A 72089-nucleotide genomic window follows, 5' to 3' on the forward strand; every position below is an offset into this window, starting at 1 on the left:
AGCAGATTACTTAGCCCGGCCCCGGGTAAGGGCGGTGCAACTCCACCTGGGGCAAAGACGCTTGAGAATCACTACAACAGGCCCCTCCCCCAGAAGATCAATGGAAAACACAGCCAGGACCAAGTTCACCTACCAAGGAGTGCAGTTTCAATACCAAGGAGAGCGGCGGAATTCCAGAGGAGAAGAAAGCAAAGCATGGAACTCATGGCTTTCTCCCCATGATTCTTTAGCCTTGCAGTTAATTTAAATTTTTTTTCTCTTTTTCAATTTTTTTTTCTCTTCTGCTAAATTTTTTTAACTTTTACCGTTTTCTTTTTTTAACGTTTTTTAAATAGTTTATCTAATATATATATATATTTTTTCCTTTTTATATTTTTTATTGGCTTTCTTTTTTTAATAGTTTCTTTTTTTTTTTCTTCTGAACCTCTTTTTATCCCCTTTCTCCCCCCTCACAATTTGGGATCTCTTCTGATTTGGCTAAAGCATATTTTCCTGGGGTTGTTGCCACACTTTTAGTATTTTACTTCCTCCTTCATATACTCTTATCTGGACAAAATGACAAGGCGGAAAAATTCACAACAAAAAAAAAGAACAAGAGGCAGTACCAAAGGCTAGGGACCTAATCAATACAGACATTGGTAATATGTCAGATCCAGAGTTCAGAATGATGATTCTCAAGGTTCTAGCCGGGCTTGAAAAAGGCATGGAAGATATTAAAGCAACCCTCTCGGGAGATATAAAAGCCCTTTCTGGAGAAATAAAAGAACTAAAATCTAACCAAGTTGAAATCAAAAAAAGCTATTAATGAGGTGCAATCAAAAATGGAGGCTCTCACTGCTAGGATAAATGAGGCAGAAGAAAGAATTAGCGATATAGAAGACCAAATGACATAGAATAAAGAAGCTGGCAAAAGAGGGACAAACAGCTACTGGACCACGAGGGGAGAATTTGAGAGATAAGTGACACCATAAGACGAAACAACATTAGAATAATTGGGATTCCAGAAGAAGAGGAAACAGAGAGGGGAGCAGAAGGTATATTGGAGAGATTTATTGGAGAGAATTTCCCCAATATGGCAAAGGGAACAAGCATCAAAATCCAGAGGGTTCAGAGAACCCCCCTCAAAATCAATAAGAATAGGTCCACCTAATCTTAATAGGTCCACCCGTCACCTAATAGTAAAATTTACAAGTCTTAGTGACAAAGAAAAGATCCTGAAAGCAGCCCGGGAAAAGAAGTCTGTAATGTACAATAGTAAAAATATTAGATTGGCAGCAGACTTATCCACAGACACCTGGCAGGCCAGAAAGAGCTGGCATGATATATTCAGAGTACTAAATGAGAAAAACATGCAGCCAAGAATACTATATCCAGCTAGGCTATCATTGAAAATAGACGGAGAGATTAAAAGCTTCCAGGACAAACAAAAACTGAAAGAATTTGCAAATACCAAACCAGCTCTAAGGAAATATTGAAAGGGGTCCTCTAAGCAAAGAGAGACCCTCAAAGTAGTAGATCAGAAAGAAACAGAGACAATATACAATAACAGTCACCTTACAGGCAATACAATGGCACTAAATTCATATCTCTCAATACTTACCCTGAATGTTAATGGGCTAAATGCCCCAATCAAAAGACACAGGGTATCAGAATGGATAAAAAAACAAAACCCATCTATATGTTGCCTACAAGAAACTCATCTTAAACCCGAAGACACCTCCAGGTTTAAAGTGAGGGGGTGGAAAAGAATTTACCATGCTAATGGACATCAGAAGAAAGCAGGAGTGGCAATCCTTATATCAGATCAATTAGATTTTAAACCAAAGACTATAATAAGAGATGAGGAAGGACACTATATCATACTCAAAGGAACTGTCCAACAAGAAGATCTAACAATTTTAAATATCTATGCCCCTAACGTGGGAGCAGCCAACTATATAAACCAATTAATAACAAAATCAAAGAAACACATCGACAAGAATACAATAATAGTAGGGGATTTTAACACTCCCCTCACTGGAATGGACAGATCATCCAAGCAAAAGATCAACAAGGAAATAAAGGCCTTAAATGACACAGTGGACCAGATGGACATCACAGATATATTCAGAACATTTCATCCCAAAGCAACAGAATACACATTCTTCTCTAGTGCACATGGAACATTCTCCAGAATAGATCACATTCTTGGTCCTAAATCAAGTCTCAACTGGTATCAAAAGATTGGGAACATTCCCTGCATATTTTCAGACCACAATACTCTAAAGTTAGAACTCAATCACAAGAGGAAATTTGGAAAGAACCCAAATACATGGAGACTAAACAGCATCCTTCTAAAGAATGAATGGGTCAACCAGGAAATTAAAGAAGAATTGAAAAAATTCATGGAAACAAATGATAATGAAAACACAACGGTTCAGAATCTGTGGGACACAACAAAGGCAGTCCTGAGAGGAAAATATATAGCGGTACAAGCCTTTCTCAAGAAACAAGAAAGGTCTCAGGTACACAACCTAACCCTAACCTAAAGGAGCTGGAGAAAGAACAAGAAAGAAACCCTAAACCCAGCAGGAGAAGAGAAATCATAAATATCAGAGCAGAAATCAATGAAATAGAAACCAAAAAAACAATAGAACAAATCAACGAAACTAGGAGCTGGTTCTTTGAAAGAATTAATAAGATTGATAAACCCCTGGCCAGACTTATCAAAAGGAAAAGAGAAAGGACCCAAATTAATAAAATCATGAATGAAAGAGGAGAGATCACAACGAACACCAAAGAAATACAGACAATTATAAGAACATACTATGAGCAACTCTATGCCAACAAATTTGACAATCTGGAAGAAATGGATGCATTCCTAGAGACATATAAACTACCACAACTGAACCAGGAAGAAATAGAAAGCCTGAACAGAACCATAACCAGTAAGGAGATTGAAACAGTCATCAAAAATCTCCAAACAAACAAAAGCCCAGGGCCAGACGGCTTCCCGGGGGAATTCTACCAAACATTTAAAGAAGAACTAATTCCTATTCTCCTGAAACTGTTCCAAAAAATAGAAATAGAAGGAAAACTTCCAAACTCATTTTATGAGGCCAGCATCACCTTGATCCCAAAACCAGACAAGGATCCCATCAAAAAAGAGAACTACAGACCAATATCCTTGATGAACACAGATGCAAAAATTCTCGCCAAAATACTAGCCAATAGGATTCAACAGTACATTAAAAGGATTATTCACCACGACCAAGTGGGATTTATTCCAGGGCTGCAAGGTTGGTTCAACATCCGCAAATCAATCAATGTGATACAATACGTTAATAAAAGAAAGAACAAGAACCATATGATACTCTCCATAGATGCTGAAAAAGCATTTGACAAAGTACAGCATCCCTTCCTGATCAAAACTCTTCAAAGTGTAGGGATAGACGGCACATACCTCAATATTATCAAAGCCATCTATGAAAAACCCACGGCAAATATCATTGTCAATGGAGAAAAACTGAAAGCTTTTCCGCTAAGGTCAGGAACACGGCAGGGATGTCCGTTATCACCACTGCTATTCAACATAGTACTAGAAGTCCTAGCCTCAGCAATCAGACAACAAAAGGAAATTAAAGGCATCCAAATCGGCAAAGAAGAAGTCAAACCATCACTCTTTGCAGATGATATGATACTCTATGTGGAAAACCCAAAAGACTCCACTCCAAAACTGCTAGAACTTGTACAGGAATTCAGTAAAGTGTCAGGATATAAAATCAATGCACAGAAATCAGTTGCATTTCTCTACACCAACAACAAGACAGAAGAAAGAGAAATTAAGGTGTCCATCCCATTTACAATTGCGCCCAAACCTATAAGATACCTAGGAATAAACCTAACCAAAGAGACTAAGAATCTATACACAGAAAACTATAAAGTACTCATGAAAGAAATTGAGGAAGACACAAAGAAATAGAAAAATGTTCCATGCTCCTGGATTGGAAGAATAAATATTGTGAAAATGTCTATGCTACCTAAAGCAATCTACACATTTAATGCAATTCCTATCAAAGTACCATCCATTTTTTTCAAAGAAATGGAACAAATAATCCTAAAATTCATATGGAACCAGAAAAGACCTCGAATAGCCAAAGGAATATTGAAAAAGAAAGCCAAAGTTGGTGGCATCACAATTCCGGACTTCAAGCTCTATTACAAAGCTGTCATCATCAAGACAGCATGGTACTGGCACAAAAACAGACACATAGATCAATGGAACAGAATAGAGAGCCCAGAAATAGACCCTCAACTCTATGGTCAACTCATCTTCGACAAAGCAGGAAAGAATGTCCAATGGAAAAAAGACAGCCTCTTCAATAAATGGTGTTGGGAAAATTGGACAGCCACATGCAGAAAAATGAAATTGGATCATTTCCTTACACCACACACGAAAATAGACTCAAAATGGATGAAGGATCTCAATGTGAGAAAGGAATCCATCAAAATCCTTGAGGAGAACACAGGCAGCAACCTCTTCGACCTCAGCCGCAGCAACATCTTCCTAGGAACATCACCAAAGGCAAGGGAAGCAAGGGCAAAAATGAACTTTTGGGATTTTATCAAGATCAAAAGCTTTTGCACAGCAAAGGAAACAGTGAACAAAACCAAAAGACAACTGACAGAATGGGAGAAGATATTTGCAAATGACATATCAGATAAAGGGCTAGTGTCCAAAATCTATAAAGAACTTAGCAAACTCAACACCCAAAGAACAAATAATCCAATCAAGAAATGGGCAGAGGACATGAACAGACATTTCTGCAAAGAAGACATCCAGATGGCCAACAGACACATGAAAAAGTGCTCCATATCACTCGGCATCAGGGAAATACAAATCAAAACCACAATGAGATATCACCTCACACCAGTCAGAATGGCTAAAATTAACAAGTCAGGAAATGACAGATGCTGGCGAGGATGCAGAGAAAGGGGAACCCTCCTACACTGTTGGTGGGAATGCAAGCTGGTGCAACCACTCTGGAAAACAGCATGGAGGTTCCTCAAAATGTTGAAAATAGAACTACCCTATGACCCAGCAATTGCACTGCTGGGTATTTACCCTAAGGATACAAACATAGTGATCCGAAGGGGCACGTGCACCCGAATGTTTATAGCAGCAATGTCTACAATAGCCAAACTATGGAAAGAACCTAGATGTCCATCTACAGACGAATGGATAAAGAAGATGTGGTATATATACACAATGGAATACTATGCAGCCATCGAAAGAAATGAAATCTTGCCATTTGCGATGACGTGGATGGAACTAGAGGGTATCATGCTTAGTGAAATAAGTCAATCGGAGAAAGACAACTATCATATGATCTCCCTGATATGAGGGAGAGGAGATGCAATATGGGGGGTTAAGGGGGTAGGAGAAGAATAAATGTAACAAGATGGGATTGGGAGGGAGACAAACCATAAGTGACTCTTAATCTCGCAAAACAAACTGAGGGTTGATGGGGGGAGGGGGGTTGGGAGAGGGGGGGTGGGGTTATGGATATTGGGGAGGGTATGTGCTATGGTGAGTGCTGTGAAGTGTGTAAACCTGGCGATTCGCAGACCTGTACCCCTGGGGATAAAAATATATGTTTATAAAAAATAAAATTAAAAAAAAATAACTGAAGTGCTTAGAACAATTTCCAGCATAATAGCATATACTAAATCTTAGCTCTCATTGTAAATAGTCTTCTACAAGGTTTTTCAGGCTGAAGAATAGGCAGTTGGCTAATAATACATCGGACAATAATAGGGGATGTTGAAATGCAACACTTTAGTCAGAACTCAGACTTCATCTTAGAGGTGGTGCAATGACAAGTGTGCCCCCATGGTGTTACTGTGTCTTGTGTTCTATGGAACTATTAGTGTCACTCAAGGAGGTACTAATTTTCTCCTAAATTCGTTTGGATGGGAGCCTCCAAAATAATGCCTTCTGTCTACTCCAGTCTTGAATTCCATCCAGAAAGATTTGGGCCAACTGATGTCTGTGCATGTACACTTGCATCCTGGAATAAATTTCATCTCCATCCAAGTCAAGTAAACAAATAGTTTCTGTTGCCTAGTCACTCTGGGGAGAAAAGAAGCATAAAACCTTGACTCCTGGGCTTATGGAGTTTACAAAGTAATACATGGAGCTGAGAGAAAGCATAGCACAATACAGAATATATGACAAGTACAAAATGATATGACAGTAAAGGGAGAGGACTTACACCTGAGTGAAGATTGCCAGGGAGAGGACTGGGAAATCGAATGACCCAACAAAGGAGGGGTTTCTTCCTTTGAGAAGTCCTCTTTGGACAGGCAGAAGCAGAGCATCTTAAAAAATACAGAGGAAATGAGGGGCAAAAAAAAATGGAGGAAGCCATTCCTCTAAGGAGGGTCTGGGATGGTTGCCATGGATTTTATGTAACCACCCCTACACTTGACCTCCAGCTAAATATATTAAATGGAATAATTATTTAAAGCAAGCTATGAGACTATGAACCAATTACTTTTGCCAGAAAGTGAGTTCCATCTGCCAAACTTTCAATCATGTAAAATGGGTAAAATGAAGAAAAATTTTAAATATTCAAGCTCTAAAAACAATACTTCTCAAATATTCTTCATCATCAAACAGTGGGAGAATGTACTTCATCAAAAAGAGGAAGTAAATCAAGAAAGAACACAAGAAGACCCAAGCTACAGGAAACATGGAATTTAACATAGAAGGCAGATGGAGGATATTTCCAGGATAATGGTAAAAGGAGGTTCCAAAATGTCAGCCACGGACTGCAGAGAGAAACCAACCCAGACTGGAACACATCAGGACTGCAGAGGAGGACTGCCTCTTTTTCAAAAGGCTAAAGTCGTTAGAATGCTCAATGCTTCCTAATATTGAAGGAGTAGGAGTTCTGGTTTAGGCATATAAAGAGCTCTGAAGTTGTCAAACAAAATTGAAAAATCAACAACTCTCATAGGAACCATCAGAGAAGTAAGGTCACAGAACAGACTTTTGCCCTGGAACTAGAGAAATGGACAGATAAAAAGAATTCAAACTTATGGGAGCAGTAACCCATGAGCAGAAACCTCTCCAGGAACCAGTGCCAGGATGAAGAAACCTTGCCGGTATACAGAAACCTGAACTGTAATTGACAATTACTTCAGGCTCAGTGTGGTTAACTCTTGAGAACTCCAGGAACCCATATTTTTGTTTTACCTTCAGGTGGTCAATCAGGTTCCCACAGTAAATATTAGAGAAAAATTCCTTCCTGTTTCCTGCAAAGGGAAGGGAAAGGAAACAATTTTAAATGCAATGGAGCACTCTATTCTTAACAAGGTCTGCCCTCAGAAGAATCTAGTTAACTACAGCCTAATCTGCTGGGGTATTACCAGAGCTCAATTGACTTGAGAAAAAGGAAATACCAAATTCCTGCCCACTTTTGACATCCCGGTTCACTTAAGGGGGGAGAGAAAAAAACTGGGAAATACTTCTGAAGTTCACAGTCTAGGGGCATGATCTCATTAAAAGATTTTACCTGGCATATCATGTCTACCTATCAAGAAAGAATTATAAGATATACCAAAAGGCCAAAACCACAATTTGAAGAGACAGAGAAATCCAGAACCAGATATGGCAGGATGGTAGAATTACCAGAACTGGGAATTTAAATAGATTAAGGGCTCTAATAGGTAAAGTATTTACCTATTTGCATTTCCAGAGTGTAGTGGTTATCATGCTTAACACACTATCATAGCTGGAGACTTCTATAACCCTCTATGAGAAATGGACAGATCAGAAGGCAGAAATTCAGTAACGATGTAGTTCAACTCAAGACTACATCTCCCATCCAACTCAACACCAAAAAACAAATGATCCAATTTAAAAATGGGCAGAAGACATGAACAGACATTTCTCCAAAGAAGATATGCAGATGGCCAAGAGACACATAAAAAGATATCAACATCAATCATCATCAGGGAAATATAAACCAAAACCACAATGAGATATGACCTCCCACCTGTGAGAATGGCTAAAATCAACAACACAGGAAACAATAGGTGTTGGTGAGGATGTGGAGAAAAAAGAACCCTTGTGCACTGTTGGTGGAAATGCAAACTGGTGCAGCCATTGTGGAAAACAATATGGAGGTTCCTCAAAAAATTAAAAATAGAATTACTATATGATCCAATAATTGCACTACTGGGAATTTATCTAAAGAATATGAAAACACTGGTTCAAAAAGATATATGCACCCCTATGTTTATTGTAGCATTATTTACGTTAGCCAAGTTATGGAAGCAACCCACGTCCAATAGATGGATGGATAAAGAGGATGTGGTATGTGTATATATACCACATACATATATACATACAGACATACATTACACACACACACACACACACACACACACACACACATAATGGAATATTACCCAGTTATGAAAAAAGAATGCAATTTTGCCATTTGCAACAACATAGGTGGATCTAGAGGATGAAATGCTAAGTGAGGTCAGTCGGAGAAAGAAAAATAATGTATGATTTCACTTGTATGTGGAATTTATTAAATAAACAAAAAAGACAGACTCTTAACTATGGAGAACAGCAGATGGTTATCAGAGGGCAGGTTGGTGGGGGGAATGGGTGAAATATGTGAAGGTGAGTGCACTTTACTATAATGAGTACTGAGTAATGTTAGAATTGTTGAATCACTATATTGCATACCTGAAACTAGTATAACACTGCATCTTAACTGTACTGACATTGAAAAGTTTTAAAAATGAAAAAAAATTGACCAAAAAAAAGACTACATTTCCTAGCTTTCCTTGTAGCAAGGTGTGGCCAAGTAGCCAAATTCTAACAAAAGGGATATAGCCAAATTATTATTTGTCAATTTACAGGTATCCTTAAGAGACAGACATTTTATGACTTTGGGATTTCCCTTTCTCCCTTTACCTTCTTTCTGTTTCCTGGGATGTGGATGTGGTGGCTGGAGTTGGAATTTCCATCTTGGCTTATGATATACCTGTGGGTATGGAGGCCACTTGGATAACAGAAGAGATGGAAGTAGCCCAGGTCCTTGACTGGTGCTATGCAAATTTATCCCCAGGCTTGCATAGGAAAAAAAAATAGGCTTGCTTAGGCCACTGTGACTTTGGGGTTTTGTCATGCATGGCAGAACAAAGTAAGGTAAATCTAAGTAACTCCAAACCAATTAAGAAATAGATGTAGGAGTTAGACTGTGATTAGCATATCAACATTATTAAAGCTGGATTAGAAAATGGGGCTTGGACCAAAAATACAGAGCTCTACTATTAATACTCCCTAAGTCTAAGTTTTGAATTAATATATTAGAACTGCAGACTATAGAGCAGACATCACAGGTCACTAAATCTTAGTGTGCATGTGAATCACCAGGTAATCTTGTTGGGTCACACATTCCAATTCAATAGGTGTGTGCTTTCTAACAAGACACCAGGTATGACACTGCTGCTCCAAGCAAGCATCACACTTTGGGTACCATTTCATATCCCACTGAAATAAACCAGAGTCCACTCCGGTGGTCCTCAACCCATCCTGGGCATGACCCAGTTGAGCTTATGGCCAAAATCTCAGCAGAGAAATTAGTAAGATGTAGAGAGAAGGCAACCCTAACACATTCATTCTCTAACCTGACTGCACATTGAACTCTGCAGAGCTTCAAAACATGTACTGTCTGCCTCCCACTGAGATCCTGACTCTGAGCGTCACTGAGAATTTGGCAGCTATAAAAGCTTCCCTGATGATCCTAATGGACAGCACAGGCTGGGACCCACTGCCTCAGAGGGCCAACATATTTTGGCAGAAGTTCTTGTTTATGAGTTGAAACAAGAACTCTGATAAAAGAAGCTGGGACTGGGGTAAGGTGAGTGAGGCATCTGCCTTGGGCATTAAGGTAAATGGGGGGTGGGAAGGGGGTGGAAACACCCCAGAATTCAGTAATTAATAAATATTTTAGGGGTGCCTGGGTGGCTCAGTCAATTGAGCTTCCAACTCTTGATTTTAGCTCAGGTTATGATCATGGGGTCATGGGATTGAGCCCCATGTTGGGCTCTGCTCTGAGAGTGGAGCCTGCTTGGGATTCTCTCTCCCTTTTCCTCTGGCCCTTCCCCAACCTCTCAAAAAAATTTAATTTTAAGATAAACATTTTAATGCAATATTAAAAAAAAATCAACATTAACACAAGGAAATCCACAATGAGTAAAATATCAAAATTTTAAAAAACGACAGAATCTTTAGCAGCACTGTGCAGAGCCATGTCGGAGCTGGAGGCACAAGGCATGGCCCAAATCATCATCTCTAGGCTATACTAACCAACTCCTAACCCCTGGGGCTAAACAACCCAGCTAAGGACTGCTCCAGAGGGGGCTGCTCCCCCAGTTTGTGAACCACCTGATCTTGGGAAAAGTTATGGGGAGGCCAATCTTTGCCCTCACATGGTTCTGAAATGGGTCACAGCAGTTCTTTAAATAAATTAACTAAGACCATAAGAAGAGTAACAGCAGACATTTATTGAGTTCTAAGTGCTTTACAAATATTAACTCATTTAACCTTCACATGGATCTTATGAGGTAAGTGCTATTCTTATCCCTACTTACAGGAGAGGAAACTGAGGCACAGAGGTTCAATTAGTCTGTCCCAAATCACACAGCAAGTAAAGAAGCTGACTTGGGAATCAAACTCAGGCAGTTTGGCTCCAAAGTCCATGCTCATGACTATTTGCTTTAACTCTTTTTGACTCAGGTACAAAATGCACCGCATACTCTCATTCTGTCCTGTGGAGCCCAGTGATGGTGTCCATATAGCTCAACAGAGCCATATAATGGGTCCACACAGTAACATTAATACCCACCCACTCCCTCAAACAACCAAGCACCCCGCAAAAACATCAGCAATAGAAGGACCACACTTGAATAACGTGAGAACCCTCGGTTCTTTATTCAATTTGGGGCAAGAAATTAAGGTCATCAAATTAAGTTGGGAGTGACAGGGTACAGAGATCTGTTTCCTATGCTGGGTGCTGCTGCCTGGGCGTGGGCAGGAGGCCATCAGAGGCTGCGAAGGCCACGTGTGCCAGGGCTCTGCAGGACCAGGGAGGGGTAGGACGGGGAGCCTAGGGGGGAACGGAAAGGGGGTCATCGGATCGTGTACTTGTCCCACTTCTTCTCGGGGTCGTAGGGCTCCCAGCGGCTGGCAGGGAAGATGTGCTTGTTCTTCTCGTACCAGCTGCGCAGCACCACCTTGCCCGCGTGCGACTCGTCCTTCTCCATGGTGGCGTCGCTCAGCAGCCGCACGTCGTCGTGCACGTCGAAGCTGAAGAGCGGCCCGCTCTTGCCCCGGGCCTTGGTGACAATGAAGTCGTAGAAGGTGTGGTAGTGGGGCAGGATCAGGTCCTCCTTGATGTACATGAGCTGCTCCACGCCGGCCGAGCGCAGCTCGCGGAAGTCCTTGCGCAGCCCCTGCAGCGCCTTCTTCAGGAACTGCTGCACCGTGCCGCCCTTGTGGATCCGCACCGTACGCCGGTGCCCCGAGCCGTCCCAGTAGCTGAACGTGACCTCCATCTCCTCGCGCTTCACCTTCTCGCGCCGCGCCTCCCACTCCTGCCGCAGCTGCTCGCGCAGCCGGTTCTCCTCCTCCTCGCGGTCGCGGTCCGGCAGGAAGCTCGTGTCCACGTCGGGATTCTTCCCCAGGTTCTTCCGCCGCTTGCTCCCCGCCGCAGACCGGGGCTGCTCCCCGGCCACCCGGTCCCCGTCGCCCTCGTCGCCCTCGTCCGGCGTGAAGGACAGGCTGCAGACCTTGCGCTTCTGCTCCTGCTTGCGCTCCTTCTCCCGCAGCGCCTCCAGCTGCAGCCGCCGCGCCTCCAGCTGCTCCCTCTTGGCCAGCTGCATCTCCCGCTCCTTCAGCAGGGCCTCCTGCTTGGCCTTCATGTCGTTCAGGGTCACCAGGCCCACCGTGCTCGACTTGAGCTCGGCCTCCACGGCGTCGTAATGAGCCGAGAATTTCTTGTCCACCTTCGACTTGATGATGGTCTCCTCGGCGATCCGCTGCTTCAGCACCTCCATCTGCTCCTTCTGCTTTTCCCGCTTCTTGATCAGGTGCATGGCCCGGCCGGCCTCGCGCATCGTGCCCTTGTACTGAGCCATGCTTGCGGCTTGACACGGGCGCAGACACGCCCGCTTCCTGGTCCTTCCCAACGTCCGCGGGGTTCGGGGCTAGCTCACAGATGCTGCACCAAGGAAAAACACCTGAGTTAAGAAAGGGACCAAAAGAACAGCTTAATGAATACTTCACGGGGGGCGCATTCTAATAGAACTTTCGGAGAGGGTGGAAATGTTATTGCAGCTGTGCTGACGGATGAGTGTATCCGTATGAAGCTATCAAGCCCTTGAAATGGGGCTGGTGCCATGGAGGCCCTGCCTTTTAATTTTATTTTAATTAGTTTAAATCCCAGTAGCCCTATCTGGACAGTGCAACGCTGGGTTTTGAGAGCTGCTCCCGGAGAAGGTGGGTTTACAGAGCAAACTCTTCCCAGTCTTCCAGTCTCTTCATTTGTCCAGATACCCCGTCAGACACAGGAATGCAAGAGTCTGGGCACCGAGAAAGCTGGCCTGCAGTGGCTTGGATTCTGGTGTGGCAACCAATGGAGAGCAGTGCTGGGAAGGAAAGTGTCTATTGTTAGGGCCTATTTAGCCAGAGCGATTCCATCTTGGTTAAAAAGCCACTTTGTTTGTGCAGAAAAACTTAAACTGACCCTGCCCTCGCCAGCCCCCCCCCCACCCCCCGCCCCGTGGGAACTTACTTAAGAAACAAGTCTAGAAAACCAGTAAAATATGGTCAGCCCGTTCCTAATAACAGAGCCCAGAATGCAAGGAGGAGTCAGGCCAGGTGGAGACATCCAATCAGTAAAAGGCACACATACTGTCTCCCTAACCACCAAAGAATGTAAACCCTGCCTTTTGGGCACCAAACTTGAGCTCCAATTCTGACCAGAGTAATAAGTTAGTTCAAACAGCTACTATCGGGTAAATTGTAATTCAATTGGACACCTGCATGTGGCCTATCATGACTATGCAATGTTACAATCTCATTGGCCACCTATGTGTGGCCAGGCTTTTGCTGTATAAAAGTTAGTCTGTGAGGCTGAGAGGGGTCGCTCTCTTTGGAGGCAGCCCTGGCCGGTCACTTTGACTTCTAATGCTTGGCATAGAATAAAGCTTAAATAACTTTCACTTTGTCTCAATCTCCTTCCTTTAATAACAGACCCTAACATCTATGCTGGCCCAGGGGGCATAGGCACCTTCCCCATCAGTCAGATATAGATCTCTTCTTGAGGATGCAAGGGAACAAATACTCTCCTAGTACTCTTCTAGAGGTTGGTAATGTTAACTAAGTTCTCATTAATATGTTAGGAGTAAGGCAGGACCATATTAGTTGCTTGCTGTCCCTTAAGAATAATTTTTGCAGTATTTGTTGAATCTGCCTTATGCCCCACGTGAAAGCATTCAGAAGCAGCGCAGGTACAACCCCATTTGCCATGGAAACAGGATGTCTAGGAAACCACAGCTCCATTATCTGCTGGACCCTCACCGCCATAAACTCCAGACAAGGTCTCATCCAACCATCCCCACCCTCTTAAACTCTTCCACCCTGTCCTCTAGAAGGCAGCACCTCATCAGAAAACTCTTCTAAATCCTCAGCCACCTCTGGGAACCTTCCCTTTTACCTCCTTGTCTCACACTAGAAGCCTGTTGTTCCCTGAGATGACCATTTCTCCCTGAAGCTCCCTAAAGTACAGGTTGTTTTCTTCTGGCATCCACATCATCTCAAAGTCTAAAAGTGCGACGAGTGTCTTTGCTCTTTTGAAAACATTTCTTCTTTTCTTTTTTCTTTTCTTTTCTTTCTCCCTCTCTTTCTTTCTCCCTCCCTCCCTCTCTTTCTTTCTTTCTTTCTTTCTTTCTTTCTTTCTTTCTTTCTTTCTTTCTTTCTTTCTTTCTTTCTTTCTTTCCTTCTTCCCTTGAAGCTCATGCAACCCAGTGATACTATCCCAGCTGCTGCTGTCATCTTTGGAATTCCCTGTCCTTCTGAACCCTTGAGGACTAGCACCTGGCCCAACTGCCTTCCCCGTCCATCCTCTGCCCATCTGAATCCTGGGTGTCATCCGCAGAACACACTTGACACCTAGACCTCCTCACTTCTGAAGACCTTTTCTTATCACTGCCAGCAAGTGCCCCATCTCCCAAATGGGAATTCTATCACCTCCTTTATTTTCAAATTATTTACTCCACTACCCCAACTCCATCTGTCCTCTAATGGCTTGAAACCTCCAATCCAAAGACCCAGCACCTCTCCGTTATTGTCACACACACACACACACACACACACACACACACGCTTACTCCCCTTCCTTACCCACCAGAGAGCCCCAGATTCCCAATCTCTCATGCTCCTTTCCTTCATGTTATTCTTGCCTGGAAAAGCTCTCATCCTGGTTAAACCTAGCCCCCATCTTCTCAACTCCTAAACCCTGGCAGCTGTAGAAAATAGCACTGCTTTTGCTGGCTAGTCTCACTTTAGGTTCATGACCTCAAACCTCCAAAGGGTACTCAAAACTGTCTGGTAATTCTATCATGCTGCTGCAGTGAGTCTGCTGTCTTGCTCCCCAAGATAACTATTTCGTGCTTCTTCCTGTATTTCTAACACCTCTAGTCTCTCGTACCTCCCCCATATCCCCCAGGCTGGTAGGTAGACGCATATAGCACACCAGTGGATACAGTTCTATCTTCTGATTCAAACACAGTGATTACTTGGATAATCGTATCCCCCCCCAAATTTCATAGCATAAAAACTGCAGTCTAGTTAGATCCCACCAAATGTGTTCCTTGAAAAAAAAAAAGCTCTCTAAACCCAAGTAACTATGGAAATTCTGAGTTAAAGAAAGTTGAAGAGACTTTTTACTGTGAGTGTCTGATATGTTTCCACTGACACTCTCCAAGAGGGGTATAGCATTTCATGTTTCCCAAAAGTTTTGGATTATTCAACATTTCTTTCCCTACAAACTATCTGTTGACACTTCTCAAAATCAGTGCTTCATGGGACCACATTTAGAAAAATGGGCTGTGAACTATATGCCAGTTTTCAGCTAGCCCCTCCTAAAAGCAAGGATGCTTGTGGGCACAACCTCAAGAAGAAAGCTTTTATGTTCTGATAATCAAATATGGCACCTACATGCCAGGAAGAAAATATTGTGGTGTTGCCACTCACCAAACTGGCCAAAAAAGAAATCTAGGTGTTTTCCTTGACTACTGTGCTTCACACATAAAATTAAAAAAAAAAAAATCTTCCATGTATTTTCCTTTTCTCTCCTTTCCTACATCTGGTCGTAATGCAGGAATTGTGCTTACCCCCACCCCCCACCTAAAACTTCCTCATTGGTATAAGTATAAAGTCAGTATAAAGCCCCATCATCAGTATATTCTCATTCTTGTCTATCTTTTATACACTATCCAGTGATCCTGATAAGAAATAAAAATAAACCTGATATTGTCACTCCCTTTCTTCAAAATCTCTTCTAACTCTTTTAAGATAAAACTGGAATGTTAAATTTTTCCTACTAGGTCCTAATCACCAGACCCATCCATCCACCCATTTCCCAATACTCCACACCGTGCAGTAGCCACCCAGAATATTTCAGTGCTCCTGACTACATGATGCCTTTTCATAAACTGTTTCTTTTGGACATACCCTTCTTAGAACCCTGCTCTCCTGGTGCCAGGCTTCAAAATGAGCTTCAAGTTCATCTCCTACAGAAAACCTCCAGCAGCCTCCAATGCCACTACCATCCACAGATACACAAAGTTACCAATACCCTCTTCTCTCCAGGCTCCCTGTATGATGACCTTTATTAGATATAACAGAAATCAGATTGCTTGGCCACCTCCTTTTTTTTTTTTTTTTCAATTAGATAATCCAACCAGCACACTTTAATCCAATCAAATAGAATATGGCCACATCAACTGTAATTGCCCTTTTCCCAATCTAATCAGAAGCCAAATGTCAATATAGTCCCCAAACTTCATCATTCCTATTCCTATTATCTACCATCCCTCCTCTTAACTCAATCACAGGCTTCAAATACCATAGCCAGCCAGCCTCCAGAATTAAAAAGGTTAATCTGAAATTCTTCCAAAAGCTTTGACAAGAAACACAAATAACAGAAGGAAGCAGATTTATCCTTAGAGTCTAAAATCCTGGTTTTAAGAATTCCCCCCACAGGCTCCAAGATGATAGCTGCTTGTGGCCTCAATTCTCAATGAAAAGGACTGCACCAAGCTACAGGTTACTTTTCCAACTCTTTTAAACTGTATCAACAATAACAGTAGCAGCAGTAGATGGAAGGGAGCAACAGCCTGCTCCAAGGAATCTGAAGTGCTGATTAAATATGCAAATTTAATTTCACGAAAATGTTACCTCCTTCCAACTTAGCCACAAGGTAAAACAATACGCAAGCAAACAGTAACATTTTTTAAAAATTCCACAAAACTCAAAAGCTACTGCCTTAACTATTTTAACAGGAAAAAAAAAAAGACTCTCGTTTCCATTGCAAATAAGAAACAAATCAAAAAAGAATACTTTGTGTCACGGCTGGTTTGCAGTCTGCCTCCTGATTTAAACTGGTAATCTTACAAGGGGCAAGCATACCCCTTCTCTGGAGTCAGCTTTGCCCTGAACTGATGATGGTGGAACCTGTGTCTATAAAGGGCAACCCTTCCTAATCAGCCCACACTGGGTCTAGGATATGCCTCCTGACATCACCACCCACAGATCCATCCAGCCACCATCATGTATCCTGAATTAGTTGTCCAAGCAAAGCACAGCCCCTCTCACTCAACCAGATGCCAAAAAACAAACAACAACAAAAAAAAAACAAAAACAAACAAACAAACAAAAAAACCCAACGAACCAGTGCATGACCTCTGCAGAATTCTGTCCCCCGACCAGAAGTCTTTCATGGATGTTTTAAAATGATTATAAAGATTATTCTATTGGATGCTTTATAATGGGGGGGATGCAGTGTGTAGTTAAAAATGTCTTCCAAGGGACGCCTGGGTGGCTCAGTTGGTTAAGCGGCTGCCTTCGGCTCAGGACATGATCCCAGCGTCCTGGGATCGAGTCCCACATCGGGCTCCTTGCTCGGCAGGGAACCTGCTTCTCCCTCTGCCTCTGCCTGCCTCTCGGCCTACTTGTGATCTTTCTCTCTCTTTCTCTCTCTCTCTGACAAATAAATAAAATCTTTTAAAAAAAATGTCTTCCAACATTTGCTTGGGAGAAGTCCAGTTTGGGGATGTTAAAAGGTGGAAGGAAGAAGCTTCACATGTTCAGAGACAGAGAAGAGCAAAATGTATGGGATGGAAAAAGCTTAGATAAACAAGCCATGACAGCAATATATGTTCACTAGAGAAAAGAAAGAAGATGTCACAGATTTCAAAATAGATTCTGCGCCAGAAATGTCTCTGAGTTTTGGGAGACCTAAATGTGTTCCTTCGCTTTTATCAAAGTAATGCATATTCATGGTTTAAAAAGAAAAGTAATACTGAAAGGGTTATTTTAACAAACAAAACAAAATAAAATGGCAGCAGACCAAGCAGCTCCCAGTTTTGTCACTCTTTTCTCTAGAGGCAACTCTTTTCAACCCTGCCGGAAGTTCCTTCTCATATTTACTTTCTTTTTCTTTCGTAACTCTTAAATTGATATTTTGTGGCTAACCAATTTTACTTTATCTATTATTGATTTCTTCTTATGGTGGATGAAGATTTAATTTTTCCCTGGACTAAATCAAAATATCTGGCCCAGTCACGTGAGGAAGAAAGCATTACAGAACTTCTTAGTATTTAAACCAGATTTTTTTTAAACTGGATTTTTTACAATGTGAGGAATTATAAAGGTAGTGGCAAAAATCTCAAACAAAATATTAACAAACTGAATCCAGCAGTTTATGAACATATACATTAGAAAGTAGGATTGGGGCACCTGGGTGGCTCAGTTGGTTAGGGCCTCTGCCTTCGGCTCGGGTCGTGACCCCAGGGTTCTGGGATCGAGCCCCGAATCGGGCTCTCTGCTCAGCAGGGAGCCTGCTTCCTCCTCTCTCTCTGCCTGCCTCTCCCTACTTGTGATCTCTGTCTGTCAAATAAATGAATAAAATATTTAAAAAAAAAAAGAAAGTAGGATTTATTCACATAGTTCAACACTAAAATATCTACCTGTGTAATTCACCACACCAGTAATATCTCAGATACCTGCAAATAACACTAAAAAAAAAAAAAAAATTGGTGAACTAGACTTAGAAAGTAATTTCTTTAACTTGATAAAAACTGTTTTTGAGAAACCTATGGCAAATGTCACATGTAATAATATACTTTTATGTTCTTTGCAGTTTAATCAGAAATAGAATCAAGGTGAGTTTTGGCCTGTACCTACATGACTGTGTACTGGGTGGGAGCAAACAGGGTTATATGGGCACTTGGGAGGTGAAGGCAAAGAGGAGAGGAAGCTCTGATTACCTTTTATCTTTCAAAAGGTGCATATCATGGGGATGCCTGGATGGCTCAGTCGGTTGAACATCTGGCTTTGGGCTCAGATCATGATCTCATGGTCGTGGGATCAAGCCCCACGTTCGACTCTGCACTCAGCATGGAGCCTGCTTGAGATTCTCTCCCTCTCCCTCCACCCCCATCTCTGCTCGCTCCCTCTCTCCCTCAAAGAAATAGATCTTTTTAAGAACAAAAAGGTAGGGCGCCTGGGTGGCTCAGTGGGTTGAGTCTCTGCCTTCAGCTCAGGTCATGATCTCAGGGTCCTGGGATGGGGCCCCACATCAGGCTCTTTGTTCAGTGGGGAGCCTGCTTCCCTTTCTCTCTCTGCCTGCCTCTCTGCCCAATTGTGATCTCTCTCTCTCAAATAAATAAATAAAATATTTTAAAAAAAGAACGAAAAGGTACACATTGTTTGTTTTAGATCGCGGTGTCTCTTGAAACACAACATTTATAAGTGAGTATTGTCAGGGAAGTGAAGGGGCCTGATGGAAAGCAGGGTTGAGGGAGAGGCAGTAAGGGGCTCACACCTATACAGAAAAGTCAGTGAGAAATAAAAAAATCAGATGTCTGCCCAGAAGGGAACATATTCTAAACAAATCAAGATTGTCTCTCCTCCCACGGAACATGAAAAGTAGTAAAGAGAAGTGTTATTTTATGCAGAAACGTATGGAAAGCATTATAATACCACACTGTCATTGGTTTTCTGAAGACGCTTTTTTTTTTTTTTTTTTCTTTTTGGAAAGTGCAGTGAATGTGGCATTTTACATTGATCTCAGAAGATAACTCCAAGTCAGAGGGAGGCCTAGTTCAGTCACCAGCCTGGTAGTTGCCAAAGCCAACTCTGGCCCTTGGTCGGTGTCTCCTCTTGTTTTTGATCCTGCTGTTAATGAAGATTATTGTATCTAAACACCACCCCGTTCTTCTTGCTTTTTTGGAAGTGGTTGGTTCGGGGGCAATCCTCTCTGGTCCCCTCCCTCTTTGGGAGCTTTGTACTCTCACTTTGCTCTCACTCAATAAACCTTGCTTTGCTACCTGCACACACACACACCAAAAAAAAGAAAACAAAAACAAAAAGTGGATTGTTCAAATCATAGCAAAGAGACGGTTAGTGGAATTGATTGATTACCTCAAAACCTTTATTTTCTGCCAACAAGGAGTGATTGTGGATTGAAGAATTCATCAATCTGAGCAGCACCTGCCACTTGGCAGAACCTTTGGCAGGAGCCCAGGGACAGCCATAATGGACACAGGTCACAGCCAACACAGACCTGGTCATGCTGTAGGGTCCAGCATGCTGGGAGACACTAAGTTTATGGCAGGAAAACCTGTCTTTGGGGTGGCTTCTAAGACGGTCCCTAGATTCATGGATAATGAGGTCAGTTGAGAAGAAATTGCCCTAAGATACCAACTTCTTGGCACTAGAGGCTGGTAGGGAATGATTGCCCAATAAATTCAGAAATTAAATTCTGAGATAAGAAGTTATCTGAACCTAGCATTGACTTTGGGTGAACAGGGAAGGACCATGCTCTCTTGAGGAACCCTGAAGGAAAAGCAAACCAGAAACTAAGAAATCTCTTTTATGGTGTTCATACACTCATCAGATCATTTACAGTGTCCCTGACAACATCATCACAACCAACGGACAGAATGTACTATTTAACTCCTTGTGAACTTGTTTTCTTCATTAGCCACTTTCTAGAGAACCCGTTCACACCAGCCAGAGCTCCTGGGTGTCCTCTCTGCTTGCCCAGGGAACCGCTGCCCTGGAGCATCCTGGAGCTTTCTGCAAAATGCACTCACACTCCAAGCCTGCGGACCACTCGGCGGGCTCATATCTCATGGGAAGCCAAGCTGGTTAATAATTTTCCCAAAGCGGGGGGGACAAGATGGTGGGGAAGTAGGAGGAGGCGCCTTTTCAATAATTTTCCCAAAGCCATTCTGATCCCCCAGGGTTCCGGCAGCTGCAGAGGAGTTCTGGTACTACCTGTGGTCACCATTACGTATTTTACTTGGTACATCACTATTAGGATTTAGTCCTTAAACAGCTCGTTAATGTGGAGGATCCTATGCAGACAATGGGGTGGCTGTGAAATATATGAACAGAGTGTTTCCTGCTCAGGCTCCTAACAGATCAGACTCTCCCTGTCCTCTATTTCTGATCCCTCTGCTACCGTGTATATTTTGTTTTGGTAATAAACTAAAGCACAAAAGTAGAAATAACCTAATGGTACACATTCTTGCCATCCATTGCTTTAAATTGAGCCCCAATAATAAAAAGATATGAGCTAGTTGCTTAAAATTTGTCTTTAGTTACAGTTTGAGGATAATTTGAAGACCGACTTTCCCCAAAGTTTATTTATTTATTTATTTTGCTTACTCAAAATACAGTTTATTCTTTTTGGTGTGCAGTTATGTGAGTTTTGACAAATAGCTAATGGCTACAAATTTTGACAAATTCTAAATAACATTCTTTTCTTCCAAAGACACTGGTCCAGGCATATGTGGTAAGAAAAAATCTGTTACTTGGGCGCCTTGGTGGCTCAGTCGGTTACATGTTTGACCTTTGATTTTGGCTCTGGTTATGATCTTGGGGTCCTGAGATCGAGCCCCATATCACGCTTTGTGCTTAGCAGGAAGTCTGCTTGAGAGTCTCTCTCTTCCTCTCCCTCTGCCCTGTCTCCACAGCTCCCACCCCTGCACACTATCTCTCTCTCAAATAAATAAATAAATCTTAAAAAAAAAGAAAAGAAAATCTCTGGTTTTAATTCCAGTGGACACCAACTTCAGAAGCTGGGGGCTTCTGATGATGAAACGGGAGACACACAGCCTGCTAAGGTCCACAGAACAGGGTTCAGCTTTTTGGTGGTTCTTGACTCTGTCCCTTGGGACTGGGGAGCAGGCGCCCTCGGGAGCTGGTTAGTTCCTGGACTCTTTTGGCCTTTATGTGCTGACCCCCATAGCCGTGGCCATAATGCTACATTTTGTTACTGAGTTAGCACTTACTTAGAAGAAACTCTTGGCCCAAACACTGTCACAGTGTCTTGGTTGATTGCTTAAGCTTCTGGAGGAAAGGAGAGAAGAAGGAGACTTTATTAATGACCATTGCGCTCACATGGGAAAACACGTGAGACACTGAAACCCTGCTATAAAATACTCTTTGCAAAGTCTTTTTACAATTTTTTAAAATTTAAAAACTGTAAACTTGATTCCTTTGTTTTGCTTATACAGTTCTCTGAGTTGTTTTATCTATTTTTAAATTTTTCATTGAAGTTGTTGACATATAATAGTTGACATATAACATTATATGAGTTTCAGGTGTACAACATACTGTTTCAACAATTATACACATTACAAAATGCTTTCCCTAGTGGCTGTACCAGCTTCCATTCCCACCAACAGTGTAAGAGGGTTCCCCTTTCTCTGCATCCTCGCCAACATCTCTTGTTGCCTGAGTTGTTAATTTTAGCCATTCTGAACAGAGTGAGGTGAGGTGGTATCTCATTGTGGTTTTGATCTGTACTGGTGCTGAGTGATGTTGAGCATTTCTTATGTGTTTGTTGGCCATTTGTATGCTCTGAGCTTTTTTTTTTAATTAATTAATTATTTATTTATTTGAGAGGAGAGAGAGAGAGAGATAGAGCATGAGAGGGGGTAGGGGCAGAGGGAGAAGGAGAAGCAGGTTCCCCACTGAGCAGGGAGCCCCATGCAGGGCTCGATCCCAGGGACTGAGATCATGACCTGAGCCGAAGGCAGACGCTCAACCGACTGAGCCACCCAGGTGCCCTTGCTCTCAGCATTTTTTAATTCAGTTGTTTTCTTACTATTGAGTTTGAGAGGTACTTTGGAGGTTCTGAATACAAGTCTTTTATTACATATGTGATTTGCAATAATTTCAAGGAGTATAGATTTTTTTTTTCATTTCTTTAAGGGGCTTTCACCCAGCAAATTTTTTAGTTTTGATGAAGTCCAATTTGTCGATTGTTCACTTATGAATCATGCTTTTGATGTCTTTTTTTTTGTAAGGTTTTATTTATTTAACAGACAGAGATCACAAGTAGGCAGAGAGGCAGGCAGAGAGAAAGGGAGAAGCAGGCTCCCTGCTGAGCAGAGAGCCTGATGTGGGGCTCGATCCCCGGACCCTGAGATCATGACCTGAGCCGAAGGCAGAGGCTTAACCCACTGAGCCACCCAGACACCTCATGCTTTTGATGTCTTATTTGGAATTTTTTGCCTAATGTAAAGTCACAAAGATTTTCTCCTAAGCTGCCTTCTCCAAATTTCATAGTTTTACATTTTCCATTTAGATTTATAGTCTATTTCAAATTTATTATTATTATTTCTATTTTTATTTTATTTTTTACAGGAAACCCACTTTATTTCTTTACCCACTTGTGAAAGCCACTTTATATTTTTTTCTTCCAAATTTTTATTTAAATTCCATTTAGTTAACATACAGTATAATACCAGTTTCAGGTATGGAATTTAGTGATTCAGCACTTCCATACAACACCTGGTGCTCATCGCAGCAAGTGTGCTCCTTAATCCCCATCACCTGTTTCACCCATCACCCACCCGCCTCACTTCTGGTGACCATCAGTTTGTTCTCTTTAGTTAAGAGTCTGTTTCTTGGTTTCATAGCAGCATTATCAACAATAGCCAAATTATGGAAAGAGCCCATATGGTCTATTTTTTAGTTAATTTTTTTGTTCGAGATATGAGTTAGGTCAAAGTTAATTTGTATGCATATTGGTATCTAATTGTTCCAACACTATTTGTTAAGTCTAGTCTTATTCCACTGAATATTTTTTGTAGCTTTGTCAAAAATCAATTGACTATATTTTATGAGTCTATTTCACGACTCTGTTTTGTTCTGTTGAACTATGTGTCTATTCCTTTGCTAATATTACACTACAGTATTAAAATTGGTTAATATGTATCCTCCAATTTTATTTGTTTTTCAGTAACCTCCTGGTAGGGTCATGAGCTCAAGCCTTGTATTGGGCTACATGCTCAGCACAGAGTCTGCTTGAGATTCTCTCTCCCTCTCCCTCCTCCCACCCCCTGCTCATGCCTGTACACTTGCTCTCTCTCTCTCCGAAATAAATAAATAAGAATTTTTATTTAAAAAAAAAAAAAGAACTAGTCCTTTGCTTTCCTGGTATTCTAGTCCTTTTGCTTTCCCATATAAATTGTAAAATCACCTACTCTATATAAACAATGTTTGGATTTTGATTAGAATTGCATTAACTTTATAGGTCAATTTAGGGAGATTTGCCAGCTTAACTTTGTTGAGACTTCCAATCTATGATCATTGTATGGCTTTCCATTTACTTAGGTCTCCTTTGATTTTTCTCATTGGCACTTTGTAATTTTTAGCATACAGATTCCACATATTAGCTTTATACCCAACTACTTATCTTTTTTTAGAGCTACTTTAAGTTTAATTTTAATTTATTTATTCATTGCCAATATATAAAAATAAAATTTTTTCTGTTGACCTTGCATTTTTCCATCTTGCTAAATTCATCAGTATTAATTCTATAAATTTTTGATAGATTCCTTGGGATTTCTATACAGACATCATGTTTCCTGAGACAACAGCTATTATCTGAGAACAGGGACAATTTAATTTATTCCTTTTCAATATATATGTCACTTATTTCTTTTTCTTGCCTTGTTGCATTGACTAGAACCTCCTGTATGATGTTGATTGTGTAGAATTGGGTGTTTTTCGTTAAACATTGGGGGAATTTTTCAGTACAACCATCTGGGCCTAGAGTTTTCTTTTTTGCCAGGTTCTAAACTACAATCTATTTAACAGATATAGACAGAACTATTCAGGTGTGCTTATTTCTTCTTGGGTGAGTCTTGCTAGTATGTGGTTTTTGAGGCCTTGGTTCATTTCATCTAAGCAGTCAAACTTATGTATATAGCTTTCGTTTTATTCATTATCCTTTTACTGTCTGTAGTGATTTTCTCTTCTTTATTCTTTATATTGTGTCCTCTCTGTTTTTTCTTTATGTCTGTCTAGAAGATTATTGAATTTTATTGATATATTCAAGGAAATAAATTTTTATTTCATGCATTGAAAATCCCATTAGATAATGTTACAGTTTCTGCTTTCAACTATCACCTACAGTTTAAAGAATTCAAGAAAATCAGTCAGTTGATTATATTTACCCAAATATTTACAAACTCCTGAAACTCAGAAACCCTGCCACTGGAAGTGTGGCAGCCAAAGATGTGGCCTGGCAGAAGGGAAATTATGCTACTTAAGGAGGACTGGATTCTCATGTCAGCTCTAAAATTGGTCATGGCCTCAGGGAAATTCAGATAACTTCTCTGAGCTTTAGTTTTCTCATCTGAAAAATTACAATTTGAAACTGTTGGATCCTTTTGAGTTGTATGGCCTAGGATTCAACCAAAGAACTTTCTCATAACTCATCAAAGTTGATGCTAAGGCTTACATTAAGGGAGCCTGAAGTTTATTTGTTTGTGTAATGCCTCCTTGTTCTTTTTATCTAGAACTACAAACTCCAGCTTCTGGGGGTGGAAGCAGGGAGAAGTCAACTCCGCCAAGGGCCTTAGCTCATAGGATCATATCAGGCTTTGGCTGTTCATAGCAGTGCTGACCTGTTATCAGATTAGTCCAAAGGCAACCCCAAAGGACCAGGAAGGGATGAGGTCAGGTACAAGAAATTCCTGGTTTGGTGGCCGAGGAGCTGGGGCAGCCCCTGGCCTTCATAGCCAGAACCTGGCAAATGACTACTTCTCACACTTTTCAAGGAGTTAATTCTAAACACCATAGGTAGGAGTTTAGGTGAGTGAACATGAGAAACAAAATCTCTTACTTTACCTGGAGCTGGCTGTGAAATTTTTCCAATCCTGGGTTCCTGGTTGGGGAAGTTCTGTTTACTTCTCTCCCCTTTCCCTGGGAAACCCTTACCTATGCTCTTTCTAATCCTCCAACCCCACTGTGTGCAATACTTTGGGACAGTGGAGTGTATATCTCCCAATGTCGCCTCTCCTCTTGCCTTCCCTTCTTCTTACACATGACAGTTACTATCATCTGCCAGCTGCTACATCACATTTGGAGCTAAGGACAAGAGGAATGCATTCAACCATCAAGGAGGCCACATATTACCCAACCCTGATTTCTTTCTGATTGGTGTTCATTGAATTATTTGTTTTATAAACAAATATTTTTATATTATATGCACTTTGTAAAACTTTACATAAAATGACCTCAATGTAACCCTACACTTGAGAGCTAACTAGTATTAATAGTTGGCATTTATTTTTAGACTGTAAATATATACCTAAATATATATTTTAATATAATGGGATCATTCTACACCTCGTTTGATAAACTCAAACTATATATCATACTTCTTTCCATGTTAACATTTAAGGGCTTATTGGTTCCTTTTTTTTTTTTTTAAAGATTTTATTTATTTATTTGACAGAGAGAGATCACAAGTAGATGGAGAGGCAGGCAGAGAGAGAGAGAGAGGGAAGCAGGCTCCCTGCTGAGCAGAGAGCCCGATGCAGGACTCGATCCCAGGACCCTGAGATCATGACCTGAGCCAAAGGCAGCGGCTTAACCCACTGAGCCACCCAGGCGCCCTTACTGGTTCCTTTAAAAAAAAAACAACATACAATCTTAACCATCTTTTTTGAAGACTTATTCATTTATTTAGAGAGTGGGAAAGGGCAGAGGGAGAGAAATCCTCCAGCAGACTCCCCACTGAATGCAGAACCCAACACAGGGTTCCGTCCCAGGATCCTGAGGTCCTGACCTGAGCCAAAACCAAGAGTCAGATGCTTAACTGACTGAGCCACTCAGGCACCCCCTTATTGGATCCTTTTTAATGGCACCAATGTATTTCAGTGTAGGAATATATAACTTATTTTACCAGTTTTCTATTACTTGACATTTAAGTTGTTTTCATTTATTCGAATGCTGTAATGATCATTCTTATACCTATATCTCTGTGAGAGAATTCTTATAGTGTCTGGTGATAGTTATTACATGTTAGTGTATGTGTTAGTTATTACAAATATTAGTTATCTCTTTTAATGATAGCCCTTGATGTTCTTTGATCTTAAGTTCAGCATTTTTTCTTATAGTTCTCAGATTTCATCATGAAATCTTCTACCTATTTTTTTATTGAGGAGGTTTCCTATTATTGATTTATAAGAACTTTTTATAAGCTTATCTACCATATAAGCTTCAAACATTATCCCCAGTTTGTCTTTGCGTTTTAACTTTATTTACGGTAATTTTCCCGAATTACAGCAGTTTTGTATTATTTTTATGTAGCCATATCTGAACAGTCATTTCTTTTATGACTTATAAGTTTAGTTATATTTTAAAGTTCAGTCAGTTTTATAGGTTTTATTTATAGTTTCTTTCTACATATACAAATAATATAGCTAATAATCTGTCTAATACAGGTAATCTACATGCCATAAGGCAGAGACTTAAATTTTTTTCCAAAAGTTGGTACCAAATTGAAATGAAAACTTAGGAATTTTTCCCAACCTATGCAATGGACTATGGGTATTCTTGTTAACTAGTAGGAATAAAAATGGTAAAAACTAATGTTTTTATGTGATCTCAAGTTACAAGGCTTACTTACATATTCTATCAGTTGGAAATTCTTCTATTCCAAGTAAGAGAAAGTCTGACTAAAACTGGCTTAAATGTCATATTTACTGACTCACTTATCTGAAATGACCAGAGGTCATGTGGGCTATAGATGTGGCTTGGTTCAGAAGTTCACTAATCTCACCATGGTTCCTTTCTGCTTTATCTGTAGGCTGACCGTGGTTAGGGCCAGGAGATCATGTCTAGTGATTTCTAGGCGTTACGTGCTGTCTCATTCATATTCAGGATAAAGAGAGATTGTTTCTTTGATAATCCTCTCAGAGGGGTGAGGGAGTTTCTTTCCCAAATCTCAAAACAAATTTCTTATTGCGTTTTTCCAATCAACATGTCCAGGAGAAGACAAATGGTCTCTCTGGATTTAGTCAATCAGAACCTACTCTAGTACAAGACAAAGTGGGGACAGTGTGAAACATGGGATGTGTTGCGGAAGGGTAAATATCTACCTGAATACAAATTGGGGTTTCATAACTAAGAAGAAGGGAGAATGTAAACTGAACACTCAAATTACCAAATGTGTACCACACATACATTGTTCCCGTTTGAAATTTGTAGTAACCCTATGAAGGTAGGTAGTTACTAACTTCCTCATTTTATAGATGGAGATATGGAAGACTAGAAGAGTTCTATAATTTGTCCTCTCACTTACTTTGTAGGTAGCAAAGCTCAAATCCAGATCTCATGACTTGAAATTCTCTGCTCTTACCAGGATTCTAAATTACCTCCCTATGTGCCTAAAACACACTGCTACAATACAGGACTGCCTCAGCTCTACAACCTCATCTTTTTAAATTAAAAGGTCAAAAGGAGATATCAACTCTTGGCTATATTGATGTTCCTAATGGGAGCAGAACATTATGTGAGGTTCCATCATGGGGGCTTCAAAGGACTGGACATGAAGATCCTGTTCTAGTTCAGCCTAGGTTTCCCCAAAGATGAGCATGATACAAAAGTTTATGCATGGGTTGTTTATCTGGGGATGTGGTCACAGGAAGCAGGGGGACTGTCAGGATGAGGTGGGAGGGTGAAGAGGAAAGCCAGTACAATCCAGGTAGCCATCTCTATAGCAATGATTTGAGCCCACAGGGACTTTGGGAAGCTCCATTAAAATGTGTCACTGTGGGATGGGGAGAAAAGAGAAAGCATCTACCCTATAGCACACATCGCCAGTGGCCAATGGTTGCTGCACAGGATGTTAATAACCCTGCATTTCTTAGTTGTACATAAGTGAGTGCCCAGTGGGTTGGACAGCCCAGCTAGCCTCTGCATCAGACAAGCCAGGGAAAGGAAAGGAGAAGAGGCCGTCCATGGGTTCTCCCCCATAAAGCTGGTTGGATAGAACTACCCACTGCTGCAGGGGCTGGACGGAGATGGGACCAGAGAATTTAAGTAGGATATTTTAAGTAGAGGTCTTCAATCCATTATAAGCTACTAAGAAACTTGAGTTAAAGTTGTGTTAAAGAACTTGAGTTTTAAAAGTGAAATACAAATTAGCTGAAATTACTAGTTAACATCTGCTAAGTTCATGTCTGGATTATTACACCTACCTCCTGAAAAGATTTCTCTAGGTTTCCCCTCATTCGACTACTGCTGTAATCTTCCTAAAATACAATAAACACCTCCATTTTGTCATTACTTCACAGAATGATTCATTACCCCCCACTGGTTGCAGGATTATGTACAAATTCCTTTGCTTAACATTCAATATTCTTCACAATTTGTTTTACCATAATTAAACAGCTGTCCTCCCCATAACGGTCCCAGCTGGACTCAAGCCAGTCTAATTTCCTTACCGTTTGATAAACAGGCCAAGATTATTCCTTCTCTGTGTCTTTGTTAATATTGCCCCGTCTAACTGACAGGGGTGGTGTGCAAAACCTTTACCAACTGCTATGGAAGGCACCGACCAATCAGAATGGAGACTGAGACAATCAGAAGTGATGTCACATATAACTGACACTATGGGTTGACCAGTTACTCAGCTCTGCCCTCAACTTCCATTCTTCTTCTCTCTGTTGAAATCCCATCTTTCCTTCATCCTCCATGAAGTGTTTCTATACTACACTTGCTCGTGCTGGTCTTTACTTCTTTGGGATTTAATTACCACTTTTCATTCTGAATATTCTTAAAGATGCACATATGATGATCCAACAGTCTGTAAAAACACCCACACTTTTGGGGGCAGCACATTCTAGTCACTTCATGTGGTAACGATTTTATGATATTTTTGATAGAATAGAAAGATATAATTCAGTCTTTCCTATAACAAGGTTTATCAAAAGTATCTTTTTGTTATTGATACTTTAGAAAAATACCTTTTTTGCTTTAAAAATTCCATCACTGATACATAAAATTTTTTTTAAAGATTTTATTTATTTATTTGACAGACAGAGATCACAAGTAGGCAGAGAGACAGGCAGAGAGAGAGGTGGAGGCAGGCTCCCTGCGGAGCAGAGAGCCCAATGCGGGGCTTGATCCCAAGACTCTGGGATCATGACCTGAGCCGAAGGCAGAGGCTTAATCCACTGAACCACCCAGGTGCCCCCACTGATACATAAATTTTTAGGATTTCTGTCAGATATGAGGAAAACTGTATTATGTTTCTTTTATGTATGAGCTAAAATTTCAAAAGAGATTTCAAGTTTCCTTGGAATGTTCTTTGAATTGCCATTAGGTATATTCTTGGAAGTCAGGATGGTTAACAATATTTTAACCCAAGGGGTAGTTTAATTTTTTTTTAAGATTTTATTTATTTATTTGTCAGAGAGAGAAGGAGAGAGAGCACAAACAGAGGAAGCTGCAGGCAGAGGGAGAAGCAGGCTCTCTGCTGAGCAAGGAGCCTGCTGAGTGGTAGTTTTAAAACATAGCCCCCAGATTCTTTAACAATCCTCCCCCTGAGAGATGAAGTCCTCATCTCCTTGCTTAGGTCCAGTCCCCTTGGATCTGGGTGGGCTTGTGGCTTGGTTGTAACCAACAGAATACTACTGCTCTACTTAGGGATTCTCAGGGATTCTCACCTTTTGAGCCCAGATCCAACCTGTAAGAAGTTCGATTCCCCTGTGGCTGACATCCTTTAAGGAAGCCTGGGCCACATTAGGTGCTGCTGCGGTTCACGGCACAGCCGAGATCCCACTGACAGCCAGCACCAAGCCCCTGACGTGATTCCAGCCCCCACTGCAGTGTCACCTCTACCATGGGGTCTTCTCAGCGGAGGCTCCAGGCATTGTGGAGCAGAGACAAGCTGTGTCCTGTCTGAATTTCTGCCCCTCAGAATCCATGAGCATAATGAGATGGTTGTTTCATGCCACTAAGTTTTAGAGCAATGGTTACACAGCAGGAGTGGCCCAAACAAGCCAAAGTTACTATGGTCCAGGTACAATCCCAATACTGTGTGGGTCCTTGGTACAAATGGAGGTCTAAAGATTTAAAGATTTTATAAATTAAATATTAGAAATCACACTAATAAGCTATTGAAGAGCTATGTTTTATTCGCCTACTCTGAAAAACAAAGCCTTAAAAGAGACTGGGAAGACTAGGTTTGGATTTAGAATTCCCATTGAAGGCTGGCCCCTCCCTTTTCTTACTCATCCTAGGCTCCATCCAACACCTGTCAGGGCCTCACACATACACATGCTAACATTCCAGCCATGCTCCCTGAAAACAGCCACCCCATAGCCCTTCTTGGGCCCCAAGGGAGCACACCCAGCAGTGGTTTTTCATCCATAAGAAGATAGATTCAGAGGAGAGGTCCAAGGAGTCCCCAGGTGTTGACAGGAAATTGCAGGATCCCAGGTATGGTGTGGAATCTAGGGCTTGGGCCCAGGGGCAGGTCCAATAGGTTGGTCCTGCACACTTCTCACCCTATACCAGTCAACAGTCAGACTGGGGAAGTCGCTGTAGCCCACGGGCATTACTTGCCCAAACCACACAAAATCATCCCTCTCAACTGAAACTTAATGTATCTTCAATTCACTTCCCCTTTGTAGTTTCCCAAGAATACCCTTGGTTGGTCAGTGCCATCTGAGACAAGGGGAAATGTGACAGAGGAGAAGTCCGAATGGAAAGAGACAGCAGTCCTAGTCCATTGTGGTTGAAATTTCTTACTTTGGAAAATACTAAATATTAGCCCCAGAGAAGGAGGCCAGGCAGATACAGGGCTGAGAAGTAAAGTTGCATCAGCTTCATGGAAATCCATCTCTCATGTCTTTCTTGGTTCACTCATCCCCTCTTGATAGACATCCTGGGAAAAGAAGATGTTCCTCGCAAATGGCCTTTGTGATCCAGGAATGAGTTTCAGGTGGAGGACAGGTCAAAGTTAGTGACCCATGAGCTGCATTTGACCTTCAAATGTGTTTTTATTCGTAAAACACATTTATTTGCCTGTACAATGTGTTCTCATATTTTTTTCGGATAAGTGTTAGCATTTTACAACTGAGAGAATCCACATTTAACGTCTTGATTTCTTGCCATTCCTGGAAGTTAGAAAGATCTGGAAAACTGGGCCTGCCATCCGACAGAGTAGGCTGCCTCTTCAATGAGACACAGCCTCTCTAAGTCTCCATGGCCTCCCCAGCTGGTAGACCCATCTTCATCACAGTCTAATTTCTGGGCCATTTGCATATACAACGTGTGGGTTAGAGCAATAATGCTTAGACACAGGTCCCTACAGAATAAGACAATGAATGCTGATTAATGGTGCCTACACAGATGGCAAAGAGCCTAACTTTTGTTGAGTGAGTGAATGACCAGGAAAATGAAAGGCCATTAGTGCATGCAGTCTTAGTGCTGTCGGGACAGAGAGCAACACAAAAATCAACTGCTTGGGATCTTTGAGGAGTAAGTCAGGCAGTGCTTTCTTCTGTCATTTATTTTAAATTATAATACTGCATATCTGCTAATGTAGACTCTATGGGAATATAGTACTAGACCCCAATTTAACTGGATCTCTAAAGAGAAGAAGGAAGCTTAGAAAATGTCTCAAAGAAGTGGGTAAATGAAAAAGAAAAGGCAAACCTGCAGCCTCCTCAGTGAATTACTTCAGATTTGAAGAAATTAATGACGTTGAACTTTATTATGATTTTTTAAAATGTAACCACAGGAATTTAAGAAGTCACATATCAGTCTTCTGTAACCCTTTAAAAAATAAACACAACGGCGTTCCTCAAAAAATTAAACATAATTACCACACGATCCAGCAATTCCACGTCTGAGTATATACTCAGAAGGATTAAAAATAAAGTCTTAAAGAGATATTTCTGCCTCTCTGCTCACGGTAGCATTATCCAGTCACCAAAATATGACAACAAGCCCAGTGGCCACCAGCAGATAAGCAGATAAACAAAAATGTGAAATATGCATACAGTGGAACATTATGGATTCCCACCCATGCCAGGATCCGGGTGGACCTCGGGGACATGAAGCTGAGTGACACAAGCCAGTCACAAAGGACAAATACTGGACGATCCCACTTCTATGAGGTCCCCAGGGGAATCAACTTCATAGAGACAGGAAGCAGCATGGGGGTTGACAGGGGCCTGGGGGAGAGGGAAGGGGAGGGGTCCATGTCTAATAGGGAAAGAGTTTCGGTTTGGGACAAGTGAAGTTTCTGGAGTGGTGGTGACGGTTGCAGACATCATGAATGTACTGAATGCCCAGAACGATAAATTTAAAAGTGAGGAAGAGCATGACTTTAATGTTATATGTATTTAAACATAAAAAATAGACACAGAAGATACACTTGTGATCTGCAGCTTCTCATTTAACATCAAAATTAAATTTAGTTTGCTTCCCCTTGGAGGATGTGGGGCAGATCTCAGAGAGGTGGGGGAAACAGGAGGAAGAAAGACAGGGTTCACTGGGCCAACTGGCCACTTGAAGGAGACTCAAAGTCCCTTAACTCAAGTAAGCTACTGTCTGACTTCCATAGAACTCTTGGCCAATAAATGCCTCCTCCACCTAGACAGGTGCTGGGAGTCAGAATTCAACCGTCACAACCTTTCTCAAAATGGCTACTACCCAAAGAAGATGCAAGAATGCCAGTTCAATGTGCAACAAGCCTGACTTAACCCACATTTGTAGAAAATAGTCAGCATGATCTGGGCAAACATTGCAGCCCAGGGGGACCAGAGCCTGGAATCAGAACTAAGGATAAAAGATCTCATTGGGGGTGGGAGGTTGGGGGAACCAGGTGGTGGGTATTGGAGAGGGCACGGATTGCATGGAGCACTGGGTATGATGCAAAAACAATGAATACTGTTACGCTGAAAAAAAAAAAAATCTCATGGGCCCCAGCCTGGGACGCAGAGGCTCCTGGGTGCTAAAGTGTAATACGATGTGCATAAAGCAGATTTGCTTTGCGTATGTACTAAGTTGTGTATTTTCACACCACACCAGTGTGACTCTAGTAAACATAAATGTCAGATCTCATCACACTAACTATTATTGTACTAAAATATACATGGAATTTCTGAAATCCATACATGCATTTTAAATATTTTTAATTTTTAATAAATTTAATTCAATAAATTATTAATTATTTGTTAAATAATTCTAATAAATATATTATATTTATATTTATATGTTCATGTAAATATAAAGTAATGAATTTGATGTATTATTTAATATATAATATAAAGTATAATGGATATAATTCAATGAAATATATAAATACATAAATAAAATTAATGGATTCTATTTATTAAATTATATAATTTTTAAATTATTGACTAAATTTTATTATTAAAAGACTAATTTTTATTTTGTAATTTTAATTTTAAATATAATATTTGTAACGTTATACTCACATCACATGGCACACAGACACCCACAGGTGTGCAAACCCCCAGCATCAAGATGGGCTCTGGCACTTGCTAACCACGCAACCCTAGTCAGGTTACCTCTTAGTTCCTCAGTTTCCTTATCTGTGCTATGGCAAGAGCCATTGAATCTACCTCATGGCGTTGTTACAAAGATGAAATGAAATAAACCCTTCGAGCAGAGCCTGTCACAGGAGTGCTGAGCAAATGTAGCAATATGAGATTGCAAGCAGCTGAGCACCTTCCAGGTGGCCGAGTATGTGAGTAATTCCTGCCTCTGACCCTCCCTGGTCCATCCTTGTATTTACCAGGCAACGGTGTGTTAGTTTCAAACTCATGGGGTTAAATAACTTGGTTAGATGTCCCCCTTCCTACCAACACTTTTTCCGGAGGGCTCATATGTGGAGAGGCTGCGGTGGAGAGACCCCGAGGAGACACCTTGCAAGGGAGAACGGCTGAACGTGATCACAGGTTGCTTCTGCATTGGTCAAGGGCATACATGCTGCTGGATTGGCTTTTGTGAAAACCGTCCCCCTCATGCCCACAGCCCCCCAAGAGCCAATGCTGGACACGCAAGTGCCCGGCTGCCACCTCGCCCGGGACCCCGCCCGCCTCTGGCGCAGGGAGCGCCCAGCTTTTCAGATGAGATCACCACTGTCTGACCCAAGAGCGGAGTGCGAGGCCAGAGAACTCCAAATTAAGCCAGATGCCGTGCTTTCTTTCAAGACAGGAGAACATGTGTTCCAGTTTTGCAAGGAAAAAGCAACTCGGGACTTCATGTTTTGATTACACTTGGCTCCTGCCTCCTAGAACTCCAAACGCTTGTGGAACAGGAAAATGAGCTTGGAGTCCAATGATAAAGCCATGATTTGATTCATGAGTCTGTCAGGAGGAAAGAAACAGGAAACAGAGGGGGCCGGCCGGCTGCCCGGGCTGTGACATCATCACTTTGGCATCCCATCACGGTCCTGGAAAAATGCAGCTTGCACCGCCTTGAGGATTTTGAGACACAGGAGACAGAAGCTATTTGGTTGCTTGGCCAACTCCCAAGGGCAGCGAAGTCTTATCCATGCGAGTGAGGAAAGGGTGAAATGTCGGTATGTGGGCTCTGGGGCCAAGAATCACTAGGAGAAATGAAGGAAGAAACAAACCCCTTCAGTTAAAAGTGGAAAAACACTTCTTAAAAGCAAACACCAAAGAGCACAATGTGCTTTTCTTGTGGCTGGGATTTTTTTAAAAAGGTTTTTAGAAAAATAGTCTCTTGATGTTTGCAAAGTTCCTTCTGAATAAAGAGGTACTCCGGGGCAAATGGTAATTCGGCCTCACTGCCTGACAACTAGCATCTTCTGGACCCATTTCTTACAGAGGAGGAGGGAAGGCGAGGCTGTGGGGTGCTGGCGAGGGATGGGGGAGGAAAGCTGATGCGAGCCTTCGCCCTCTGACTAGCAGCAGATGGTATTTTTATCTGCATTCACAGAGCAGGGCTCGTGCTTTGCCCAAAGTTAGACGGCTAGTGAAAGCTGATGGCAGAACGAAAGCCCAACACAAGGGGACTCTTGAGATCTGGGCTCAGCGCATAAATCTGGGAGAGAGGGAGGGAGGGAGTTCTGCTCTCTTCCTGCACGAGTGTCTGATGCCCAAAGGCCCCCGCAGCAGCCGCTAACCAGGCCCAGGACAGAGCAGAGCCAAGCCCCTCGGTGCCTCCGCCCGCCGCCTGCTTCTGTAAATGCTGTTGCACCAGGACTCCCCCACGGCCATTTGGTGACCTGTATCTAAGGCTGCTTTCGTGTCACCATGGGGCAGGGGTGAGTGGTTGCTACAAAGAGAACATGCGGCCCACACAGGTACACGCATTTACTCACATTTACTTTCTACTCACATTTACTCACACATTTACTCACTTTTTACAGAAAAAGTGTACCAACCCCTGGTCTAGAACAAGTGCGCTGCCAGGAGAAGATCTCCTCTCATCTCAGCGCCCATCCTTTACAGACCCCGAGAGCCTTCTATTCTCTGCCACTGTGGCCGCCCTGCTGGCTCTCCTCCTTGGCAGAGAACATGACACCCGATGGATGGCAGCGGGAAGGGATGTCTGGCTAAATAATGCATCGGCAGGGCTGCCTCTGTTCTGTTTCCCAGCAGACTTTGCTGGGTTTTAACTGAGTCCTACGCACACTGTTCTATACCTGTAGCTTTCCTTGACTCTGAGCTCGGGGCGGGTTGGGTGGGGCTCACTCATTTTTTATATTCCTAGTACCTCCTATCACATAAGTGCTCAAAAATTTGGTTTTAATTAATAAAGAAGAGCACAAACACACTGGGTTAAACTTTTTAAATTAATATATGAGTGAGGACATAATCCCTTCCAATGCAACCCTTACCCCACACAGAGAGACCCTCAAACCAGTAGGACTGGACCCAGGTATGAGGGTTTCTGGGCAGCTATAAAAATAACCCCCCTTCAAGCCAATATTCTCTTAGTATTTATCCTACATTTATTTAGTGGGAAGGAACTGATTTCTTTTGGGTAAAAATTGCATATATCTTTCTTTCTATCAAGGGGTTTCTTAGATGCATTGCATATAACAACATAGCTTCTAAACTTACTGTGTTTGGAATTATCTCAGTTTCTCTGTCACTTGTGACTAGATTACAATTAGTGATTCCCACACACAAAGAATTGAAATAACAGAGTCTTCAAAACAGTTTAAAAAATTCTTTTTCTTGGCTTTCATTACCCCCAAAAAATATTCCCGATTTTTCTGGTGTCCGGAGTATCTCTTGGGTTTTCTTCTGAAATTTTCTGGACCCAACAACTTCCTGAATGCATACTTAAGAGTCTGAATTTATGCAGGAAAACAAACCACTCTATCCCAGGAAACATTCCCCCTAGTGGGCATGATTTGGCTTCGAGACTTCAGTCAACCACGTGGGCAATTTCAGCTGGCTGGTCTGGAATTTGGTGGCGAGAGCATTGGGAACACGGTCAGCAGTCACTTAACTAAGGAAGACAAGCATGTCTCACTTTCCCCTTGAAGGAACCGACCACTTTGATGGGTGTAGGACCAATTTATTTATAGCCATTTATCTAAAGGGTCATACATGTGGGGGCGAGAGGGTGGTGCAGTCCATTAAGCCCTCCGACTCTTGATCTCGGCTCAGGTCTTGATCTTAAGGTTGTGAGTTCAAGCCCCAGCTCGGAGCCTACTTAAAAATAAAAGTAAATATGTAAATAAAGGTTCATACACATAAATCTGGATTGTGTGTGATGGATCCCAATAAGGTGGAGACACGCCTATAGCCCGGTGCCGATGGAAGTTGCCTGGATATCTCTCCCGGTCATCTGACTCATCCCTTACTTCTATCACAAAGATAAAATTAATTTACAGTGCTGTTGTAGTAGACGGCCATGAAATAATGATGACAATGGCAGCCACCACCAGAATGTGAGCTCCATCAAGATGGGCACGTATGTCAGCTCTGCTCACTCACTGCCTCTGTGCCAGCCCTTAGGGTCACGTCCAGCACTGCTTGAGGCAGAGGAAAGTGGCATCTGGTTAAGCAATGCATCATGGTGCAATTAACAGGCACACAATTAAATACTTGCTGAATGGATGAATTTGCTGAAAGATTATTGTGGGTAAAATTCTCTCTGTGACGTTTAACCCTCATGGCGTTACTATGAATAATGTTATGCCCATTTAACAGGTGAGAAAATTGAGGTTCAGAGGTTAATCAACTTGCCCAAACATATACATCTGGTGAAAGAGAGAGTCAAGTTGAACTTAAGCCTGTTTGACACCAAGACCTTTGCTCTTTCCACAGTGCTCAGTGAGGGGGAGGGGTGCCAAGGGAGTCTGTTCTGTCAGAGAACCAGTCATGGTACTCTGACAGGCATGGCACAGAGAACACACATCAGGGTTTTGCTCAACCACAAAATAGTCATGACCATAGGGAATAGGTTAAAGGCTATTTGTAGGGGATCAGAAAGCTTTATCTATCACCAGCTGCGCACAAAGACCAGACGGAACGTCTAGAGAGTCACTGGCAATGAGGCGTGGCTTTATTTGACTCTGTGTGGGCAGGTTTTGCAAGACAGAAAGGGCACGAAGTCTGAAAGTGCAGAAAGGAGTCTACAAGCATATTCTAAAACTTCTCATTTTTGTCTAGTAAAATGCTGGTTTTCTGTCTCACAGGAGCGCTGGCTCACGGCTGTGTGGGCTGGTAGAGAGAAGTGTATACCCTATGTAGCGTAGCCCTGTGTCTACGAGTCTGTGTTGTGTGTGTTTTCCGTGTCATGCAGCATGTATACATTTCTGCACACTTGTGTGCACATAGTTAAATGTGAAAGACACATGCCAAGCCATCAGCTAAGCCTGGTTCAATGGTCACTTGTATCAGAATCACTGGGGTGGATGGATGGTGGGGGCAGGGGGGATGGGGCTTGCTGTAAGTGAAGCTTCTCAGACCTGTTCCAGATCCGGTAAATCAGACCCTCTGGGGGTGGGCCCCAGGAATATGTGTTTTTTACCCTGTTTTTAACCTAGGTGATCCTTATGCATACTGAGATAGGAAGAGGGATGTTCACCTTCTACTCTTAGACATATGCAATATTAGAGACTTTTGTAATTCAGAACATAGAGGTATGGAGGAAGACAGGAACGGAGGGAGAGCAAGAAAAGGACATTATGGTGAGGAAGAGGGTGCTGAGGTACAGGAACCCCGCCTCCCAGACTCTGGATAGTCCCATTAAAAGTCATCTCCTTGTCTTTAATTTACTTTCCTTTGCCATTCTCTCTCTCTCTCTCCCCACCCCCCTCAGTATGGTCACCACCACCAAGCAAACATCCCTATGATACACTCCCTGCAAAACTGAAAACAACCCAGTGTTTGGAAGGTCCCGGGTGCTGGAATTGTTTGTCTTCCTCAAGAGACAGACCTTAATATGTTGTGAGCAGTGGAGCGAAGCCAAACCTCACAAGAATTGCTTACAAAGTTGCCTTTTTAACATGAACAAATAAATCTCTTCTCTGAGCTTCCTGTTGATATGATTTATTTCTCCTTCTCCTTGATATAATGAATGTTGTTTTTTTTTTTAAACGACTTTCTTTCACCCCAAAACAGAGAATAAGGACATTCCAAAGGGGGTTTCACATTCTGGATTATTTTATTTTTCACATTTGGAGCCTCTCAGAGGAAGTCAGTCTTGCAGGTCCTGGCTCTCTCGCAGAGCAGAACTGGGTAATAATACTGAAGTGCTCGAAGAGGATGGAAGGACCGGGAATTTACCAAAAGGGATCTCTTCCAATCGGGCTATTTCACGTTGGCAAACACTGACCCCAGCTCTCAGCCCCTCTCCATTGCTCTGTCGCTGGTTGTCCAGGCTTCTTGCTTCTGTGTTTATGAGCAAGAGCTCCCTTTTACCGAGTCCGTCATGGAGCCCCGTACATGGCAGACATTGCCTCTCAGCAGCCTGCCAGCCCCACAAGGTGGCCTGAAGATGCTTCCTCAGTTAAAGAGGTGAGACAGAGAAGCTCAGAGCCGGGGCTGCAGTCACACAGCTACGCATCGCGCATCTGTGCTCTGGGCCCCAAGTTCCACCTCACTCAGGACAAGTGGTTTGGCCATACAGCCAGCCGCTTCCGGCATGCTTCTGGCTGGTTCCAACTGCCCTGAAAGGGTGAATGCAGCTCCTTTGCAGGGGAGGGGTCAGGAGCAGTCCTTACAGATGTGGCCACAGCTGGCTGCAAGCCTGGCACCCCCTTTCCAAAGTGCCAGGACCACTCCATTCACACGGAGGGGTCCTCCACCCAGGCTGTCCGTTGGAATGACCAAGAAAGTTTCAGAAATCCCATCCCAGTCCACACCCCAGACCAATTAAGTCAGAATTTCCGGGGAAGGAGATCAAGACATCAGCATTTTGCGAAGTTCTGCGGGCGACTCTAACACACCGTGGGGCTGAGACTGTTGCTCTTTGCTATGGACCCACGTGACCCTGGCATCCCCTGGGGGCCTCCTAGAAAAGCAGACTTTCCAGGGGAATCTGCATTTTAATGAGGTCGCTCAGTGACTCGCTCAGATGATGAAGTTCCAGAAGCATGGCTTCCGACGGCAACTTCTCAGTTTGAAACTCCCAGCACACCTAGGCTTCCAGACCCGGAGACCGGTGGTGCCCTCAGCCCCCATCAGCAGCACCTTGGGATCTGAGGAAAGAGAATGAGGGTGGTGATTCCCTCCGGGGCTCCGCGGAGTCTCGGGCATCCACAGGGAGAGGAACCAGGGACCGAGGTGAAATCCTACGGGCGCTGACAGCAGCATCCTCACTCTTTGCGTTCTATGATTTCCATTGTGACAACAAGGGTTGTTTTCTTGTGTCTTAATGATCTTTTGTTGTTTAACAGACCAGTCTATAATTTAGCAGCTTCAAATAATAACTATTTGGTTTTTCAAATAACAACTATTTTTAAAGCACAACAAAGTATTTGCTCAAATTCCACGTTTATTTGAGCCCCGTGGTTCAGCAATCTGGGCAGAGATCAGCTGGGAGGTTCTTCTGATGCTCTCACCCCGGATAGCTCGCGCAGCTGTGGCCATCTGCTGGGTGGTCTCCAGGGGCCTCGGGTCTGGCAGTCAGCCTTGACTCTGCCCCACGTGGCCAGGTGAGCCTGGGGTTCCTACGTGGCGGCACCAGCAGCAGCTTCCACGGGAGCAGGAGTGCAAGGTACAAAGTCTTTTACAGCCTCTCCTAGAAGTTTTGTGCAGTGTCATTTCCAGCACTTTCTGCTAATTATAGCAGGCCACAGGGTCGGGCCAGATTCAAGGGGTGCGGACACAAGCTCCTCTCGATGGGAGGAGCTGCAAGGAATTTGTGGCTATCTTTAATCCACCCCCTGTGGCTCTTTGGCCATAATTACCTACATCGTCCACACACATGAAAAGCCCTCACTCGGTCAGAGGATCCTGGAAGGCTCCCCCAACAGGGCACCGGACCCGTTCTCTGGAGCAGGGTCAGATACATGTGAGGCTCCTGGGAAGCCCCTCCTCAGATGTAGTTCTCTTGATCTGTGGCCCCTTTCTCAATCTGCTTCCTGCCCATAGAAATTTGGGGGTGTGTGGATCTCTCATATTCAACCCAACTCAGACACTGTTAGTCGAAACTGGTGGTGCTTCTGCCAAGACAACTCTCTTAAAGACTCTGTGGGCTTCCCAGGAATCCCACATTCCCAAACCACGCCTACACACTCATTCTGAGGCAGACCTCCTGCTCTTGGTCTTTCCTGCTCTTGGCCTTGTCACGTTGTTCTGGGTCAGTATCCTCTTCTTTGGCTGGATTTTATTTTCCAACCTCTTAAGTCCCAGGCTTTCTATATTCACCCTGAATTCTGCTTGCCAACCCATGGTTTCTTCTGGCTCACCTCTCTCTTGCAGTATCTTTTTCTATTGAGCAAAAACATTCCACTGACTCTCAGCATTCCACATGGAATGTTGTTGCCCAGAGCCACAACTATATTAAATACAGTCTCTATTTTCCTAGTTGCCATGTGTGACATCATCCCCCATTGTTCCTCTGCTACGTAACAGGTGATCACCTGTTTTCTGACCTCAAAGAAGAATCTCCTCAGTGGTTTCCCTGCCTCTGCCTTTTCCCCAAACCTTGCTGACAGCCTCCTCATTGCTTTTCCAGACTCAGCCTGCCTGGTCCCAAAGACAATGCCATATTCTTGCAATTTTTATTACCATGGTACCTCACTTCTGGTGACAATTTCTTTACATGTTATCTAGTATCGCAGCAAAACAGACCATCCCAACATCTAGTATCATAAAGCAACCAGTGTATCTTGGCTCAAGATTTTGCCATTTGGACCAGACTTAGTTGGGGATTTCTACTAGTCTTATCCAGGCTGACTCATGAGGCTGTAGCCATCTGGAGGGTCTACTCAGGCTGGTCAAAGATGGCTTCACTCCCTTGTCTGTTAGTTAGCTGGGGCTATTCATGGGTTCTCCAGCAGAAGAGCCTGGGCTTATAGGGACAACAATATTCCAAGACAGTACAAATGGAAGCTACAAGGCATTTTGAGGTCTTATCTGGAAATTTCACAAGTCACTTTCACTCTATCCTGTTGGTCCAATCAACGCATCAATCCAAGGGATGGAGAAAGAATTTGAACACCATTTTTAACTGACACATCTTGGAAAAAAAATTATTTCTTAATACATATAATTTGCCACCCAAGACAAAAACTTTCAAATCATGAAGTCCATGAAAGTTAATAACTTTAAGCAAGTGTTTGGTAATAAATCTTACGACTATAGAGACTTAGGAGTGGGGACGGGAGACCCCTCAGGAGAGGAAGGGGTGCGGTGGGAGAGAGGCCAGGACAACAATACAGGAAGTCCTAAAATATCAAAACCCAGATTTTGAAATATTAAAACTAACTCTATTGTGACTTTATAAGATCAAAAGTTTAATTTGTTCAGGATTTGGGAACAGAGGTGTGTATATTATTGGTTTATGCAGGTGCTCTTTGACCCAACAGGCATTTGTTAAACACAGAATAAAACATTAGCTCAAGACCCCAAGCCAGGGCTCAAGCTTGTACAATGTACTTGGAAATTCAGGACATCATCAGGAAACCACCCGGATTTGTGTATGTGTGCCGTGACCAGCATAGTGAAATAACAACATGTATCGTGACCCAGGCAAAATCACACCACCTCCCTGGGACTGGTCACTACGCAGCTGTGAGATTCTGTGATTCTGGAGAACAGACCTTCAGGTTTTGGTTTCAGCTTTGGTGATTTAGTGATAACATCTGCCAGCTCTCCATCTCCACCGGTCAGGAGCTGGTCCCGAAGCCAGGATTTGTCTGACTCCCAGGAGCTGATCCTCGGCTGGTTCCTTGTTTGCTTTCATTGTGAGCGTAGCTTTGGGCTGCCTGCACGCCAGGCCATGGGAAGGCTGAGCCCTGGCATGCAGCCGTGGGCGGCTTCAGCTGCCTCCAAGAGCTCAATGCTCAGGAAAGTTCCCCGGGGGGGGGGGGGGGGGGGTTAGAGCTGGGGGTGAACACAAGGTCATAGAGTTGTCACGCTGAGTCTCTTGTTTTCATCTGCTCTTCCCTTACCTCTTCTCTGCGTGGCAGCTAGCAGCTATCACCTAACCATCCATTCACCCATCAATACCTGTCTATGTATCTGTTATAGCTCCCTCCCTTCCTCTCTGTTTACCTGTTTATTTCCTGCTTGAGACAAATAACCATAAAAATGTATAATAAAATAACGGCAAAAAGTAAAGGAGTCAGAAACCATAAGAGAGGAAACTGAAACTCACAAAAGTAGAAAATCAAAGATTCTTAATTTTCAGTGCCATGCGCAGAGCTTTCCATTAGGACAGGAAATGAGGCCCCGCCCCCTGGTGGGCGGGGCTTTGTCGAATCCTTGCCACACCCAAGTATGGGACCAGAGAGGAGGAGAGAGTGCTCCCGGGAATCAGGATGCTGGCCTGCCCCACTCCTGCAGGCGTGGGAGAGGCTGAGTCTTTCAGCCCATCCTCACTACCCCGTGCTCTGCACTGTGACTGCATACAGGTGAGCTGCCACACTCTGCATCCCACCAGCTCCTGTGAGGGGCCCTGTTTACAGGAAGACTCGGGACGGTCCCTGCAATCCCTCTGTTCCCCGGCTCTGATGCTTCTTGCCTCATGAACCTTGACCCCTACCCTGACCATAGCCTTCTCAGTATCTGGGGTGGGTGCCTAAGAGGACACCAGGCTAGCTTGGACTGAGTTAGGAGTAAAAGAAGGGGGACTCCGTTTGGACCCCATGGTCCTATGAGCTCCACTTGGACATACAGCCCTGGCAATGTAAGGTGACAACTGCTCCTGTTTCATACTGTTTGGGAGCATGTGTGGCTTCCCACCAGACTAAAGCTCCTCAGTGATGGGAACTATGTTCTTTCACCTCTGTATCCACAATATCCAGCATGTCTGACATATGGCAAAAGAACAATTAGTTTGAGGTGGAAAGGACTACCAGGGAAGCCTGTGGGCATGTTAGAACCCACCCGAGCCCTCCAGCCTGGCCCGGAGCCCTCTGGGAGAAGGGACAGAGGTCACAGCCCTGACAAGACAAGGCAGAGTCCTGGATTCCCTGAGATGTCATCAACCATGGCCACTGTCCAACAGGAACTTTCATGAAGATATTAATTGATGTCAAATTTACACAAAGTTCAAAAGAGAATACCAGGAAATTCTAATAAAGGTGTATGTCACCTATTCAGGAAAAATTGTGGCTGTTGACGTCAACCTTCAGCTCTAGACACAGGGCAGGAGTGAGCATGACCTTCCTTACTGTTCCAGAGGAGCATGAGGAGAACGCTGGATGATGCAGACCATTCTGGTTACTCTAGTTTAATCTGTTTGTGGATTTATCCAGACCTTGAGTGTTTCTGATATGTGAGCTCAGGCTTCCTTTATCCTTCCCCGCATGGCGTAAATGTGGGAAGTGTAAGAGATTAAGGTCCAGGAAGCAAACTAGTCAGTGACTCACTGACCTCAGGTTTCGATGGGAAACGAAGCCCACTTAGTTCAGTGCTACTATCCACCATCCTCAGGTTGCCAGATAAACCTTTGCTGGTGAAGGTTACCAAGTGCAAGTACTTGTGGGCACCAGCTACAAGCAATTGAAGATGTTGAGTGCTGTGGTCACTTCCCTCAAGGATGTATGTACATTTGGGAATGAATAGTCACGTTTATCACATTTTTAAAAAAATTTAATTCCAGTGTGGTTGATATACAGTGGTTACAAGAGCTTCAAGTGTATGATATCGTGATCCAACTATTTGTAGATAACTCAGTGCTCATCACGATAACTGTGCTCTTAATCCCCTTCACCTATTTCACCCGTCCCCCCAAGTCTGGTCTGATAGACTTCTGTTTGTTCTCTAGAGTTAGGTCTGTTTTTTTGGCTGTCTCTTTTTCTTTGTTGATTTATTTTTTAAATTCCACATGTGAGTGAAATCATATGGTACTTGTCTGTCTCTAACCTCTTTTGCTTAACATTATACCCTCTAGATCCATCCACGTTAGTGTTAAGGCAAGATTTCATTCTTTGCTATGGGTGAATAATATTCCATTGTACCTACACACACACACACACACACACACACACATACACACACCTTTTTCTTTATTCATCCATCTATTGATGGACACTGGGGTTACCACCATAATTTGGGTATTATAAATAATGCTGCAATAAACATAGAGATGCATGTATCCTTTCAAATTAGCTTTCATATTGTTTGGGTAAACACCCAATAGTGCAATTACTGGATCACAGAGTAGTAGTTCTGTTCTTAATTTTTTAAGGAACCTTCACACTGCTTTTCAGAGCGTCTGCACCAGTTTGCATTCCCACCAACCGTGCACAAGTGTTCCTTTTTCTCCACATCCTTGACAACACTTGTTTCTTGTGTTTTTTATTTTAGCCATTCTGACAGCTGTGAGGTGGTATCTCATTGTGGTTTTGATTTGTATTTCCCTGATGATGAGTGATGCTGGGCATCTTTTCGTGTGTCTGGTGACCATCTGTATTTCTTCTTTGGAGAAAAATCTATTCATGTCTTCTGTTTGGTAGAATTCACCGTGAAGCCATCTGGCCCTGCACTTTTCTTTGTTGGGATTTTTTTGATTACTGATTCAATTTCATTCCTGGTAATCAGTCTGTTCACATTTTCTGTTTCTTCCCAGTTCATCTTGGGAAGTTGTATGATTCTAGAAATTGATACATTTTTTTCTAGGTTGTCCAATTTCTTGGCATATAATTTTTCATAATATTCATATACAATACTTTGTATTTCTGTGGTGTTGGTTGTCAGTTCTCCTCTTTCATTTCTGATTTTGTTTGAATCATCTCTCTCTCTCTCTCTTTCTCTGTGTGTGTGTGTGGGTGTGGGTGTGTGTGTTTTCTTTTGTGGTTGTTGTTGTTGTTGCTGTTTTTGATGAGTTTGGCTAAAAGTTATTCAATTTTGTTTATCTTTAAAAAAAAAACAGCTCCTTGTTTCATTGATCTGTTCTGTTGTTTTTTGTTTCGTTTGTCTTTTTTATTTTCTATGTCATTTATTTCTGCCCTAATTGTTATTGTTTCTTTCCTTCTGCTGTTTTGGAATTTTGTTTGTTCATTTTCTAGCTCCCTTAGGTGTATAGTTAGGTTGTTTATTTGAGATTTTTCTTGCTTTTTGAGATAGGCCTGCTTTGCTATAAACTTACCTCTTAGAACAATTTTACCACATCCCCAAGATTTTGGACAATTGTGTTTTCATTTTCATTTGTCTCCATGTATTTTTTGATTTCCTCTTCAATTTCTTGGATGACCCATTCATTGTTTAGTAGCATGCTTTTTAATCTCCATGTATTTGTGCTCTTCACAGAATTTTTTCCTGTGTTTGATTTCTAGTTTCATAGCATTGTGGTCAGAAAGGATGCATGGTATAACTTTGATCTTTTTGAATTTGTCAAGACTTGTTTTGTGGCCTAGTATGTGATCTATTCTAGGGAATTCTAGGGAATATTTCATGTGCACTTAAAAAGAATGAGTATTCTGCTCTTTTAGGATGGAGTGTTCTGAATATATCTGTTAAATCCATTTGGCCCAATGTGTCATTCAAAGCCATTCTTTCCTTCTTGATCTTCTCTTTGGATGATCTGACTAGTGATTTAAGTGGTGTGTTAAAGTCCCTTACTATTACTGTATTACTATTGGTTTTGTTATTAGCTATTTTATGTATTTGGGTGTTCCCATGTTAAGTGCATATAATGTAATATAATATAATACTTAACAAGAAAAGGGATCTGTAGGCAATGCTCCTTGGGGTAATGAGTCTTTACCATTATAAGGGTAGCTCCTCCAAAGAAAGTCAGATTTACAGAGAGATGGTGAGAAAGCTTCATGGTGTCATTGGTGGGATTACAACTGGGCCATGAGTGATGGAAAAGACTTAATTGAGGGTGCCAGAGAAGAGAACGATGGGGAGAAGGGGTAGCAGAAAGTGAAACCAGGGAAGAGGTTTTTCAGATTAAAATATGTAGCCAGAGAGGGAAGAAGACTGCTATTAATTGGTGGATCTTCCACTCTGAGCCAAGGTCTTTACATCTGTTCTAGTTATCTGTTGTTATGTAACTTAATGACTTAGAACAATCTTACTTATTATCTCTCACAATTTTGTGGGTTGGCTGGGCTCAGATGAGTGGCTCTCCTGATGTATGTGTTGCTGGTGGTGACTACAGACATCTGGAGGCTCCCCTGGTGCTGGGGGTCCATGCTGGCTCACTTACGTGACCAAGATTGACAGTGGCTATTGGTTGGGAGCTTCAGCCAGAGTTGTAGCCTCTGGGTTCTCAGCTCTCCTCCACATGGCCTCTTTACACATGCACGGTTCTCACAGCAGGTGTGCTGGGTTACAAGAAGAATACCAAGTATCCAGAAGTGGGTACTGCAAATCTATTGAGATCCAAACTCAGAAGTTACAGTGTCATGTCCTCTTCATCACACTGACCAGTGTGAATAATGGGACTGGTCCAGATTCAAGGGGAGTAGAATGGCAAGAAATTTGCAGCTATCTTTAATCTACCACAGTTACCTTTCCTAATAACCTGGTAAAGTAGTTTATTTATTCATTCATGTATTAACTGTCTATTGAGCCTCTACTAGGTCCCATCACTATGCTAGCTGTGGGGAAAGCAGTGGTTAGCAAGGAGCTATGTAGAACCTGCTGCAAGGAGCTTCTAGTCCTGTTGAGGAAGAGGACCTTGGTCAATCAATGCATGTGAAATTATAATCTGAGAGACTGCCCTAAAGGGAAGAAATACTTCCAGGAGAAGTCACAGTAGATAATCCTGTCCCAGCCAGGTTGGGATGAGGGAAGATCGATGGTCAGAAAGGGAGTGATACTTGAGCTATCATCTTCATTTGATCAGTGAAGAGTTTAAACTCAGAGAGGTTAAGTAACTTATCCATGTTCACCTAGACTGTAGGTGGTAAATTGACTTCCCTTGAATTAAAGCCAGGTTCGTGTGGCTCCAGAGCCCCTGTTTTTTCTCTTATACCACACTGTGTAATGGGGTGATGGGGAGGGAGAGAAGAGAGCTGAGCTAGTGCAAAGTCACGGTGGGGGAAAGTTGTGTTCTCTTGAACTGGGGTCTGCAAATTTATACAAGGGGAATACAAGTTCTATGAGAATTTTTTTTTGCTGTTTTAAGTATTTTCATTTATTTTAATTATATAAATAATTAGCAAATACATTCTCATTGTGAAAAAAAAATTACAGATAAAGCCAAAGTCTCTTTTAATCGTTGGTTAATCCCATTTTGCTCCCAAAAAGGTAACCACTGTTAAGAACTTGTGTGCCTTGTCCTAGGTTTTTTCTTTATGGTACACACACACACACACACACACACACACACACACATCTTCCTGTATATTCCCAGATATATACAGATGAGTTTGAGTTTTAGGGTTTTTTAGAAAGATTTTATTTATTTATTTATTTATTTGTCAGGGAGAGAGAGAAAGAGAGCATAAGTAGGGGGGAGAGGCAAAAGGAGAGGGAGAAACAGACTCTCCTCTGAGCAAGGAACCCAACGTGGGGCTTGATCCCAGGAACCTAGAATGATGACCTGAGCCAAAGGCAGGTGCTTAACCAACTGAGCCACCCAGGCATCCCAAGTTTGAGTTTTTAAAAACATAAATGGTGTATACTGTATTTTTGCTGTATTGACAATCTCTTTAAAACATATCTTGGAGAGTTTTCTGTGTTTGTATAGAAATTGACATCACTCTTCTATGAGAATTTTTAATGTTGTGCTTTGTTTCACTGATAATAAAAAACATCTTACCAGTTTTAAAAAGAGAAATTTTCCCTTAGGATAATAATTAGCAGTTGAAAGGCATTTTTTTAGAAGAAGACTTTAGAATAGGCTAAAAGTCTATAGTCTATAAAAAATAGAGAATAAGGCACATTTTTGAGACCATAAGTGCAGGGTTTTTTTCCTTTAAAAGAGGTCTGTTATAATTCAGGACATGCTGACTCAGTAGGAAAAGTGCCCCCTCAGCAGAGAGGCCAGAGATGGGATGTGAAATGTGTGGTGAAGCCTATGTCCCATGGGGCTTCTTGCCTCCACCCCTAAGCTGGGAAGGACAGGCCAGCAGCACGGGTGTCACTGGGAGCCTGCTGACACTCAGGCCCCATCCTGGACCTACTGAAGCGGAATCTTCATTTTAACAGGGTCCCCAGGGCATTCGAGTGCTCTTTGAAATTGAGAAGCCCTGATCTCAGGGGCTTCTCAGGCATTTTCCAGTGGAAATTTTTAGCGTGCCCAACTAGTGGGAAGCCGAAAACACATTTTGGGAGCTCTCTCTATGAGGTACCAACAGAGGGTGATTTCTCTGACAGCCAGGGGCTCCCCAGGGCTTCTTCACTCCAGGGGCTGCCATTTCAGGAGCTCTCCCTGCTGCGGTGTTGCCAGAAGAAATGAGCCAGGGGCAGAAGATCCTGCGACCTGTGGGGTTCTGTAAGGCAGAGGAGGGCAGGTAACTCCTGGGGAAGTGGGAAAGACAGAGAGAGCACTGGTCTCGCCCACTCTGCACAGGTGAGGGCTGTCACACAACCCTGGGGTTTGATCTGCTCAACAGGTCTTCCCGATCCTACACATCTGGGTTCTGGAAGTTGTCACGAGATGTAACATGGACACTGATCTATCCTTCCATCTAAATACAAGCATGTCCTTCTTTGTCCTTGTCTCACACACACCATGTGCGCCATTCTACACCTTTGCCTGCTGACTTGATGTCTCCTGAAGACTGCTCATGGTCAGTGCACATCAGAATTGTGTATTCCTTTTTATGGCTGCATGGTATCCACTGCATTTATGCTTATTTATTTAACTGGTCCCCTCCTGAGGGATACTTGTGTTGTTTCTAACAGAGATAAGTTTTAATGTTTTTTAGAGATTCTCTGTATTTATTTGCCAGAGATAGAGAGAGCAAGCAGGAAGAGTGGCATGCAGAGGGAGAGGGAGAGGGAGAAGCAGGTTCCCAGCTGAGCAAGGAAGCCTATGTGGGACTCGATCCCAAGACCCAGGGATCATGACCTGAACTGAAGGTGGATGCTTAACTGACTGAGCCACCCAGGGGTCCCAGTTTGAATGTTCACTATTCACTTACTGATGAATGGAACAAAGGAGCTAGCACTGGAATGTCTCCTGTTGGCCAGGGACTCTCTCTTTAAACTTAACGGCATATGTTGAGGTCCTAAGCCCCAGTGTGACAGTATTTGGAGATGGGGACTTTGGGAGGGACAGTAGTTCCCCCTATCTGCAGGGGATCTATACCAAGACCCCCAGTAGATGCCTGAAACTGAAGATACTACCATACCCTATATATACCATGTTTTTTTTCTATAGGTAAATACCTATGAAAAAGTTTAATTTACAAAGTAAGCACAATAAGAGATTAATAGCAATAACTAATAAAGCATAGAACAATTTGGGGCGCCTGGGTGGCTCAGTCAGTTAATCATCTGATTCTTGATTTTGGCTTAGGTCATGATCTCAGGGTCGGGGATTGAGTCCTGCATCAGCCTCAGTGTTCAGTGGGGAGTCTGCTTGCGGATTCTCTTTCTCCCTTTTCCTCTGCCCCTCCTCCTACTCATGTTCTCTCTTTCTCTCTCTCTCTGAAATAAATGTCTTTAAAAAATAGAATAATTATAACAATATACTGTGATAAAAGTTATGTGAATGTGGCCTCTCTCTCACAATACCTTCTGTACTCACCCTTCTTGTGGTGACGTGAGATGATAAAGTAGCTCCATGAGGAGATGAAGTGAGGGGAATGACACAGGTGTTGTGACATAGCATTAGGCTACTACTGACCTTCAGATGACAAGTCAGAAAAAGGATTATCTGCTTCTGGACTGTGGTGGATGGTGGGTAAGTGAAGCCATGGAAGCCATGGAAATCCAAAACACAGATGAGTAGGGGACTACTCATGATGAGATTACTGTTCTTATAAGCAGAGAAAGCATTTTCTCTCTTTCTTTCTCTTGAGGAAAGCGAGAGCATTTTCTCTCTCACTTTCTCTTGAGGAAAGTGATGTGAGGACACGGTGAGAAGGTGGCAGTCTGCAAGCCAAGAAAAGAGCTCACTTCAGAATCCAACCATGATCACACCTTGACCTTAGACTTCCAGCCTTGGGAATTGTAAGACAATAAATTTCTGTTGTTTAAACACTCAGTCTGAGAAGACTAATGCAACATCATTTTCCCCATTTTCTGGATGGGGAAATGGAGGCTCCTGGGGGCTTAGTAAGTTGACTAACATGATACAGCTGGGCAGAGTAAAACCTGGTTCTCCATCCTGGTCTGTCTCCTAACCCATGAGATCTGCACCACCCCAGAGATCCTCCGGCCATTGTGGGAAATCTGCCTTGTGGCCACCTTAAATTCTGGACCATTCCTCTGTGATGCCAAGTAAAAATCTATGACAGTAATGACAGAAATCAAGAAGTGGTGGTGAGGGGAGATTCCTGCATGCCCTGAACTCCACTCTGATGCTCGTTTTGAAATCCCAAATCTCCTGGGGTAGGAGTCATCTCAGGGTTCTCCAACCTTGCAGGCAGCAGCCACAGTCAAGGACAAAGCACAACCCCGGTCCTTCTGTGCTCCTTCTTTCTTTCGGGTCTTCTGAAATCCCTTCCCTGGAATTGTGTCTTGCTTTCTGCCTAAGATGTCCTGGTTAAGAGACAGGAAAAACTGCCATTTAAAGTCCAAACTCTGGAAACAGAATGAAACTCTGTGGCTTCAATAACCACCCAGCAGATGGATTTAAGGAGAGGCATTCACTGGGCAAGGAAGAAAAGTGAAGAGCAAAAGCCATACGGAAACACCAACAAGGATTTCCATCAAGAACCCAAAGCCCAAAGGTTGGCAGTACTGTTCAAAAGGGAACCGCTGCTCTGTCTTCAGTAATGGCCTGAAGCCATGCTGTGGAAGTTTGCATCCAACTGGGCAAGTATTTCTGAAATACATGAATAGCATTTTGTTTTCCAGATAGCTGCAGTCCCCAAAGTGGGGATTGCTGGGGTATGTGGAGCTGTGGAGGGGCCCAGGGGGTGGGTGTCAGGCTGGTAAGGCAAGGGAATGACGTGAAAGGACATGTTACCCTCCGCGTGCTGCAGGCACAGTAGGATATTGTGACCAGCAAGGCAAAGTCTTGAAAACTAAGCTTCGTTGTAACAAAGTGTTTTCATGAAGCATTTTTGGAAGTGGGATTATCCTGCTGGTGACTTTGTACCAATATGAATCTCTGGGATGAACAAGTATTAACACATTTAATTCCCATTATAACCCTGTGAAGTAAGTGCTGCTCTTACCCTTATTTTGAAGACAAAGAAACCAAACCAACCACCACCTGCGGGAGAGAGAAGTTAAGCAGAGGGCTAGCTCGGGCTGGAGGTGCGTAGCAGACGTGGGATTGTGGCCCTAGGACATCGGGCTGCAGAGCCTGTGCCCTTAGCTTAGTCTGTCATGAGCACAGTGCCATGTGAAGCAGAGCCCTGTCTGCGCCTGTGGGGAGGGATGCGGGCAGAAGCAGGAGAGCGGGCAGACCTTCTGTTAGTGGGGCAGATGTACTGGATGGCTGGTTGACGGCAGGACTGGGCAGGGGGACTTCAGCTCAACCATCCCCAGCCTGAGGCCAGAAGGAGCCTGCCCCACCCATGGCCCATGTCACAAGAGGACCCTATGTCCTGAATGGTTAGTGGCCCATCTGTCCCCTTCATCTCTTGTGTCAGATGCAAGATATCCTCAGGTCCCTGTTTGGCCTGCCAGGGAACCCAGAAAGGATCTGAGTTGAGGACTCGCACACATGTATAGACAGCATGACCTGCTGTGGAGGATGCAGTGTAGAAAGCCCTGTCCAGGGCCATGAGGGGTGTGGGGTTGGCGGACCAGCAAGGTCTGTGACAAGTCTGGCCCCCCAGGAGCACAGCAGAAGCCAGAAGGGCAGATGATGAAGGGAGCTGGGGCAGGATTCAAGAGAACAGCCAGGGACGGTGAGTGGGTAATGTCCACACCGGGCCAGGCAGGATGCAGGGAATAGACGGAGGCACCAAGTGACGCAGAAAACCTGGCAGGGCAGAGCTGGTCCCAGGAAGCAGGACAACCAATTCCCTGGCTGGGATCTCAGGGAGGGGCAAATTTCATCGTGGCTCAGTTCGTATAACTGGGAACTTTGGTATAAGAGACAAGGCAAGATCGGGCCACTCAACTCAGGGCCCTGGTTCTGAGTGAAAGCAGAAGCAGACAACCCTGGGCCTGAGTCCCTGAGCTCCTGCTCCATGACTCCTGAAATCTGCAGCCCGAGGTCAGGAGCTCAGCCTCAGAACCAACAGGGCCTAGGAACTGTGAGTGTGGGGGTGCCGAGAGACATGAGGGGCTGTAGAATCAGGCAAAGGAGGCCCTGCTTTCCCCCTTCTCTGTGGTTACATGCAGGTGGGATGCTCAGCCTTAGGGAGGTCTACATGGCCCTGTGCAGTGCTCTGGAATCCGGTTCATAACAGCTACTCAGCAGTGCGCAGAAGTCAGCTAGATGGTCTGGGTGATGGTGACACCTGTGTCCCCGTGGCCATGCTGTGCAACTTGAAGAGCCTGAAGGCACTCTCCGTGATGCTCCAGAGCATTCCTCCCCAGCTCTCCCCTGCTCTCCCCCATGCCAGCTTAGCAGACCTGAGGGGGAGCCACTTTTCCGGAGACTGGGGACAGTCTCATGTTGCAGACAGAGCATCGGACTTCCCGTCTGCCCGGGAAGGCACGCCCAACTCCACACATGCTTCCCTGCTTAGTCACCCATGCCTGCACCCCTGCTTGGCATGTCTGGAGCCCCCAGGACCTGATGCGGAAAATGATCTGCAGACCACTCGGTCTCCTCAGGAAAGTGACCCACGGGCCACAGATTTGGTAAAAACAAACAAACTATAGTGAGCACCTGGGGCAAGCATGAGCACACGTGCACACACACACACACCACACACACACACACACCCCAACATTTCATAAACACTCTCTGGCCAGTGCAGACAGCACGAGGATGCTCATTCCAGAGCGGCCTGGACAGGTCGCCTCAATGCACCGCCAATCCTGCAAAGGGTTCTGCTTCCTTCTCATGACTGTAGGAAATTCTCTCTCCTTGGGAACAGTGTTTTGACTTTGCAGGCGTAACAGGCAATCAGTACCTTCTCGAAAGACTGTTAAAATGCATTAAGCGTGTGGCTCGATCCTGATGTTTCTGCTCACTGATAAAGTCCTCTGACCCACAGAATTTAGGACTGAAAGGCCCCAGGATCCTCCTTTTACCATAAAGAAAACTAGGTCCCCTAGTGCCAAGTGCCATTTTACTCATTCCTTTAAAACAGGGGATCCTACTTTTTGACACAGAAAGACCATGTTAATAAAACCTGATTGAGCCAATCTACACTCACCTGTGTGAAACACCTCTCCGTTTCAGGAATTCCTAGACTCTGGACACCCTCCTCTCAGCCCCTCTTGCTACAGTCCGCAATCTATTTTCTTCCATCTCTCCCCTCCCTGCCCACCTAGGATTCTGCCTGCTCCTCTTTTACTGATCACGACCTCGGCAGGGCTGCCATTTCCAGACTCCTGTTGTTGTAAAACAATTGAGTAACTCCAACTTCATCAGAATTTTGGCAGACTAAGGGTATTCTTTATGGTAATTTCTTCCTTTTAGAAAGATCTCTCACAAAAATGGATCTACATGGGAAAGACATTCAAGTATTTTCCTCCTTAAAAAAATTTTACGATTTTATTTATTTATTTGTCTGAGAGAAAAAGAGAGTGTGCACAAACAGAGGGGAGCAGCAGGCAGAGGGAGAAGCGGGCTTCCCGAGGAGCAGGGAGCCTGATGCGGGACTCGATCCCAGGACCCTGGGATCATGAACTGAGCTGAAGATGGACGCTTAACTGACTGAGCCACCGAGGTGTCCCTCAAATATTTTCTTTCTTATGAAAGTGTGTCCTGGTGTGGGGGAGAGAATAGTGGAGGTAAGGGAGGAAGCAGCACCTGTGGGGTGGGATATGGAGGGTGGAAATGGTCTTCTCTACCAAGGCCCTACAGAGCCCAAAACTTCGATAGTAAAATGTGGGTAGGATGTCCTGAGCTCGATCATGCTTAAAGGTTTGTGAGGAAGTAATGGTTTGGAGAGAGTGGTCTCACTAGTGAGGGATTAACCCTTTCAAGCAAGTCCACAAATGCGCTCGTAATCTATCTGAACCTTACCGGCTGTGCCACATGGGGTATTGTTACTATCTGCCTCAGTTTCATCACCTATGAAAAGGGGGACATCTGTCTCACAGGGTAATTGAGAGGATTATGGACTTCTATGGACTTCTATAGGTAACACACTTAGAACAGTGACTGGCACATAATTAGAATTACATTTATTGTTACTATTATTTGTAGCAAAACTTTGCCTCAGCTTCTCTGTCCCTGGAGCCCTCCTGAGTCTAAGGAAGGGCTCAGAAGCCCCAGTGCAGCGGGATTTCCCTGGAGGGGTAAGGGCTGAGGGCTGGAACTCATGGTTTGGAAAGAGGCTGCAGCAGGACAGACGGAAGGTGACCCCACACACAGCAATTGGTCAGCCTCGTCCCCAGGGTGGACTCCACCAGCACCTCAGGCGATTGGGATAAACTCTTGAGCTGGGCACTCCATGGCAGAAGGGAACAGGGCAGTGTGAGAACTGCTGTTGGCTTGGTGTGAGCAAAGGGTGATTCTGGGCTAAGTGGGGGTAAGCAGGGGCCCCTGAAATGGGACGTGATAGGCAAGGACTGTTTCCCACACATTTTGCCAAGGGGAGTCCAATCCCTGCTTTATAAAACCCCACTGTTAAAATATTGATTTTAGGTTAGAGCTCTTGTCCCACACATCAATGGCAAAGTTCTTTCTATGGGGTGGACTTGGCTACAGACCAATTTCCCCAAGGCCAGTTCAGAACTACTGGAAACAAAGGCAAAGTCTCTTGGATTCTCTGAGTCTCTGGTATTGCCCTTACCTTCTCCCTGTGCTGTCTTTTGAGTTAAAGAGCATTAAGAAGACAGGCAAGGAAAGAGAGAAATTGCCAGCTGGCTTCCTCATGGGGCAAAGGACCTTCTGTGGAGCTCCCGGCCAGCAGAAAGAATGGTCCTCCAGAACCAGAACCCAGAGGGGGTGTGGGTGAGGAGGGGCCAAACGCCAGCAGGGTGATTGGAAGGCAGAAGGTGTTGGCTGGGAACATGGCCCCCTGGCTCTGTCTGTTTGGCCCAACTCCCGGTCAGTCAGGTTACCTTGGGGGTTCACAAACTTGAGGACGACATGACTATGTGTATGTATTTAGATGGGTTCTGACTAATTTTATACTTTTTCACAGACACATACACACACACACGCCCACACACACACACACACACACACACACTTCTGCTCTATAAATCTGCATGCACAGCAATTCATACTTACAACATGATTCCTAGGACATTCAGGAAACGGAGTTGGAGTCATTTCAAGGTGTTTTGAATAAAAAAGTGTGAGGCACCTGAGGTAAGGATTTTCCTCAAAACTCCTCCCTGAGACATTACATGTCACCACACAAGTATTTACTGAACACCTACTATGTACCAGTCACCATTCAGAGTGCTGGTGAAACTGCGGTGGACAGACAGACATTGTCCCCAATTTCACAGAATGTGGCATTATTCCAAATGAAGTGGCATTTCCAATGTTATGTGACCTGATATCGTACATTTCTCTTGCATCCGCTCTCAGTGCTGTTGGCTGTTGTTTGGTGCAGGTGTTGACATATATCTGTGATTAATAGCCACGAGTTAAAATACACCTTTCTCATTTCCTGTTACATCTGGTTCTTACCCATTTCCAAAGTAAAACCTGACTTGTGTTTGAAAAACCATCCATCATCGTGATAGTGACTCAGATGTCAGCCTTGGGGTTAAAGCCAAAATGATATTACGTGGGAGATGTTATGCATTGAATCGTGTGTCCCTATAAGGTATGTTGAAGTCCTAACCAATATGGGAAGATGTTTTAGATCAGGGCTTTTTGGCTTTGTCACTAGGCCTTCTGGCCTCCACACATGGTTGTTGGGGGTTGTCCTATGCTTGCTAGGACATTTGGCAACCTTCCTGACCCCCACACCCTAGATGCCACCCACTAGATCCTTCCCCACTCGTGATGACCCAAAATGTCTCCAGATGTGCCAACCGCCCCTGAGGAGAAAAATTGCCTCCAGTTGAGAACTAATGATGAGATAATCAATGAGGAGATTGATACTTGATGTGTGCTTATAATAAAATTTTCACAGAAATTGTGAAAAGTTGGCTTAACTAGGACAAAGAGAACAAAGTCATCATGGGTTCAATTGTGTCCCCCCTCAAAAATAAGTCCTAATCTGGGTACCTATGAGTGTGAACTTATTTGGAAATAGCGTCTTGGCAGGTATCATTAAAATGAAGTCTTCCTGAAGTAGGGAGAGCCTCTCGTCGAACATGACTGATGCCCTTCCAAATGAATACACTCATCTGGGAGGAGACAGCCCTGCGCTGAAACAGCTCACCTGAGGGCTGACACTCAGCAAGTGTAAAACTCCCAGGTGGCTCATCCCAGGTAGTGACAGCACAAAGCCTGAGAGGCCCAATGATTCATGGGCGAGATGAACAGTTCCTGCAGGCCTGGGTTCTGTGCCCAGCACTGAGTTGTAGTGAGAGTGTGGTAGTGAATCCTGAAAACTCTGCACTTCCTTCCCCACCATGCCAAGTGGTTGTAGGAGTTATGTCAATAAGCATACCATATACATACCAAGAAATCAGCCTATATAAGATATAGAGACACATATCCAAGATGTAAGTATGAAGCCCATAATACTGATATATTAACAAAGGAGCAAATGTGTGGAATTTCTCTATCTATGGGAGAAGTGTCCTTTAAAAGGTTGTCTGGTGAGGCTGTGCATGTAGGCTGTTGATCACTGGAGCCCCCTCCTTCTGAAACTGCTTTTAGAAGCAACTTGTGGAACTTTCAGAAAGTTTGGTCATAATACGTAACATTCTTCAGCTTCCCTGTCTCCCCATTCCTGAGACATAGCACCATGTGGGTTTCAATTATTTAAAAATAAAATCTACTGATGATCTGTCATCCTTGAGGATAATCAAAAGAATATGCCCTATGTGCATGTCTGGAGTGCTAAAAATGGGGGTGCCTGGGAGGCTCAGTCGTTAAGCATCTGACTCTTGGTTTCAGCTCAGGTTGTGATCTCCTGGACATGAGATCAAGCCCAGCGTTGGGCTCCACGCTCAGTGCAGAGCCTGCTTCAGATTCTCTCTCCCTCTCCCTGCTCATGCTTGCTTTCTCTCTCTCTCTCTCAAAATGAAAATCTTAAAAAAAAGAAAAAGAGAGAGTACTAAAACTGTTCATACCTTTTCACCAGATATACCAAAGGATTCTTTCTCTACCTCTCCCTGCTCATGCTCTCTCACTCTCAAAATGAAAATCTTTAAAAAACCTTAAAAAAAAAAAAAAGAGAGTGCTAAAACTTCTACCTTTTCACCAGATATACCAAACGGAAAATTATGGGTTTGTATCAGGATTAATCACAGAGGATTATTTATGATCAGAAGAGAATGAAGGGCACCGGGATGATTCAGTTTGTTGGGATTCTGACTCTTGATCTCAGCTCAGGTCTTGAGCTCAGAGTTGTGAGTTCTGACCCTGCTTTGGGCTCCACGTGGGGCATGGAGCCTACTTTAAAAAAAAATGAATGCAAACTGTTGAGTGAGACTTCTGATGCATCTATATGATGAAACACTCCTCAGGTATCAAAATTTAAATTTTAGAAAAAGACTATAAAACACTAAGAGTGTAATCCCAGTTCTATTATAACAAATACCAAAAGGATATGCCTCAGTACTCTGAGTGACTCTGTTTTTCTGTGGTGTTTTGTATTTTCCAAGTTTTCTGCAGTGAATATATATTCTGTTGTAATTAAAATAAGGTTTACTGAGGTATACACACACAAAAAAATTAACCCATTGTAAGTGTGCAGTTCTATGAGTTTTGATGGATGTAGACAGTAGTGTGTCAAGATCTAGAACATTTCTGTCACCCCAGATTTTCCCTTATGCCTCTTTGTAGTCAACCTCTTACCCCTACCCAGCCCCTGGCAACCACTGCTCCATTTTCTGTTGTAATTTTGCCTTTTCTAGAATGTCACATAACTTGAATTATATAGAATGTGGTCTTTGGGATTTTTTTTTTCTCTCAGCATGTTTTTAAGATTCATCCATTAGCCTCCATATCCCACGTAAGATAATGAAACATCTTTAACCCTTAAGCAGCTGTCAGCTAGATTTTTCCATTCCTTGCAATTTGGTACCACTCTTAACTGATATAATAAGGGACATCACTTTTGAAATTCTGCTCATTCTTCGAGATCCTCAAAATATTTTCCTCCAAGGTGCCTTTCACAATAGCTCTGCCCCCACACAATCATGATTTTTTGAATCCTTGAGGTATATTATGGCTCCAATAAGGCATTCAGAATGATTCTTCTTTGTAGTATAGTCAAATGCATCTGGTCTAATCCACCCTAATACACCCAGCCAATGAGATATGAGGCTTCTTAAAGCCAAGTACTGTCATATTCCCCTACAACACTTCACTGTATGCACCTAATTATTTGCCAGTCTTCGTGTTCCCATTGCTTTTCCAGAGTGTTGCCCTGTCTGCTGTAGCCATTCTGGTCCCCTCCCTGTCCTATACATGTGCCATGCTCACTCCACTCATGTCTCACAGGCTAGAGCAGACCCCAGGGTTTCCAGGCCTCCCAGACAGTGGGCTGGTAATGAGTAAGATGTGTGAGTCTGTGCACGGTTTCTGCCTGGCAGGAGAGGCTGGCTCAAAAATGCTTCTCAGCACAGGCGGCTCAGAGCCCTTGTGAATTCTAATGTCTATTGATGGCCTCTGCGAATTTTGTTTTTGGTCTGGACCCCCTTAAGAAATTAGACGATTCAAACCATGTCATGTGTGTGTATCTTTAATATGTGAGATTAGGTCATGGGTCAGTCCCCAAGCAAATCTTGTTATTTCACAGGATTTCTCAGAACCTTTGGAAAACCATGTGCTTTTTTAAAATCAACAGACAGATACAAGGCTTAGCATTTCCCCAATGTATTTAGCCGCAGGTCCTGCTGCATTTAAAAAACATTTATTTTGATGACTTCCCATTCAGTTTTCCCTCCCTTGCCTTACGATCTTCTGTGCTATTTCTTATGTTCCACATATGGATGAAGTCATCAGAGAGGGAGAAAAACCCTAAGACTCTTAACTCTAGGAAACAAACTGAAGGTTGCTAGAGTGGAGGGTGAGGGGATGGGGTAATGGAATGTGATGAGCACTGGCTATTAGACCCAACTGGTGAATTATTGAACTCTACATCTGAAACTAATTATGTACTATACATTGGCTAATTGAATTTAAATTAAAAATAAAATGAATAAATAAATAAACATTTATTTTTGAAATGATCATAGTCTCCCAGGAGGTTGCGAACATAGTACAAAGAGGTTCTGTGCTTGCTCCCTATTTTCATTTTTTTGTTGCAGTCATTTGTAGGACTCTGAGACTTGGCTGGCACCTTCAAGAATTATGCACTACTTTTTACTTAAGATCTCCTGCCTCAACAAAGACAACCAACTCATGTGAAAAGCCAGCAACTCTTCACATTTAGTGAAGGACTACGTTCATTTGTGAGCAGCACGCAACTGTACTTTGCAAGTTAACTTCTAGATTCCTAAAGCCAGACCCATGCTATATATTTCCTTTTAATCTTTAACAGCAGCCACAGGCAAATTAAAACCCAACCAAAATACCATATTTCAGAGTAGAGTGCATGCTAAATGCCTTATTTCTCCCAAGCAGCTTGTCATTGACACTGGCAATCAGGCACAGGTAAGCAAGCCCTGATTACAGAGGGGCCAAGAAATGGGAGGTCTGTAATGAGGGAATAAACCAGCCAAACGTGGCACCCAGCTCTCTAATGCTGGCCTACAGATTGCCACTTGCTTGAGAGTTAATTTCTACCTAAGGACAGGCTAAAAGCATGACACTCCTTACTGGGGATTTTAGGAACTCATCTCATTCGAGCATTCAAAGCTCATCACAGATACACTGACCTCACCCTGCCTTTGAGTTCTTTCTCCTTCTCCTCATCTTCTCTGCAGGTCCTACTCCTGCAGGAAACACCCCCAGCCCCGGACAGCCCCCGCTTCCCATACATCCATAGCCCGCTGTATTTTTGCATGCTTAGTACCTACTGCCTGTCCTGCTGTTCCTCACCTTTGTCTGTAGAAATCTGACTCAGTCTCCAGGTCTCGGAGGGAGGTTCTCCTCTCTGGTACCCCAGCTAGAATCAACCACTCTTCCTCTGCTTCCTGGGTCAGTTTTTATTAGAATTTTTTTGCAATGGCTAGAAACTTAACTCAGATTAACTTACACAAGGCTGGACAATTTACTGGGTTCAAAGGCCCCCTGTGGGAAGAGTAGAGATGCCAGGGAGCAGAGATTTGACTGAGGTCACAGCACCCCTGGCTTCTCTTGGAGCATCATCAACATCAGTGCCCCAAACTCCATCCATGGCAGGAACCTGTGCTCACTGTGTTCCTCCCAGGGAAGCAGGGCTATGCTCTCCCAGCAAGTAGAGGAAGTCCCCAGAAGGACCCGGGGCCCCTCACTGTGGCCAGGAGCAGGAGACCTTGGATTGGGCTGGGGCCCGGGCCAGGGGTGATCTGTGTGTGGCAGCTTCCACTGAAGTGACACAGCAGGGCAGGAGCAGGGGGCTGGTGGTGCTGCCGGCAGGAGAATGAGGGACATGTGATGGGAATTCCAAACACAAGCCGCCACTGACAAGATGGTTCCACCTCTACTAAGAATCCATTACATTTGCCTTACTTGAATACACACTGACCCTCGGTCTTTTCCGGTTGGACTCACAGCTCATTTAGGTAAACACCTGATCTTCCTGGTCCCTCTGCCACACCAGTGCAGGGCATAGCCATGCTTTACATCCAGTAGGCCCCAGTAATGTTGGTTGATTTGAATAGTCATTCATAAGTTTATTTATGCACTGATGGACTTAATGTGGCATGATTCAGGGCTTTTATAAGATTTAGGTGCTCTCACAGATTCACAGGGGTTAAGAGGGAGGCTGAGAGCTGAGAGTTCCTCAAGGTGATCTTGCCCGCATAGCAGTTTCCTTAATCTGCCTTGAACCTATCACTAATTCTCTAATTAAGATAAGTAAATACAGCCAAGATTTACCATCAAGTCACCTTGCCACAACTTTGTTAAAGTTTGATCAATTAAAGATTAAATTATCTGATAGTGCTTTATTTTGGATTAGCACAGTCACAGTAACGATCATGAAAAACACTTTTATAGATTTTAACTTGCCAAATTCAATATTGCTATGTTTTATTTAAGTGCCTTATATTTAGTTAAGTCCTTTTGACTTCTATGGTAGCATTCGATCAAGCAGTGAATAATATTTCAATGAACTGTTAACTTGAAAAAGAAGTGTCTGTTTTAGGTATATTGTCCCAGACTGTCTAGAACAAAAGGCCATTCCTATTAATATAGAAGTGTGCTTGAGAAACACATGAACAATTTGCTCTACTTGGCACCAGGAAATGCTGGGTGCGTGTCCTCAGGGCCTACAGGGTGGGAAGGGGCAATCTGGAAGCAAAGATCCCTCTGTCCAGTCTCCAGGGGCAAATTTGATGCAATCCCTGGTCTGTCTCCCCTTCTCTGACTCCCATTCTGCACTACACATACTGCCTTTTGAAGTTCACCAGACTAAGTCCTCATCTTTAGGTCTATTGTCCATGTCTTAGTCTAGGACTGTACTATCCCTTCCTAGACCAGGGATTGGCCCTTTTTCTGTAAAGAGCCAGATAGTAACTATTGGAGGCTCTGTGGGTGTACAATCTCTGTCTTAACTTCTCATTTCTGCTGTGATGGAAGAAGCCAGTGACAGGATATCAATAAATGGCTGTCCTCCAGGAACCCCCAGGCCATGGGCTGGGTTTGGCCCTCAGGCTGTAGTTTGACAACCCTGGAATGCATTCTTCAACCACCTCATTCCAGGGTCAGTGGCCAGTTTTCTTTTTTACATCCCCAGATCCTCACAGAGTGTCTCTCTGGCTCCCAGGAAGTGTTCAATAGAAGTTTATTGAAAGAATGAACCCCGAGTCCAAGCACCCTACGATGGCATCCAACTACTGAGCTGTCAAGTATTGTTCCAATCCCACTAAAAGATAAAAGATTTAGAGCTCTTTTTAGATTGGCTAAGAATTAGAAACCTCTTTCTCTTTAAACAACACCTCTACCTATTTCTTTACTGTCCTAGATACAATTGTCTCAGAAACACATCATCTCTGATTGTAAGCATTTTTAAAAACATGTTCCTCCTGGTGGTAAGTTTGATCAGGGCTTAAACAAGAGGTTACTGTTTTTGTTTTTTGTTTAAATAAGAATATCTCAGACATAGGTAATGATGAAAAGACCTGCTGCCTGGCCAGCAGGAAGAATATCGTATCATTAAACTTTGTATTTGACATTTTTTGCATGTCTTTGGGGTTAATCATTCTTGAAAGAAATTCTTCACCTTGTTACCCTAAGTCACTGCAGAAAAGCCTTGCTTTAATTGTTTGCTTTTACAAAGAGGCGTTACCATGGGTTGCACTGCTTCCTTCTGTCTAAACATAACTCCATGCTAAGTGAGTGTGCGCTCCCTGGGACTGGCATGAAGCTCCCATGTCTGGGGTTTAGTGGGCACCACTACACTCAGAAGGAACCTCTGCATCAGCATTAGATTTGGGTAAATTATCCACGAGCCCAAAACCCTGCTAAGGTACCATGTTTTTGAGAAGCTATTAGTAGATCACAGAGACAAAATGCCACCCAGACAGTCCAAGGCAGTTTGGGGCTCAACACCCTGTGACCCTCCAGAAGCCAGGGAAGAGCCACAGCCAGCCTCTACCCCCTTCTGAGGGTCAGTTGTGCTCGTCTCTTCCTGTGCTTTCTCATTAACAGCTTGAAATCAGCTCTGGTGAGAGTGTCTGCTCCAAAGAAATAGGCGAACAATATAAGTTCGTCCCTAGAATGGCCAGGTGTTTTTACATTTCCCAGCAGGCCATTGGCCAACTCTCTTGGAAAGTCCATTTTTCCTCATGCCCCTATACTAGGATGTTAAAAGACAGACCAGTTTACCAAAGTGCATTACTGCTAACTCTGTGGGTTCTAGAAAGATCAATACTACTTGATGTCTGTCTTTAAGGAGTCTGTCTGGGAGATAAAATGTAGATATATGAAAAAACTAATAATGTCAACCTCTAGAAGTGAACTGGTGTGTTTCTTAACCTCCCTGCATCTCAGTTTTCCAGTCTGTGAAGTGAGGGTTAAAAATACCCTGCAGAGAGGCACCTCAGTGGCTCAATTGGTTAAGTGTCTGGCTCTTGATTTCGACTCAGGTCATGATCTCAGGGTCATGAGATCAAGCCCCACAGTGGGCTCAATGGGGAGTCTGCTTGAGATTCTCTCTCCCTCTATCTCTGCCTCTTCCTCTCCCTCCTTGTGCATGTACTCTCTCTTTCTCCCTCAAATAAATAAATAAATAAATACTTTTTAAAAAGACCTTCCAGAGATCAGAGGATTAAGTTAAATAATGTATATATAGCATCTAGCCCATAGTAGGGCTGATAGTTTGTGCTTAATTTTTTTTAAAAGTGGCTACTATTGGGGCACCTGGGTGGCTCAGTGGGTTAAAGCCTCTGCCTTTGGATCAGGTCATGATCCCAGGGTCCTGGGATCAAGTCCCGCATCAGGCTTTCTACTCAACGGGAAGCCTGCTTCCTCCCTCTCTCTCTGCCTGCCTCTCTGCCTACTTGTGAACTCTGTCTGTCAAAAAAAATAAAATAAAATCTTTAAAAAAAAGTGGCTACTATTATTATTATCATTAATCAGCTGAAGAAGAAAGAGGTCAGAGATAGGGAGAGTAGTAGGAAATTAGGATTTGCTGCAAGTAAGCCTGTGTGGTGGTAGTTTCTGCTAGCAACCACTACCTTGACCAAAAGGGCTTTTGTCAGGCATCTGATCTACCACTGAACCCCAGCTAGTGTAAGAGTCTGAAGAAGGGGAAACTTGGTTTTTGCTCTTGGCTCTCACATCATCCTGCTTGTAACTTTAGGCTTCCCTCAGAGCCCCACCTAACAAACAACTCAAAATGGGATCAGGAGAAAAATGAGTGCTTCCAAAACCTCAGCTGGCCCCATACCAGGGCTGAAGAACCTCTGTAGCATAAAGTCATTATAAAGGGAGGAGACAACAGTGCATAGAGCTTACAATGAAATTGGTGTCTATGGGAGCAGGAAAGAATCACATGACTGTCGGAACACGTTCTGAGCTGGCTGCCTCTCCACTGTGCTTTGAAAAGGAAGCCCTCACTATGGTAACTGGGTCACTGTGGACATTCCAAGCAACCACAAAGGAGAGACAAGCTGAGCTCTTGTTTCCTTCCAGGAAGTAGAAAATATTATTTCATGTCTGTTTGGGGAGGATTATTCTAACAATTAATTGAATTTTATATCTCCCTCACCATGGAAAGCCAAACATATAAAAGGAAGCACGTTCTTGTGTTTTTACTCACTAAGACGTAGAGATGTATCTGTTTATATGCTCAAAGGAGATGGCGAGTGGGTATTTTTCTAATGATGGACTTCTTTGAGATAGTATCATCCACACTTAACACTGGATGTGGTTTATTGTATCAGTTGGCATTTTAGTTGTAAGTAACAGAAATCAATTTTGCCATTGTAAGCAAAATGCAAATTGATTAATAGATATGGAGAAGCTCAAAAACATGGAAGGATGGAGAGCCAGGTTCGGAAGCTATGCAGCCTGGCACTCCCTTCCCCGACCCACTCCAACCAATGGCACTGCTGCTGCACCTGGGCCACTCCTGACATAGGACATCACTGGTCCCCAGATGCTGCCACAGCCAAGACCACTGCCACTGCCGCCTATGGACACTGGACATAGCTCCTGCCTCCTTCACTACCATGGGTTCTGTGCTGTCTCTCTTTCTGTACATCACTAGCTTCCGACTCTGGGCTCAGCATGGGCGCCTGTGGTGGGCGGGGCCTAAATAACGTGGCCGTTCTGAACAGTGCAGTAAGCTGAGAACGTGAGCAATTGACATGTTCAGCGTTTATACTGGGACAGGTGCTCTACCTTTCAAGGCAGAGGATGCTTTTGGCGACAGGACGAGCACATCCAAGTAAAAGTGAAAGGTAGCCACAAAGAAAGCTAGTAAAGACCCAGGTGCTTTGCATCTCTCTGCTCCACAATCTACAGAGCATTGGTTTTCATTTTTATGTTTGGCCCTTTATGATTACAAGACCGTGCAGACAGCCCGCGATATTATATCGCCACACAAGAAAAGCCCAAGCACGAAGAGTGTTTCTCTCTGCTTATTTCTTTTGTCAGGGAGGGAACTTGTACCATCAATGATATACACAATGTGTCCCTTTGGCCAGGATTGGGACAAACACCTATGTCCTCGCCACACAGGAGCCTAGGAAATACCTGACTTTTTTCAGCCTCCATGATGCAATGTAGACTCTGCTAAGAAAGAGAAAGAATAGGGGAAGAGCTGTTAGGTAGACAACCAGCAGGGTCTGCTATTGCCACCAGCCTCAGAATTGTTGTTGACTTGTAGGCTGATATTATGAAGTGGGATTACCCTTGGATTTCACCCTCTATGGAAACCACAGTCTTTCAACACCATACGTCTGTTGTGCTTTGCTGGGAGGAATTCTGAATTTCTGTCTGGGCTTAGCAGGAAAGAGCGAGACCATCAATTAGGGAGGTCTGCCATGGGAGTGAGAGGAGGGTGTGTCAGCACACTGGCAGAAATTTGCCATACCTGTTCTGGAAAGGTGTCAACCAGTTTGATCTCCTTGCAAAGGATTGGAACTAATTTTTGGAGAGCTGACCCTGCTGATGTTGTTCCAGTGGGGACAGCCATGGACCCGGAGCTTCTGTGATGTCTCTCACATACACCACCATGCTGGATTGTTCTCTTTTCCATGTCCATGTTGTTCTTTGGCATGCTTCTCTAGCTGAAATGATTGGCATGAAGCCTTGGTGGAGGAATGAATGCTGGGTGGTGCCAGTACTGACTGGGGGAGAAGATGGACTGTGTTATGGATTAGATCCAAAGTCTCCTTCTTCAAGGTTCGTTTCACCTGTAGTGGCTACTCCAGGTGAACTGGCTCTTACCTTGTGCTGTGTAATTTTTGCTTCTGGTATCCAGAGAAACTTGGTTGACATCTCTGTAGTCCAAAGCAAGGAGTGGTGGACTCATTTGGTCTTTCTTAGTGCATAACTGCAAAGAAAAGTATTAATAATAAGCACACTGCAACCACAACTATTACCACTCTTAATGATACATAACATGATGGGGTAAACTTTACAGTTGACAAAACACCTCTGTATACTTGTTACTGCTTTTAAGTTTCAAGAGTGACAACAGGGTGAATTAGTCAGTGTGGGTCATCACAGTGGTTAACTTTGATTGAGTCCTTAACAGCTTTCTAATCACTATGCTTGGTGTTTACCTGCATGTATTTATTCATCATTTTAATCCTTGCAAAAATACTCTGAAGGAGGTACTTCTGTTTTTCTTTGGTGTCAGATAAGGAAATTGAAGCCCAAGGAATTTAAGTAACTTCCCCCAAGGTCACACAACTTGTAAGTGGTAGAACCTGGATTCAAATACCTGTCTCATTCTAAAACTGAAGTTTGGACCCCTCCTGTTACTATTTCCATCTTAAGCATTATTGTTATTCCCATTTTGGGACTGAGGAAGCTGATATCTCATGATGATTGCCAGTGGTTCATCTGATAGTGTTAGGGTTAGGTTTAAGGGTTCAAGTTAGGGTTTAGTTGTTAGGAATTAAAGTTAGTGTGATGGTTAGGGGTTACGGTTAGGGTTAGCCTTAGGGTTAGGTCTGGTCAGGGTTTAGATTAGGGTAAGGTTATCATTAGGGTTAGGGTTAGGTCTTAGGGATAGGGTTTTGGATTAGGGTTAGGGTTAGGGTTACGTTTAGGGTCAGGGTTATGTTAGGATTAGTGATAATTTTTCCATCCAACTGTGAAAGTGCCAAGGTCCTTAACGTTCTTATTCATTATCTTCAGGTGCTGTAGCCCAATGTCTCCTGCTATCAAATGGGTGGAGGGTCACTGCTTTTAGGATTTAGAAATAGGAACTCATTGATTGTTTACTTCCTCTGAAATCAGCACCATATCTCAGCTTCCCTTGTAGAGCTCCTGAGAGAAGAGAGGAAAGGCCATAACTTCTAAGGCAATTGGTCTTTGAAATTTTTACATGTTTCTTCCTTCTTTATCCCTTACTATGGGAAAAGGAACTCTTTTATATGATTTATGGAAAATTAATTGTGATGTGTGCATGAACTCTGTTTTTAGGCCTCGCTCTCATAGTCACACTTCCTTTGCTTGTTCCATCTACCTACCTTATTTTTCTAGTTTCTTTAGGTCTGTCCTTCCTATGTTTTAATTAGAGAATATTTTAGAGAAGTGTTCATTGGTTTTTCCAAAGGGATTGCATCAGAGGCCCTGCTACTTGCACTGTTTTGTACCATCTGTATCCATAAAGGCTTTGGGTCTTATAAAACAGAGATGAATCATATTAGGTGTCTGTGTCCTCATGTCAAACAGTAAAAGCAAGTCTCAGCCAACAGTTTCACCTATTTAGAAGCAAAGATGGCTGTGTTAGTGTCAATGGGTCTCAAACCCAGTACTGCCTGGTGAATAAAAACAAAAGGGCTAAGTGTTCACTAATGGTTAACAGGAACTCAATATTTATTCATTTCTTCTCTTGAAAGTGGATCCTGAAACTTTCAAATGACAGCTACCCTATGCCTCATGACTATGTCTCATGCCAGACTGCTGGTGACCTAGAACGATATCCCCGGTGACAACCTACACACAGCTACGTGTGGCTTATGCGGGTGACTTACACCTTAATGTCATTCCCTCCTGGTCTTATGTTCCATGAAGGCAGGTTCCTTATCAGTGGGCACACAGGGGGTGTTTAGTCAATGCTGACGTTGGATGTTGTGGATAGATGGATACTCTCAACTTCTTCAAAGTGAAAATACTGTAGAAAGGAGACTTCCAGGCTTTAAGACACCAGGGGTACAAAAATAAGTGCCACTTCCCTCTGGGTTTTTTGGCAGAAACTTTCCCTCTCAAATGACACACACATAAGAAGAAGAAAAATTGGGCAAAGGAAGTAACTTCTTGGGTGACATCAGTCCTGGCCACAGTCAGCCACAGCCAGAGGAGGGACTATCCCCAGGCTCCTGGGCTGGCCACAGTTATGGTGACACCAGTGCCACTTCAGCTTTCTGTGACGAATTCACACGCATGCCCACCATTTCCTGTCTTGGGGTTTAGAAGGAAGTGGCACCAGAATTCAAGAAATCTATTTCAGGTATTTCTTTTCTGACTCTACAAGATGAATAAGCATGAAAACCATTTTTCCTCAATTCTATAATGGCCTTGGGCACTCAGCAATAGCTGCATTTCAAAACATGCAGCCTTCATGGAGAGCTGCTATGGGAGTTTTTAGGAATAGTTTGTAGGGCAGAGGACACAACCATCTACAGAGTATCTACTGTACACCAAACACAAAGCAATTATTCCCCTATTCTCAACAGCCCTGTCAGCTTGGTTTTATCTTCATTCGTGGTAAATGAGACATCACAAGACTCATCCCAATTTTTTTCTAAGATTTTGTTTATTTATTTGACACAGAGAGAGAGACAGTGAGAGAGGGAACACAAGCAGGGGGAAGTGGAAGTGAGAGAAGCAGACTCCCTGCTGAGCAGAGAGCCCGATGGAGGGCTCGATCCCAGGACCCTGGGACCATGACCTGAACCAAAGGCAGATGCTTAGCGATTGAGCCACCCAGGCTCCCCCTCACCCAAATTTGTAAAAGTAACAGTCAAGACTCCAATCTAGATCTAAAACAGCACAGTAGTTTTAAACAAGAAATATTCAGGTGAGTTAATGAGAACGGCAAAATGCTCGATGAATCGGCACGTTCGCATCCCTGCATAAACCACAAATAATAACACAGTGAGCACAAATAGCAGTGTTTTGATTTACTGGTTCCGTCTATAGATCATATGTTTTGGGTTGTTTTTGTTTTCTACTCCTGGAAAGAGATTTGGACCAATGCATCTGTAGGCTTTCATCTTGTTCCTCCTGCAGTCAGCTGCGATGTTTGCCACACCTTTAACCACCCAGCATTTCCCAAACTGGTGCCTTGAAGAATACTTGTCAACCAGGAATTATAAAACGGGACCCTAAAAAGTCTAAGATGCATATATTTAAGGTAAACAAAATTAACAGATTTATTTAATGCAAAACTTTTCAGTTGAGGGGGTCTTTAATCTGCTAACCTGTGTTACTCATTGTCAAGGGACAGATAGTATACAACATCTCCCAAACTTATTTGAGCCTACAGTATGTTGTTTTTGTTTGTTTGTTTGTTTGTTTTGCCACACTTATTAACACTTCCAAAGTGAGTACTGAACACAGTTTGGGAAAACTGTGACTAAATGGATTCATCTTTCATGAAGTCAGTCCTTAGAAGCCATTTCTACCTAGGCATCTTGTCTACAATTCCAGAAACAATCATCAGATGAACCATGAACTTGTTCTTGGTGCCTAGTGCAAATGTTTTCTAGTGGGACCGATAACATGGACTAAGTCAGCTCCTAAGATTCCCAGACCGGCACTGCCTCCCTAGCTACGGTCAATCCACAAATGCTCAACAGCAATAACTCAACACACAAAGCACTGCAAAGTTTCAAAGTTCTTTCACCCACATGCCCGAGTTAGTCATTTACATGTTGGTTTCCAATGACAGCAGGGACCGTGTCCATGTCTTGCTTACCTTTCTCTCTCCTTCATTAATGCCCCCAAGTCTGTTGGAATAATCCTAGGTTAGATGCCTGCCCTGCTCTCCAGGAAGGCAAGGCAGGTCCTTCTGTCTCCATGGACCGTCAGTGAAATGAGACACACAAAGGTGGATATCCATGTCAGCTCCCAAAGCAGTACAGCCAGGACTAGAACTGACAACTTGGGACACGGAATAATAAGATCAGTGTCCTAAAGACATACTGGCAGAAGGTTCCAAACTGTCATCGAATAGTAGTCTAAGGAGGAGAGAAACTGAACCTGAGACTTAGACACTGCCCCAGTAGGTCTATAAGTCATGAACACAGATGTAGGAGGAGCACGCAGCCCTTCTCATCCCACAGGCTCTCTAAGTGGACCCAGAGGGCAGTTGCTATAGGGAGCCAGATGTTAACAAGCACAAGAATGAAACAAACTCTTTCCCCACTGGATACAAGATGACAATCAAACACAGAAGAACCGCCCTGCCACTGCCCCTTTAATCTGCTAACCTGTGTTAACTGGGAAAAAACATGCGCTTGGCAAAATCACTCCCACTTAGACAATTATATAGAACTTCCCTCCACTTTCACATTTTCCAGAACTGTGCTAGGGAGTTATCAGAGTAGCCAGAATTTTACATTGATTGTTCTTACTCCTTTGCCCAGTAACTCAGTTGAAGGGGGAGTAATATGGGAGGTAGGAAACATTTTATAGATTTAATTTAGGGGTAATATTCATTCCACGTGCCAGTTAGGTTACCACTGAGAACACTGCTGGGGGAATGAGGGTCTTGGGGGCTGGT

General features: G+C 43.3%; 1 protein-coding gene across 1 annotated transcript; it reads right to left on the reverse strand.

Moving 5' to 3' along the window:
• Positions 1-11105: 11105 nt before the first annotated feature.
• Positions 11106-29124, reverse strand: FAM50B (family with sequence similarity 50 member B). The gene is made up of 3 exons (XM_047733967.1): positions 29110-29124; positions 21652-21709; positions 11106-12287 (listed from the first exon to the last, which is right to left on the reverse strand). The coding sequence occupies exon 3, from the start codon at positions 12202-12204 to the stop codon at positions 11197-11199; it is 1008 nt and encodes a 335-aa protein (XP_047589923.1). The 5' UTR covers positions 12205-12287; positions 21652-21709; positions 29110-29124; the 3' UTR covers positions 11106-11196.
• Positions 29125-72089: the final 42965 nt, after the last annotated feature.

The sequence above is a fragment of the Lutra lutra genome, chromosome 6, assembly GCF_902655055.1.
Source record: "Lutra lutra chromosome 6, mLutLut1.2, whole genome shotgun sequence".
In the NCBI taxonomy this organism is placed as follows: Eukaryota; Metazoa; Chordata; class Mammalia; order Carnivora; family Mustelidae; genus Lutra; species Lutra lutra.

Excerpts from the sequence above, each read along its gene's own strand:
- FAM50B (XM_047733967.1), bottom strand. The coding sequence starts at position 12,204 with ATGGCTCAGTACAAGGGCACGATGCGCGAGGCCGGCCGGGCCATGCAC.